Source organism: Medicago sativa, chromosome 5 (assembly GCF_051527215.1).
Source record: "Medicago sativa cultivar Bolivia chromosome 5, Bolivia_mono, whole genome shotgun sequence".
Classification (NCBI taxonomy): Eukaryota; Viridiplantae; Streptophyta; class Magnoliopsida; order Fabales; family Fabaceae; genus Medicago; species Medicago sativa.
This window is the reverse complement of record NC_140753.1, coordinates 24,370,928-24,442,159: the sequence shown is the minus strand read 5'-3', so window position 1 is coordinate 24,442,159 and position 71,232 is coordinate 24,370,928. Positions and strand designations below refer to the sequence as shown.

Genomic DNA, 71,232 nt, shown 5'->3' with positions numbered 1-71,232 from the left:
GGTTAATGCTATCTCTTAATTTTGTCACATAAGGATGTTAATTAAGAATCTTATTTTCTAACAAATAAAAATTTGGTGATATAGTTTTATACTACCTCCGTTCCGGTATAATTGACCTACTTTGGTTTTTCACACAGATTAAGAAAAGTGTACACCCTCCGGTCACAAATATAAGCAAAAATTTACTTTTTAGATTCATTCAATAAATGATGTATGTGGTCTATTTAATAGTCCACATGCATCATTTATTGAATGAACCTAAAAAAAGAATTTTTGCTTATATTTGTGACCGGAGGGTGTATAAATAAAGGGGAAAGTGGAATATATTGTATTGGGAATGATAAAAGTAGTATTATTTAGTGTTATATTGTATTGGGAATGATGAAAGTTGTATTGAAAATTGAAATGAGTCAGTTATTTTGGGACACTTTTTTTTAGAAAATGGGTCAGTTATTCCGGGACGGAGGGAGTATGAAATAAAATAATTAACATGTAGGCCATTAAGGGAACCTTATGTAATTAATATGGGAAATGTTAACCATTGTCCTGAGGGCACTGATTAAGAAGTCTAAAAATGAAAGTTTTAATTTACTTTTATGTAGGTGGAAAGTTTTAACCATTGCCCTTGATACCACTGAGGACATTGGTTAGCAAGACCCATTAAATATTCATCGTTCTAATAATCGTCCATTTCCTTTTTTTTTTTTTTTTAAAGGTCCCTTTCCTCTTGTTTAATTCTTTTTTTGTCTATAAAGATGGTGATAAATGATTATGATTAGCACAAGAGAGCCAGAAACAACCAAAAATTCTTACGGCCATGATGACTGGTTCTGGTTCTCCTTGTGGAGCCTGCAAATTCTTGAGGAGGAAATGTGTTAAAGGTTGTGTTTTTGCACCTTACTTTTGCCATGAACAAAGTGCTACCCATTTTGCAGCTATTCATAAGGTCTTTGGTGCAAGTAATGTTTCAAAGCTCCTCGCACACCTCCCTGTGACTGATCGTTGTGAAGCTGCAGTCACAATCTCTTATGAAGCTCAAGCTAGACTTCAAGATCCAATTTATGGTTCTGTTGCCCATATTTTTTCCCTCCAACAACAGGTTTGTTCATCTGTCGTGATCTTAAACTGAAAACCCTAGATGGTATACGCTTACATTTTTTTTCTTCATAATTGCAAAGAAGAATTTAAATTAATTAATTAATTAATTAACAAGAGTATCAAGGGTACTCCAGTTTATATAAGGGTACTCCAGTTTATATATAAAAAAGAGTCTACAACGACCAAAAAATCAATAGTAAGACCTAATAAACACGGTGTCGATCTGTAAGACTTGGCACATATTTGGACTGTATAAATATATTTGACAAAAGCACGATGGCATCAAGGTTTTGTTTAAGATTCAAAGTGTAGCTTTTGCCAAACTCGCGCAGTAAATACAATTGGTGTATTATTGATGCACTGGTTTGAGTTTGTAATAAAATTTTGGCTATTAAAGAAAAAAATACATAAGCACTGTGTTGATCTATGCAGTGGTCAATTTACTAATAAATGCATTTTCTTCTTCCTGATCTTTGTAGGTGGTCAATTTGCAAGCACAGCTAGCTTTTCTGAGAGAACAAGCAGCTCAAAGGTGTCTCAATAATGCCCCAAATTCTGAAAACCCTAATGAGAAGAATTTTGAAAAACCTACTAATATTCTCCCTCAAGATCTTCAAAGTTGGTTCCAGATGGAAAATTCCAGCATGTGTTCTCAATTTCTTCCCGATTTCTCTTCTTCCACTAATCTCTCATCAACAACACAATATTACAATGGGACTACAAACACTCTCATGGATCTAAACCCTATTGGAAACTATGAAAATTCAGGAACCCTATTGGAAGAAAGCATCTCATCATTTTCTACTTTTGATGAGCGACGTAATAATTCAATGTCCTATGACAACATGCAAAGACAGTGGACCTATCAGTAAGTGGCTAATTTGGTTAACTTACAGTTGAGTAAGCTTTATGAAAGATCAAATCAGTCTATGTGAAAGAATTGGTGAAGAAGACTGTATCAATTTTTATCTGTTGCTATATATCTCTCTCTGTTAGTATAATTTATAAATAAGCTTAGAAAGCATAGATGTGTTCGTACATATAATTGGAATGAAAATCTACCCAATTAGCTAGTGTTTGTTTAATCTGATTCTATTGTAATATATATTGGCATTTATTAGAATAATAAAGTGTAACTCTTGGAGATATAACAATGGTTTTGTATGAGAAATTTTGGGGTTTGTTTATAGACCTAGAAAATATCCTAAATTTTGACCTAATAGATCCACACCTGGATATATGTCCTTTTTTCTGACATTTGCTTTGCTTTCTCAAATTAAATAGGTTAATTTGCTGTGACAAATATTGGGAGATGGTAATCCCAAAGTAGGTGATATATTAATTTCAGAAACCCATATGGACTAAAGGTGCCTGGATATGGTGGCAAAAGAACACATGTTGCTTAGGTATTCATAACTATTGTAACTATAAAATATATTTCAATGGATTCTCTAAGTGTGATTTTCATGTGAAAGAGTGATGTGTGAGTTCTTAGTAACATTCAAATTCGTCATATCCATGGTTTCAAATTACAGTTTGCATCTGTAATTGTGGTCACGATATTGTTGTTGTGCTAGACTCCACAACGACATTGCACCGCAATAGCAGTGTGATCTTCAATCAAGTGTATGGTTGCATCGGAACTGCATCACACAGGTGGAGTATTGAAAGACTAGTAGATATTAAAAAATATTAAAAAATAATACTAGAAACTATCAATAACTAAAAAATAATACTAGAAACTATCAACCAACTAAAAAATATTAAAAAAACTAGTAGATATGCAAAAGTATTGAAAGATGTGACAGCAAAGGTGGTGTGTGTCAGTAATAATACTAGAAATAATACAGGAAAAAAGCACTTGCTACTCTGCTAGACTTTTTTTTGAATGGGCTACTCTGCTAGACTACTGCTCCTATCTGATATATCAATTCAAAACACTCTGGATCGGTCCGATATGGGTTCCTAAGAGCATCCACAATGGAGACACCCATTTTTGGGTATTTAAATGGGTTCCACACGTACACATCACTCTTTTATTATTTTTTAATAGTAGTACCTAATAAGCACTCAATCCCTCCAACCCAGATCTCACACAAAGTTCTTAAATGGGACCCACTAATCAACTATCAATAACTTTATATCACTACATTTCAATTTTTTAATATTAAAAGCGTGCGGGTCCCGTTTAAAGTTGGGGGTCTTAAATAAGACCCCGGGTCTTAAGAGACCCCCAAAAAAAAATTCCCCAATGGGGGTACCTATTAGGTACGGTGTCTTAATTGGTAAAGACACCACCATTGGGGATGGTCTAAGGTTTAATTTTAGAGAAATGATATTTTGAAAACCACTTTTTGACAATTTTTGGACAACTTTCTCTCTCATACTCACATGATGTTGTTATCCTCTCTCTTCCTTTTTCTCTCTCCATTGTTTTTGACCAATAAGAAGTGAGAAAAACAAAGTTGTCACCAAAGTTGTCATCAAATGGATGTCAAAATATCATTACTGCGGGTCATTCGAAACGGCGGTTTGGACGGTTTACGGAAATCTTGTCCAGCAGCCCTAACGAAAGGATCCATTTGCAAATATGTGCTTTTGTTTTAAGGGTGGTTTTTAAGGGGTTTTTGTTCGAGCCGATGTTTTTGCGGCAACCGATTTCCCCTTGTATTTTTTTTTTCCCACCCGAGCTTGTTAGTGCATCTCGCACGGGCTTGTTGGTTAATAATATTTTGCCATTGAAAAAAAAAAATTCATACACTCATCCAAGAATTTATTTTATCTTTATCTCTCTCTTTCCATTACACCACTAACATATCACATCTATCACTTAGGGTCTGTTTGGTAAGACTAGAAAAGGAGCTTATAGCTTATACAGTTCATAGTTTATAAACTCGTCTCACTAAAAAAGCTCTGTTTGGTAATGGTTTTTTACAACGAGCTTATAGCTTATTTCAGGAGCTTATAAGCTATTTTTGCTGAAGCTACTTCAAGTAGCGTTTGAGCTTATAACTTTTAGCTTATCATATTTTGTTCCATTTTTACCCTTATCATTTTAATTAAAACCCACATTTACCCTTTATATATTAAAACACTTATTATTATGTTTTCAATGCCTTGCCTCCATTTCTTTTGTTCCTACATTTTCCAGCCTATGTATATGACGTTTTACAAGTTTTGTTCCATATAGATAATGGTTTGTTTTAAAAAAAATTTGTTCGCGTAACAATTTTTATTTCAAAATAAAATCTTATACTTTATTTTTTTTAAAGTATAAAAACTGAAATGAAATAAGTTTAAAATGAATCTTCAACAAAAAAAATAATATTTTTTAAATAGAAAAAATTAATAATATATAAAATATATATTAAGAACATAATTTAATAATTTTAATAGAATTAAAAATGTCCGTTTATTTTTTTTCTGAAGGAAAAAAAAGTCCTTTTATGTCATTTTACATTTATCAGCTGGTTGAACCGCTAATTTTACCAAACACTTTAATTAGCTTATCAGCTATAAGCTATCAGTCATCAGCCATCAACTATAAGCTATCAGTCATCAGCCATCAGCTATAAGCTATCAGTCATCAGTCATCAGCTATAAGCTATCAGCTATCCGCTATTTTTACCAAACAGAGCCTTAGTTTTTTATAGGCAAATGTTAGAAATGTTACTGGTCATGCTAGTTTTTGGGATCAAACCATATTAATTAGTTGTCATGCTACTATTTTCTCTTTTATCATATCTATAAAAAAAATAATGTAAGCTTCAGTGTTTTAACAATACCTTCACCCTCCCTCAAAAAAAAAAAAAAAACAATACCTTCACCCTAGTAGAAGCTAGCTTGGTTAGTTATTGGATTAATGTACGGACATTGTCTGGTTAGTTTGGTGGTGGCGAATAAAGGAGTGTTGTTAGGAAAATTTGCCTCCTTCGTAAGTTACCGTGTTCTCTTGGCAAGGGGGGCTCGAATCGCTACGTATGTGTTTGGGGAAGAAAGATGTGGAGGATCATTTGTTCACATTGCCCGTATTGATCAAAATCTTTCAATGGCACAGAATAATCTCGGTGATACCTAAAGACTTATTTGTGTTATTAAAAGGAATTTGTTTTTTTGGAAGGAACAACCATATTTTTTCATCAAAGATACAGATAGTTTAAGAGTTGATGAATGCAATTAAAAAAAATTGAAAATATATTTTTAATCCTCTGAATAGACCAGTTTTTAAAAGTGGATGCAACTAAAAATTTAAAGTGACGTAAAATCGAATTTTTGTTGTGTTTATTTCCTTTGTTTTTGCTTGTTGGTCTCATTTCTTTCTTCTTCTTTATTATATTCAATTATAGTCTACTTCATGCGCAACTAGTTCTCAAGGTTTTTACTTTGTCACGTATTGTATTTTGCATGATATTATTATTGAAATGAAATAAGTTTACTTTACCTAAATGTAATTGTGGTAGACTGATGCTACCACAGTAACATATCATTATTAATAGAAAAATGCTAGAAATCGCGATAAGCATTTTCGTGAGTGCATCCCGAACTTGTTGGCATGTTAATAGCCATTGGATTTAATGCTAATTTGACTGTTTCATAAAAAAATGGGTTAAATATGTTATTAGTCCCTACATTTTACGTTACTTTGAATAATAGTCCATACATTTCAATAAATGTTTTTAAAATCCTTGCATTTTACTTCCGTTAATACAATTGGTCCTTGCCGTCAATTCTTACATAATAAGTAAACAGAATGCTGACATGGCATTATTTTTATTTTATTTTATTTTATTTTTTTGTCAAAATTAAAACCGGGTTTGGGCCAAATGACACTATTTGACCCAATTCACATGAATCTGACCCGTCTTCATCATTTTTCCACCATGTGCGGCAACTTTGAAGTTCCATTCCAAAATCCATAACCGTGTCATAGGCATTCATCATTCACCACCCCACTCTTTCCTCTTCCTGTGTACTACAATCGTCCCAGAATCATCATTATCCACTCTTTCAGAAATTAGGGATTTAAAATTCAAAACAACACAGATTTGAAGAACCCCAATTTTGGCCTCCAAACGGAGTACCGCCGTCACCGCTATCTAACGCCAAAGTACCACCGCTCTCAACTCGACGAACCGCTCTTCAGCTCTCTCTTGTAACCACCCTCATGGCGGTTGTCTGTCCCTTGGCCTGCGGATTTTCTGGTGGGCAGCAACATCTGTTTTGGAAATTTGTCGAGGCTGTTGTCGGTTTGTTTGTGGCTGCCAGCCCTGTGTTATTGCTGCCGTTTGCTTGCTGGACGGTTTCATTGTTTTTGTGGTGCGACTGCGGAATGAGAAAGATGAGGAACATAAAGATGATAAATTTTACAATTTTGATTGTGTTTTTTTTTTTTTTTTACAAAATGGACTCTGTCAGCATTCTGTTAATGAAATAGATGGCAGGGGCCAATTGTATTAACGGAAGTAAAATGTAGGGATTTTAAAAACATTTATTGAAATGTAGGGACTATTATTTAAAGTAGCGCAAAATGTAGGGACCAATAACATATTTAACCCTAAAAAATTGAAAATCAAAACCTGACCCCCCATATTTTGTGGCCAGCACATGCTTTTATTGGTTGGAATGGAAATCGTGAGTCTTTCGCTATAATATCCTTCGGTATATATAGCATTGCTCTTATTAATATACTAGGCACCACATAACTACTAATTAAAACAGGTGGCATTTAACATGGGAAAAGGTAAAACTTTCCCATCATGGGAAGAATTTAGGGTTAATTATGTTTCTAGTCCCTATAAAATAGCGACCTTATAAGTTTAGTCCTTACTTAATTTTAATAGCATTTTTAGTCCCTATAAAAAAAATTTACTTATAATCTTAGTCCCTGCTAAAACAAAGTTTGATTAATTATCCTTAAACTCTTAAATTTTTGAACGATTTTTTTGAGACAAGATTAGAACACTATGAAAGGTTCGTTTACTAAAATTTAGAATTTTCTGACATGAAATGAATTAAATATGAATTTTTTAAAACGACAAAAGTTAAAGATAAAAAGTAATAAAATCTGGATGTAGAAATCAAATTTTACGATAATTTTTTGCGGAGGAACTTTTAGTAATGTTCTAAACATGTCTGCAAAAAATTGTTCAAAAATTTAGGAGTTTAAGCATAAATTAAACAAATTTGAATTGAATAGGGACTAATACTCAGTGCAGAAAAACAAAATTAGGGGCTAAAAATGCTATTAAAATTAAGTAAGAACTAAACTTATAAGGTCGCTATTTTATAGGGACTAGAAACATAATTAACCCAAGAATTTATTTTAACATTAGATCAAAGAGGATCATAGATTTTATAATGGTTTGTCCATACTATATCATCCATCAACATTCTCTTTCCTCTATTCCCCACTCATGCACCCACGCACCACCATCACTATTCATCTTCAATCTTGGTCTTGGTTTTCAGTTTTAAGTCCAAAACACAAATTGCTTATCCAACCACTTAAACAACTTCATTTATTCTCTTCCCCTCATCCTTTTCCTTTCATTCGTCTAAAATTTCAGATTTAGAAAGAAAGAAAAAAAGAATTCAATAAAAAATTTGTATTAATCAAAACAATAGAATTCTGTTGAGCTGAAATGGGTCTTAATTTTTATATATGGATGGATTTCAAAAATGGAGTTCAACCTTCATTTATATCAATTTGTAATCATTGAATAAAAAAATTCAGTCTTGATTTTATGGGTTTTTTTTTAAAGGACATATGGGTTTTGAAAATGTTACCTATTGAATGTTTATGAACATTAAATTAATTTAAATGAAAATTAGAAAAAGGGGAAAACAAAATTGTTGTGAGGAAGATCAATTTTGTGATTCTGTGTTTATGAAAGTGAGAATAAAGGGAAACAAAATTAAATCTCCCACACTCATGTCGAAATGCTAGAAATGGTGAATCTAGTGATGTTCTTGTTTTGCAAAATGGTGATTCAAGCTATTGGAATGGGAATCATGGTGGTAACTAGGTAGATTTTGATTTTGAGAGGTTGCTGCTGGTGGTGGGGATGGGTGAAGAGAGGAAACGAAGGAGAGAGAAATTGGTGAAAGATAAGTGTTCAAAATGATATAGTGTTGAGAGAGAATGATAATATTGTGGTCTTCATTTAATCTAATGATCAAAAAATACTTTCTTATGTTGGGAAGTTTTATCCTTTCTCATATTAAATGTCACCGTTAAACACATGATGTAAATTTACAAGGTCTTCAATGTGTCCATCTAAAAACAGTCAAAAGATTGATTCTTATCATGTTTAGTATATTATATTCTAATAAAATTATTAAACATGACAGAACCAAGCTTCAACAATGTGTTCACAAGGACGGCATAATTTCATTAGAAAAGCTTACAGAATTAGACTTCACTTGATTGTAGTTCAAATACTTACGAAATTCCGCCTGTAATTTGCCAACAAACAACCCACAGGCACCACAACCCATAGTCCCGTAAATCTTGATATGGAAAAAGACATATAAAGAAATTAAATTGGGTTTTCAATTCCCAAACAGTCACACGTTGAGTTGTTCCCGTTCACAATGAAGTGAAAGAATTATCCAACAATAACAAACTTAAATTAAATACAGCGGCAGTAAATTGACATCAAAGCTATAGCTTAGCATATATTGTATCTGTTGTTTTTGGATTTCCAAATTCTTATCTACCGAAGTTGTTGTTAGGTTGAGTCAAGACCATGTCTCTCTCTTTAAGATGTTTCGTGGTACTGCCCAAAATTGTGCAAGACAGACTATCAACCACGCCGCCTCCAGGATAAAACAAGCCCAGTTACAACTGTGCGGTTAACTACTGCACCGTAGTTCGAGAACCACTCTTTAATACTGAAATCACTTTAATATGGTATTGTTATCACTCTATTATGGTACTGAGACCACTCAAATATGGTGTTACCACCATTCTAATTATTATCTTCGTCCAACTATGATACTATGATGACTCAAATATGGTTTTACACCATTCTAACGTCTAACTTCATCAAGAGTCGAAGAAGAATTTATTTTAAGATCATTCATAATTTTGAAGGGACATTATACCGAAAAAGGGACTATAATATTAAATTATTATTTATTCTGAAGGACATAAAAATATCGAAGGGACTATGAACTTAAAATCATTCTTAATTTCGAAGGGACATTAAACCAAAAAGGGACTATGGTCTTAAGAACACTCTTAATTCCGAAGGGACATAAAAAAGAGATGAAGAGAAAAAAGACTAGTCAGCACAAGTCAAGAAAGGGAGGAGAGGAAAGAGTTCCCGACAACTCAATGAAATTCTTTGATGTGTTTTTTGAACTAGATGAACTCTCCATATACTATTGATTATTATTATTATTATTATTATTATTATTATTATTATTATTATTATTATTATTATTATTATTATTTAAAAAAAAAGGTAAACAGTGTTTTTAGCCCCTGTAATATAGTGCACTTTTGGTTTTAGCCCCTGTAAACATTTTTTTTTAGATTCCCCCTTGTAAAATGAAGATTCTTCAGGTTTGGCCCCTGACCCCAATGAGTTAGCAGAATCTTTGACGTGGCAGTGACGTGACTTTTTCTTTTTCTTTTTCAATTTTTTTTGAATGCCACGTGTGTAAATGAATGTCCATGTGGCATTTGTGATTTTTTAATTAATTTTTTAAAAAAAATCTAGAAAACGAAAAAAAATACCAAAAAAATTGGGAAAATTAATAAAAATGAAAACAAAAATATGAAAATTTTAAAAAATAATAATTTTTTAAAAAAAAATTCGGGAAAAATTAATAAAAATCTGAATTTTTTTTAAAAATCTAGAAAAATTAATAAAAATTAAAAATGATTAAAAAAATAAAATAATCTAATAAAATAAAAATAATGAAAAAATTCTTTTAAAATTAATAAAAATGAAAAATGATGAAAAAAATAAAATAATCTAATAAAATGAAAAATAACGAAAAAATTCTGAAAAATTAATAAAAATTGAAAATAATGAAAAAATACCAAAAAAATTTATAAAAATGAAAACAAAAATCTGGAAAATTTTAAAAATAAAAAATAAAATTTGGAAAATTTAAAAAAATGAAAATATTCTGAAAAAAATTAATATATTTCGAAAAATTCAAATGAAATATGAAAACTTCAGGAGCTTAAAAAACATACCCCTAGATCATGAAGAATAGAATTAATATCCATTGTATCCTGTTATATTTTCCAATATCCATTTAAATTATATTTTTGAATAAAATAAAATTTTGAGAATTAATTTTCAAAATCAAAATAATTAGATAATATTATATTTTCAATTTTTTTATAATTTTAATTTAATTCAAATTTATTTTTATAATTTTTTCAGAAATTTAGATATATTAATTTTTTCAGAATTTTTTTCATTTTTATTAATTTTTCCAGAATTGTTTTCATTTTTCCAAATTTTTTTAATTTTTTTCATTATTTTCAATTTTTATTAATTTTTCCAGAATTTTTTTAAAAAAATTATTTTTTTTTTACAATTTTCCAGATTTTTGTTTTCATTTTTATTAATTTTTCAGACTTTTTTTCATTATTTTTCATTTTATTAGATTATTTTATTTTTTTAATCTTTTTTATTTTTATTAATTTTTCCAGATTTGTTAAATTTTTTGCAGATTTTTTTCATTTGTATTAATTTTCTAGAATTTTTAAATTTTTTCAGATTTTTTTTCATTTTTATTAATTTTTCCAGATTTTTTTTAAAAAATTATTATTTTTTTAAAATTTTCCAGATTTTTGTTTTCATTTTTGTTAATTTTTTTAAATTTTTTCGGTCCTTTTTTTATTTTTCCAGAAGTTTTTTTGTTTTTTAGATTTTAAAAAAAAATAATTAAAAATCACAAATGCCACGTGGACATTCATTTACACACGTGGCATTCAAAAAAATTGAAAAATAAAAAGAAAAAGCCACGTCACTGCCACGTCAAAGATTCTGCTGACTCATTGGGGTTAGGGGCCAAACCTGAAGAATCTTCATTTTACAAGGGTGGAATCTAAAAAAAAAAAAATTACAGGGGCTAAAACCAAAAGTGCACTATATTACAGGGGCTAAAAACACTGTTTACCCTAAAAAAAACTATTTCATCTGAATAATTCCCCAAAATTCTTCCTTGTTTTCGTCCCCTTTTCCGGCTTAATGTCAATCAATAATCCCAAAAATAATAGATGCCCATTTTTCCAATTTAATTCCCAAACCATTCAAAATAAAAGCTCACAAGCTTACCTTCACTGCACCAGCGGTTGTTTACGATGAATCATAAACATCAAAGGTGAATTTGGAATAGCCTAGCATAACATAACATATAAATCTGTCAGTTTTTTGTTCAAAATATCGCATAGTGATCATCTTTGATCAGAATGTAATTACCAGTGCAGTTTTGTATGGTGGTTGCAAGCCTCGGTTGTTGTTCTTTTGAATGTTGATTGGTTGCATTTAGTTAAAACAATGGCAAGATGTGAGACAAGATGCTCTAACATGTGTGCATCGTCTGGACTCTAGATGTTGTGACATTTTTCGTGTGTTTCTAGAAGCCTAGTTTGTTTCTAGAAGATTGTTTATTGTCGGTTTATGTATATTGTGCGCTTCAAGTTATTTCAAGAAAGATTTGTTTCAAATATATTTTATGGACAATTTATGTTTTTAACCCATTGAAGAAAAAGCCCATGCGAGAATTAATCGCTATATACAGAGTCTCAACCCTAATAACAAAACATCGAAATCAATATTGAAGATCAAAGTGTTAGGGTTCGAGTGTTTGAGTATGTGTTTTTATTGTATACCACTCTAGCGCCGCCATTGATTATCAAAAGGCTTAGAGTTGGTTTGTGTTAGTTGAGTTGTAATTCATCTCTTTTTGTAACTGTGATTGAGTCAATCACTATGGTGAGTGATTGAGAGAAAGTGAGAGGGGTTTCTCATATATAGGGGGAGTCCTAGATAGAAATACATGGGTAGTATTAGGTGAAGAGACATTGAACAAGGTTGATTCATATAAGTCTAGAAGTTGATACTATTGAGAGTGGATTTTCTTTCTTGGGTGAAAGCCCTTCGGAGTAGGTGACGTTGCACCGAAATGGGTTACCAATTCTTTGTGGTCTCCTTTATTGCTTTACGCTTATTTACTGTTATTTGTTATTTTATGATTAATACGTTATACATGTTGTCTCATACATTGTGTTTAACATCAGTCCTCCGCGAACGAGAATTTCAAAAAAAAAAAATTACAAATTGAATAATATACAATTTTTTTACGCTCTAGATTCATTAAATAAAAAATTTATAATTGAGACCGAGAGGAGTACAAACTAAGGCAACAAAATTACAAACAATTAAGAACCATGCTATTTCTCTAGATTACAATTTGGATTCACTTGAGTTGGAAAAATATAGACACCTACATAACACATGAACCTCAACTTTCTCAAAAAACATCAGTAGTGCTATTAGAGCTTAACTTTTGGAATGCTGCCAAGTACTTGAAGGGGAAATTTAATTTTCGTTTGGTTTAGCAGCAGGAAGGCAAAATCAAGGCGAAAACGCATGGTAAGTCGAAGCGCCAAATTGTAGCTTCAGTAATTCACGGCAAAAGTGCGTTTGGACCGCATTATTCTTGATATGATGCAGTTTCAACGCTAAACCAAGCACATAATTAAAATAAATCCCAAGAGCCAATCCACATTAAGACTTGAATCGAGATACTTCCGAGAATTCAAAGTCAAGCATATAATTTAAGAGTCTTACTAACGTGAACCACGTTCTCTGAGTAAAAAAGAGACTACAATAGTTAATTTTATTATATATTAGTTTATGTTTATTTTACATGCGTTTGCTTTTATACAATCTCACACATATACTCAAACATAAACCACAATCAAAATCATTCAGCAACAAAGACAAAAAATCTAACTGATTAACAAAAGATGCATACCACGCATGCATGGATAGAAGGTTCTCGAGGAATTTCAGTACACTAGTAGTAACAAAGACATAAACTTATTTTTGTCTCTTAATGTTGTACCATGTACATACATAGGACCTAACAAGGAAATGGAATATGAATTTGGATTTGAGTTTTGAATTTGTGTTGGGTTTGTGGCTAATATTGCTGTTGCTGGGACTCATTGGTTATACTCAATTTATGTTGGGTTTGAGGACTATGTATTGATTCATTGGTTATACCAAGTTTAGTGTCCTTATTGGCTTTTTAACTGAAAATCATCATAGGTTTCAAAATCAAATTAGCTTTTTCAGAAATTGATTCACCTTAAAACCAGCTTAATTGAAATTGTAAAAGCTAACAATCTCATTATTTTCTAGGGTTATTAAAAAGGATTTTAATCATAGAATGATAAGATGAATCTTAAAAGCTAATATTGAAGAAAACAATTTGAACTTCTGAGCATTCAAAGTTGCCATACAATCAAAGCGTGAATCGCGTTCTCATTAACCTTGTTAAAACAATGTTAATACTTCAAAAACAAAAACCACAATCAAAATCATTCAGCAATAACAAATAGTCCAATCCAATTGTTTAACAAAGCATGCCAATTAGGTTGCCTTCAACAAAAATCCTTTAAAACATCTGAGTTTCATCAAGGATCACAATGAATACATGACAAGAAATCCACATTATAATATAAAAGCCTTATTTTTCATCATCACCAAGACGACAACATTCAGAACCAAGGATCAGGATCTTAGTCCTCTTCAAAATCATAATCGTAGTAGTAGTAGTAGTCATAGTCATCAGGGTCATCAGGATTTGACAGTTGCAAATGATTGATCTGATGATCAGTGCACCTTTTCTCCAAACTTTCACTCAATTCAAGATAACGACAATGTCGAATGTCAAGAGATTTAAGAAAAGGGAATTTATCAAGAATGGCAAGCAGACCAACATTAGTGAGGTATCCATTGAGATCAAGATGGCATAGATTAGTCATCGTATCAGCAATAACTAAGGCCAAATCATCACAAGGCTTAAAGTCATACAGCATTCTACTAAATTTAAGCAATTTCAAAAGAGGGCAAGATCGGCCAAGGACTGCAATAGATACCTCGGTGAGCTTGGTTCGTGAAATGTCAAGCTTCTCTAACAGCAGGAGCTTCCTTACGGCTTCACTAAACCCTTCATCTGAAACTACATAGCAATCTACAAACCGCATGGAATGTAGGTGACTGCCACTGTAAAATTTGAATTAACAAACAATAAAAAATATGCCGGATAAAAACAACAAAATATTAAGGAACAAAAAATTTGGTATTATTAAGTACTTTCGGTCAACGAAAAAAAAAACGAGTACTTATTAGCTATGCATCTAAGAATATCATCATTGCCAAATCCCTCAATATCGATGTCTTCCAAACGATGGCAACTTCGTTCAATAGCATTGCAACAAATCTTCATCATATCCTCATCATCATAATCAATATAGGGTAAATCACAACCGCGCATGCGAATAGAGCGCCACATGAGAGGATCCTTGCAAAGGTTCCACCACAGAGGGCACACTCCGCATGCGCTTGTCAAAATTTCAAATGCACCAAGCCTCTGAAGGATATTTGCTGTCAAATCTCTAGGAAGATCAAGCCAATTTGGTATTGTTGAGCTCTCACTTTCAACTTCCATTGTTGAAATGCAAACAATGCTATTTGCAGTCATGCAAACCAAACATTTTATATGAGTAATTTTTATTTTTTTTTGGGCTACACGTTTGACAACCGTACAATAACATTGTTTAGAAGTAAATTAACTATTTGAAGTATCAACCCACTTAAGTTTACTAATATTTGTAATGATTAGTTGATACTATTTTTTGTTAGTAAAACAGACAATGAGAAAAATAAAAAACAAAAGAATGACATAAGAAGATATATAAAGGAGTAAATTCCAAAATTGAAGAAAAAACAACGAACGTTTGTCTACTCACAACCAAAAACAACCCAAGAATAACACTATTTGAAAATTGTTACATTCCATGGACTACCCTCAACCACCCCACAACTCCAATATACTGGTACTCTCCAAAGAAAATATAAAATTTACTTCTCTCAACACTCTATCACAAGAGTATAAGAGAAAAAAGAGTCAGATATATAAATAACTTCAATGGTAACGAAAAAATATAGATAACTTCAATTGTTTTGGTGTCTCATCATGTTCATAGCAGAATAACATTCAAAATTCAACAATCTCCTTAAAATTATATCCCTTACCGGCAAGGTTTGGTGTGAAGATAATATATAGTCACATTTTTTAAAAATAAAATACATAGCAATGTTGTGATTATATTTAAATCTTGATAGAGAAGCTGATTACTCTAGAATCACTTTGAAATTTGCTCTCAAATGTTGCTGACCTAACTTTGATACTATGAACTCACCGGAAAAAAAAAATGTTAACGGAGAAATAAACTACGTTAATGGAGAAAGGAGATATTTGTCTATTTTTTGTGTTAACTCTTTGATTCCTAGGAAAAGGAAGCCAACTTATTCGAAGTTCGGCCGAAAGACAAGTAAAATATCACAAACAATTGTTCCATTTGAAAATCAAAATCACGAGGTTCTCATGAATGATCAATACTTAGGTGGAACTCATTAAATGCTTGAGTCTATCACCTGGTTCACATGTTTGTCTATTTTTTGGGTTGAACCGAGTATCTCTCCGTGCTACTACGTATAGAGACTAATCTCTCGAGTTGAGTATGCGTTTGTGTTTAAAACAAACAGAGAATAATATAGTGAGGATACTCACATTGGCGGTGGACCGATAAAGGAGGTGCTTCGATCATTGGTGACGGTGCTTCGAGGATGTGTGGAAGCAACCTCGTTAAGGAGAAGGAGGTGTTGTACCTGCAGGTGCTCCGACGCCCAAGTTAGTGTACGAACAAGAGCAGTAGTGAAGCATATAGAGATACATACATTGTGATCTTGTCAAGAGCCCTTTATATAGGGTCGAGGAGAACGCTATATAGTAATTGTTGGAGAGCCGTTATGAATAATGTCCATAAATGTGGTAAATGAGTGTTGTTATGAGTCGTCTGGACATTATAAGGCTTCATTGAGACATAGATGATCCGTTGCGAGAACAAGATTCTACTCACTTGAACTTGTGTAGAAATAGGCCCTAATTTATAGCAGGCTAGACTTCTTGCTAGTCGAGAACAATTTGTCTATTTGATGTGAACTTAAAGAAAGGTACCCTATATTTTAAAATAACAAGGGTTTTAGTGTCATTTTAATTGACTTGATGAATGTAATTTCCTGTATTTTTAATGAAATAAACATAATTTAAATATATATTTTATATTTTAAAATTAGAAGGGTAGTCTATGCCATTTTAATACACTTTAGAAGAGGTGATTGTAATTTCCCCTGTTTAATTTAATTAATTTATTTTTTTGAATAACTAAGACAAATGATATTTGAACAACTATGTTTTGACAAATTTTGTGATATTGTTTTTCTCTTATACTCGCATTATGTTTTTACTTTCTCTTTCTCTCTATTGATTTGATTTTTGTGTCAATATCTTATTTTCTTTGTAACATAAATTGATGTTCAAATAACACAGCTCTAAATTTAATAAAAGTAGTTAAAAGATATTGTCTACATTTTTTAATATTATTTTTGAACTGCAATTTGTAAATATTTCAATTTAATTAATCAATAATGCTACGTCATTATTTTTTTCTTCTTCAATTTAACATAAAATTGAAAAAAAATATGAATGAGAGATTACAAAATGAGAAATAGGTAAAGGTAGAGTCGAAATTGTTAAAAGAGTAATGAGTGCAAAAATGGTGCAATTGATGAAGTTTGGAGTCTAAAAGTGTAATTAAAAATAATTAAAAAACCCTAATAATCAATCTGATCCATATCCGAAAAGATTAGGGTTTTTTGTTTGTTATATCCAAAACATTAACACTACCAAAAAAAAAATCTAAAACGTTAGGGTTAAATACTCAAACGTTAGCTTAACCTAACCTGCCTGCTAAACAAACACAAACAGATACAGGATGGCTTCCGGCTCCGGCTCCGGCAACGTCATTGATGAAAAGTTCGACCCGTTGATTCGGCAAGTGGCCATCAGAATCGCAAACAAGGTCTCTTACCTCCCCAAATTTGTGATATCTCGTCTCTCCGACGATGAGTTATACGATCTCCTCGGCAAAAATCTTTCTATGCTCCCCGATGGCGAGGCAGATCGCATCCTCGAAGCCGAGTTACAAACCATGTTCGCTCCTTTGGGAGCCCTTCTATCTTTCCTTTTCCCTCGCACAAATCGAATTACTCCCCCCAAACCCCCCGTACCCGAACCCCAAATACGAGAGCCCGTTGCTTTGAAGGATTTTATTATTATCAGTTTGTACTTTTACTCTTTTTTCTTCATCCCATTTTATTTATTTATTAATTTTATGCTATTGCTCATCACATCTCTTCTTATTTGTTTCTTTCTAATTGTTTTAGGTGTCCTTTACGTCGCTTCCCTTGGATCCATATATTATGGCTTCCGGGTATGTAATGTACATACATACATACATACATACATATATCTATTCAAATTCCACTCAACCCTAACAGTTTATTACCCTTCCTTGTTTTGTTTTGTTCCCAGTGGTTGTTCAAATTTTTAGATCCTGACCCTGTTTTTTATGTCTCCAAGAAGCCTTATGTCTCGGAGGTATATGTCTCATTCCTTGTTTTTGTTTTATTATATTAATTAAGTAAATGATCCCTATAAAACAACACAACATTCTGTTTCATTAATTAATTTACCCAATCCGTCTGATGTTAATTAATTATTTTTTTTTTGAAGGAGATGTTAATTAATTATTATTATTATTATTCAACAGGAGCATAAGAAACTCTTAAGGAAGCGCTTTTGTCCAACAACTTCAGAGCTGAAGGTGTGTTTGTGTGTGTGTGTGTATTGTTCTATCTGTATTTTAATCATCTAAACTCAATAATAACCTTTTGCTTTTTGTTTTCTCTACTGGATCTGCCAACTGCAGGAAGAAGACGAAGACGACGACGAAGAAGAAGAAGTAGAGCATCATCAGGAAGACATTCCAAGCACTTCTACTGGTATGTGCACATCCTGTTTCTAATTCTTGTTTTATAGAAATGAATGAATGGAAAATAAAATAAAATATAATTAATTAAAGGTTAAAAACTTGAAACTATTATTATTAGGAGGGATCATCATATTATATGTTGAGAGAAAATGGGAAACAACAAGACTAGTAGTTGACAGTGGAATTTGGTTCATTCCTTAGCTTATTATACTAGCTTTAACAAGTGTGTAAGATGATCCAACAACTATTACACTATGGTCAACTTATTTCTGAAAAGCAATATTTTTTTGGGAATCAACTCTCCTTTCAATACAAACGTAAGCATGGTGTGATCTTAAATCTGTTCAAGCTAACTGTTTTCTATCTTAACTAATTTTGTTTGTAACTTTTTGTTGATCATTGCTTTTTGAATTTAATATTTTATTTGAGAACTAATCACTTAGAAATCCATGCATTGCTTGTTGATTGATCATTGTTTTAGGTAATTAAATAAAATTACGATGACTGTTTAATAATATAAACCTGAGAGGGACCCTGACACATGGTTAACTTAAGGGTAGAGTCAATTGAAAAAGAAGCTGCGTATGTGATGTTCCTCATAAAGAACAACTTTGCTACACTTGCTCTATTTCTATATATTTGGTTGTTTATCGATAATGTTGTCTCCAATTACTTTGTAGTTGATGATCCCAGTCCATGTAAGTTATGCCTACAAGTTCTTATATCAATTTTACGATTTGACAAGTTGCGTATGTAATATTCCTCTTGCGATTTGACATACAATGTATGCGATTTTACGATTTCTTATATCGATTCTACAAAAGTAGTTGAGTAAAATCCTTCGATTTTGGTTTCGATTTTACGATCGTCGATTTTGGAAGCAAAATCCCAATTTTGACAACCTTGCCTACAAGTTTCCTCTTTAACAAACTCTTCCTTTAGCTTATTTACTTATATTTCATCTTCTTTCCCATTAGCTTTATAATTTACTTGAGGGCGGGTGAGATACATGATTTCCTCGGTCTTCACATTCCATTCCTTAAACATATATCATACATAAAGTGTACATTACAAAGGTTTCATTTGTGTTAACAACTAAATAACCAATCATTTGTTTAGTTATTTATCTCATAGTCAATCCTTTTGCCTTTTGTTTATTCTTTGTTGGGTGGTACCTAAAGCTAGTGCTGGATTGTGACACTTTTCTGAATTCAAATTTCAAGCTAGAATGACTCTTTCCCTTTTGAATTTCGCAAACCCCTTTTAAACCGAGAATTCATATTAGTTCTCACATTTATGTCAATCATGAATTTCTGGTACTAAATATTTTAATGAATGTTCGTCCTATTTTTTGGTTATGCTATTTGATCTTGCTCCTTATAATTGTGTTGAATTAGTACGGGAAGTGGTTCCTTACTACTACAAAAAATAATTTCACATTATTATTTCTATTTGGTGCATGAAGTGTATATTCAAGTACTAAATTATAGTTGTGTTTTCCTCTCATGATGCAGGCTAAAAGAAACATATTAGGTGAAGAGAAGTTTGCTGCGAAGTTGATAAAGGAAAGATTCATCAAGGTTGTCATCTCCATAACCGTTGAATGTAGTGGACTTTTATTTTAATTAACTACTAGGTTATTTTATAACTAATCAAGTGTGTGGTACTTGGCTTGAACCTTTTATAGTAAGGTACTACTAGTATTTTATTTAAGACTTAAATATGCACAAGGTACTAAAGCTTGAATGTTTTATTTTACTATTAGGCGATATTTTGATTAAGTTCTTGATATTTTGATTCTTTCAGCTAACCCTTGTAAGAGTTTCGGTTTCAATAATATTTGCCGTTTCAAAAAAAAATCATATTGGGAGGCGAAGAGAAAATATCATCATATGGAAAAATGCGAAACAACAAGACTAAGAAGAAAGAATATGGTTGACGCCTGTGAATATGGTTGACGGTGGAATTAAATGTAATTTTAAAATCGAATTTGTTTCATTCCTTAGCCTTATTATGTTTATATCTTAAGTAAGCATGTTGTGGTCTTGAATCAATTCAAGCAAACCATTCTCTATCTTAAGTAATTGATCATTGCCACAAGGTTTAAGGGTAGGATCTTTCTAATCATTTGGAAAAGTTATAACAATCTATCTATAACATTCATTATATATTTTTTTTGTGTTAACCATCTCGTTCCATAATCCGAAGTTCGGTCGGGAGGTAAGTGTAGCATGGCTAAAAATTGTTCCAAACCTAGGAATCGAATTGAAGTTGTCTTGAACAATCCATCCTTTAGTGGAACTCATTAACCACTTAAGCCCACTGAAGTGCTACTTAAGGAATAATCTTTGGCACACACTTGCTCTATTTCTGCTTGTAGTTGTTTATCTATAATGTTGTTGTGTCCAATAACTTCTCGGCCAATATATTTTATTTATGCTAAAAATGAAAATGACTTTTGTAGGTAATGATCCCGAGAGTTTGTCATGAATAGGGGGAGGCTTTATCCCGAGAGTTCCTCATTGTTGCTAATTTACTTATGGAAAATGTTAACTAGTGCCCCGGGGCACTGGTTAAGGAAACCAAATATAGTATAAATACCTTGGAACTTGTATGGTCAAAGTTTAAAAAATGTAAAAAATGATATTTTCAATGCAAATATTACCTTTATTGTTTCCTTAACTAGTGCCCCAGGGGCACTAGTTAACAAGACCCTTTACTTATATTTCATCTTCTTTCCTATTAGCTTTATAATTTCTACTATTGCCATTTACTTGATTTGTGAGATACGTAATTCCCTTCTGTCTTCACATTTTGTCCATGAAGCATTTATGTATATATTTCATATATCATGTATAAAGTCAAAAAATAGGAAATTACATTACAAAGGTTTCATTTACGTTGACAACTAAATAACCAATCTTTTTTTTTTAGTTATTTATATCATAGTTGATTTTCTTCTATGTGTATGGTTTGTAAAGTTTATCTCTTTTGCCTTTTGTTATTGTATGAAATTGTAATTATAATATGAGAAATACTGAAGTGCACGACATATTTGTCGTTATATTTGCATGAATAATTTGATAATCCATTTAATAGATCTCTCTTAATTATTATTTTTTTAAACAAAACGATCAAATTAACCAATGATTCATTTTTTCTTAAGAAAGTACAAATTAGGGCGTACTATATCTTGTGGCGGTGCATCTTCAAATCAAATGGCGTATTGTTAATTGTCGTGCGATTCGTGTGCAAAGGATGTCGTGCTATATAGCACCACTCTTATAATATTGAACTTAGTAGAAACCATTGCTTTGTATTGCTAATTCTTTGTAGGGTACCTGAAACTAGTGTGGGATTGTAACACTTTTCTGGTTTTCAAATTTCAAGCTAGAATGGTTCTCTTTCCTTTTTGAATTTTTTAATTCTCACTCACATAGTTGTCATTTATGAATTTATTTTTTTTGGATAAGACATTTATGAATTTTTGGTGCTGAATCATTTTATCTTTTAATCAATGTTTGTCCTAACTTTCTGCATGCTATTTTGATGTTGCTCCTTATAATTGTGTTAAATTAGTATGGAAAGTGGTTCGTTACTACAATTATAAATTTGCACCTTCGTTAGCTATTTCTACAGTTAAATAAGTGTTCTCCTCCAACGATACAGGAAAAGAGAAACAAGTTAGGTGAAGAGAAGTTTTATCTAAAGTTTATAAAGAAGAGATTCATCAAGGTTGTCATTTTTCATTGGATTTGAGTTGTATTTTACTATTGGGTTATTTTGTAACGAATACACTTTGTGGTACTTAGCATGAAAGTCTCTACAATTAGGTCTCACTTTGATTTTATTGCCCGTAAAATAAATTCTTTCAATTAACTCTTGCAATTTCAAAACACTTTTAACTTGTTTCAACGACTACTCAAATATTAATCACTCTTTTTTTCTATCAATTTTAATCATTTTTATGTGATTCCTTTCGTTGCTCTAAATGAAAAGATCTGCAATTTTCGAAGACCGTTATCTTCTTTTTCCGCCAAATCTAAACTGTCGTTCGCAAATGTCTAGGGTTTTGGGCCAGTTCTCTTGTTAGTTGTTTCTTGAATCTATTTCAATTACATATCTTCTTCTACAAGGAATTAATTTGCAAAAAATTATTCAAAATAAAGTTTAGGAGAGTGTGATTGAATACTACTCCAAATCAATCAATGTTACTTGAAGTTATATTAGTATTGGGTTGGATAACTCCAATATTGTATATACAAATGTGTTTGTTACAAGAGAGTTGCTTTTCTGACATAGAATACTTCCAATTGACACATAAAAATGATCATATTGCCCCTGACGGTAGTTAACTGCCGCAGGGAAACACGCCGACTGTTAACTGTCGCTGGTACCCAGCGGTTGTTAACTACCGCTCACACCTTAGGCATATCGCTATTTGGTCCAAGAAGTTTAAGCAACATTTGCAAAGCCCAAGTAAAGTTATCCTCCTTCTCCCTAGTCATAAATGCAAAACCAACTGAATATGTCAAATAGGTTGAGGTGACTCCAACTATTTCAAACAATGGCATCCTATACAAGTTGGTTTTGTACATGGGATTTTTTTTGGGTATGGTTTTGCTGAAAAAAGGTGATGAATGAATAGGTGAGGTAGGGGTTTCTGGTTTTGGGGGGAAAGACACAAGCGGTTGTTAACTACCGTCAGAGGCTTTATAGTCATTTCCATGTGTCAATTGGAAGTATTCCTTGTCAAAAAAGCAACTCTTGTTGCAAAAATAAGGATAGGAGAGGAGTGTCCAACCCAACTTAACTACAAGCTCATATGGAGAAGGCAACACAATGACAATATAATAGGCCTTATTTCAAACCAAAAAAACAAATACAGTTAAAACTCTATAAATTAATAATGTCAGGACCGGAGAAATTTATTAATTTAGAGAGTTATTAATTTATCGATAAATTAATAATTATTAATTTAAAGAGTTTTTAAGTAATTATACTGTACATACCAAACAAAAAGGCAAATTAGTCTATGCCTCTTAGAATTACATTGCAGCGAACCTTGGGACTCAACGTAAATTAGTAACTACGGTGTTCATATGCATTGGAAATCAATAATGACTTTTGAAGTACAGTAAATGTAAACAAAAGGAACAAATGTGTTCAATATATTCTTAATATATTTTTTCTCAGTTTCTATGAATTATTAATTTATGATTTTCTTGGGACCGAAAATTATAAAGGGATCTCCCGAAAAATTATTATCTTATTATTTTATCGAGTTTTTCAATTTTTTACATTGGCCCAAGTCGGGACCGGACAAATTTATTATTTTAGAGAGTTTATTAATTTACCGAGTATTAAATTAAAGAGTTTCTACTGTATTTACACATTTTATTAGGCAGGGATAAAACATAAACTGTTTAGTGTCAAACTTGTCATCGATGAAAGTTTCACGCTAAATAGTTGTGAGCCTCTTGTTTTTCACATGCAGCGTCGATTTTTTCTGACGCTCAAGTTTCTTGTAGTTATTGTATTGGTGGTAGTCTTCTCCAATATTGTATTTACAAATGTGTTTGTTATAGAAATAAGGATAGAAATTTCATATGGGTCTTGTTAACGAATGCCCCGGGACACTCTTTAAGCATACCAAAATAAGCAATTATTCTTTAAAAAAGTAGAATATTTTGATTTCCAATGCATTGATTACACACATTTTTATAAATACTTACTATTTATAGCCCTTAAAGAGTGCCCCGAGGGAACTCGTTAACATTTCCCATTTCATATTACCAACCCAAATACTCCATCTGTCCCTATATGTCAGTGTAATTAATATGTCTGTTTTGTGTGTTAATATTACCAAATTGTCTTTTGTTTGTATGTGTATTAAAATTGACTTTTCATATTTCAAGACAAATTAGTAGTATTAATTATGGGTATGTTTAGGAAAAAAAATAATAAATACACTAGTAATTTGAAAAGGGGTTTACAATTAGGGACAAAAATAAAGTCAAATGGATGCTTAGATATATGGACGGAGGGAGTAGAACAATCAAGCACCGAAAGATGGAAAATGGATTTCTTTGATATTGTATTGTTTTTTGGTGACACGAAGACTTGATATTGTATAGAAGAACATGAAAAAAGACAGTAATAAATAACAAAGAGTATAATAAAAATGAAACATGCATTTCTTTGATATTCTAAGACGACTTATAATTTGTGACAAATTTTTTTTTCAAAATGACTTATAATTTGATAAGGAACGAGCAGTTGTGTAATCGGAAAATTAGTGATATAAATTTTATTCTCACCTTTATAGAAACCATTTTTTCCACACTCTTTGAGACTTATGACACAGGAATGTCGTACGTAGTTATTTTATTCGTGAGAATAATTCATATTTAATTTTTTTTTTTCGTATAACAAACATTGGAATCTATACATAAGATTAGGCATGAAGATAGAGAAAACAAAAATAAATTTAACTTGTTTAAATTGGATTTTGATAAACAGAAATGGTAATTTAAAAAATATATTTAAAATGTAAAATCATGATCATAAATACATTAGTTTGGTTTAGGTCTTAGGTATCGGGTTTTAAACAATGTTTTACAAATTAAAGGAAACTGGTTGATTCAACCGAGTGAATCAAGAATTGGTTAGTTTATCGGTTGGTTTGATCCACATTGTATCATAATTTCATTGAACCAGTTTGAATTGAGATTTGAACTAGATTGAATCGTGGTTGAACCATTTTTTTTATTTTAGAAAAATCGTTATAGAACCTTGGTTGGCTAAACCGTTTTTTATTTTATTTTTTCATATTTTATTCATTTTTTACATATTTATTTGTCATGCGATTTGATTGTGGTGGACCCGATGAACCAATTGAACCATGTCTCATACATTTCACCGGTTCAATCTTATTAGATTTTTTTTACTTAATCCCTTGAAATATTCAATTACACCCAAAAAATTATAATAATACCGAAATAACCCTCAACTCATACAAAAACTCTTTTAACGTCATTTCTGAATGTTACAGTTACGTGGACCTATTCGCACGAGGTACACATTAACTAAATTCATGCAAGTATTAGTGAATTTAGTTAAATAGAAACTTCAATTAACATTCAGAGTTAAATATTTACGTAAACCTACTCGCGCGAGTACATGTGAACTCAAACATATTTTACTAAATTATCTTTTATCGTGTATTAGTGTAATCTTATTACCATAGCTGCATGATAAAATATAGTGACTTTTTTTGTAGGGAGTATAAAATAGTGACTTGATAGTGATAATATAATAGTATTAATTAGAGGATAAAATTAGAAAGAAAGAAAAACAAGTAATTAATATTTTCTTGATAAGCACAATGGTCATTCATTTTGGGACAATTTTTTTTTTTTCAAATGCGCCACTCATTGTAAATTGGAGGGAGTATATTCAAATTCATCACACTATAGATTCGGTTTTTTTTTTTTCCTTCTTCAAATTAATGGCATTGATTCGGGTCTTTTTAATACATGTAATAATAATGCTAACTAAGTGAATATGATTTACCACCTTAATTAAGCAAGTGGATCATGATGATATCCGTCTTAGCCAAAATTAGGCAACAACAGATATTTTAGATAAGAGTCTCCATCTGTATTCCATAATAATGAACCTTTGTCTATTTTGATAGCAACAAATATCATAAGGCCCAGATTATCATGACAAGATCAAAGAAAAGAAAACAGATTTTATACGTATCACAGTTTAGCCAAACACGATCGGCATTATTAATTTCAAATTGTGGTCCATTATGATTTAAATGATACTAGGACCAGCCAGCAAGTAGATACAATAATACTCAAGACTAGTAGAAAGTTTGTCTACTTTTTTCTTCTATTATATGCCTCAATTTGAGTTTCATGGACCCCAATTAAACCATGGTAGTTGCTCTTTAGACGTCTTAAAAATGCCAAACAGTAGTTAGTTTCCGTTTAAATTACTTATTAAATTGGTTAACGATTTAAAAATGCCGAACAACATTTAACTATCGTTCGATAGATGTGTATGAACGGTTGTTACCTGCCCAAAGAGTGTTCCTAATTAACATTTCTCATATATTATTATACAAGTATATAAGTGAAAGCTACAAATTTCACGCACATCAAAATAATGAACAAAAACGGTGTACCACGAGTATAATACACGTATCAGTATTGAGTATGTAACCGATATAAGTACTTTAGCGTGTTACAAGCATTGATACTTTAGAGCTGCTAACATATCACCGTTATCGATTCACGGAAGTCACACTTCATATGACATATGGTCTCAATAATATAAGTGGGGGGTCTTCGTCACCTTCTAAGTCAGTTTTGTAATTGTTAAGTCAAATCCGATCCAAATTCAAATGCAATTATCCTCACACGAATACTTGGTAGGTGTAGGGCTTTTGACATGAACATCTAACATTCATGATTTTGAATCAACTTAATTTTGTAAATCTGATTTGATAATTTTGACGACCATTTTACAATGGTTTGTAAGGAGATTTGAACATCATCTCTTAAAGTTTAAATGTTAAACTTCTAACTTTAGACAAACAAAAAACTTAAAAAAAAAAAAAAAAAAACCGACACAAACATGAATACCGAATACAACACTAACACTAACTCTTCATCATCAATAATAATATGAGAAAATGAATTTGTTAGTGTGTCACATTTTCGATAAATGTTGATGTTACTAAGCTTAAAACTAACATTTATTTATTCCTTAACTATTTATTGAATGTCTTGTTCAAGTGTGAAAATTTTTACAGGTTTAAATGCAATTGTCATCTCTAAAACCACATAAAATGAACCGTGTGTCTGTGAATACTCTCTGCAAAAAGATATAGAGCAGGTGACAGGTTTCAAAAGATGAAAAGAAGTAAAGAAGCAACAACCAAATATTCTGGTTCCATTTCCACATGACACAAGCAATGTTTTCAGCACAAGTTTAATAGTAGTAAGGACACATCCTCCATTTGAGACAACTAGACAATTACAACAGTACCAATGACCCCACAACACTTTCCTACACTCTTCCTTATAGAGGAAACACATTAAATTAAACGTGTCCAATTCACATCCCCATTCCTTTCTTATTCTCTCTAGCAGGCAAGATCTTGCAACCCTATATTCCATCTGTTTCACGTCATTTCCCAAACCCAATTGCTTCATTATTTGATTCTCTTCTCTTTTTTTTTTTTCTTTCCAAACTATACATCCACAAAATATTACTCCATCCGTCCCGCAATAAATGACTCGTTTGAAGATGTGCAATTTTGACCTAACTTATTTTGACCGTATTTATCTACTAATATACAAAGATAAATAATATCTTATAAAATGTCGTTAGATTCGACTCGATAAGTATTTTCAAAATATCAAATTTTCATAATTTTTTCTAATATATTATTCGATATATTTAAGCTCAAAGTTATGCATTTGCATGCGTAATAAGGTCAACTGTGTCAAGTATTATGGGACGGAGGGAGTAGAGACTAATCTCTCCAAATATGAATATTCATTTTAATGATTACCATTTTTTAAAATATGTTTTTTATACATACACCAATCATAAATGAAACACGACCATATATTTAAAAGATTGGCACCTCCCAATATTTGAATTCTTTGCACTTGGACGATCCCGCATTCACACAAGATTGTATGGTCTAAAAAAATATAGATTTTAATGTTGCAATTCAAATTATCAAACTTAAATTGGAGCAGTTCAATCAAGATCGAACGGCAACCAAGACAACTATCAATGTCTTGGTTGAATGAATGTGCAAAATCTCTAACGGAAAGGGAGTCATATTCCTCTCGATAGATGTTATATTTTTTTACATTATAGGTGTTCTTTTGTTTTTTTTTTTTTTTTTTTTTGAGGAAAGGTGTTCTTTTATATACACCAATTAGAGAACAAATTGTTTACCATATACTTAAAATACCGGATTATCTACAAAGTGTGTCACACAAGGTTGGTCTTACCTACCTTCACCCATCTCCCCATCATACAAAAGGGCATAATCTTTATAGGCATAATCTTCTTTATATTTCATCTTCATTAAAGAAAAAGGAACATAAGAAAAGTAAAAATATACTTTAAAACTTTAACCCACTTTCATAATTTTTTGGGTCCAATTTCTACTACTTTTTTTACTAAACCCACTTTCATACTAAGAAACAAAATAAATCAACCCATAGATAAGATCATTAAGAACAGGGCAATGCAACAAAAACCGTTCCAAACAACGGGTATGTAATTGCATTTTAAACATCAAAAGAGGTAAACAAGTAAATGTTTGGAAGAAGAAAAAAAAGGTAATTAAAGATGTTCTAGATGACAATCGAAAGAGTCATTCGGTGCCGGTCATTTTAAGCCGTCTGATTGGAGAATCAAGAATGTCGGGTGAAGACAACGGTGATGATGAAGGTGACGGTGATGATGATGGTGATGAAAGTGTTGATGATGAAATGGACGGTGGTGATGATGACAGGTCAGATGCTTCTTCTAGCTTCCTTTTGTTGTTGATCCCTATCCCTACACCATCACCATCGTTATCGTTACCAACACCGTTGGTAGCGATAACTTCACTGTCTTGGCTTCCCGCTCTAACCTCCCTGGTTGTCATGTAACCCTTCAAACGTTTCACGTCAGATAATTTCACTGGCTTCACTATAAAATCCTCTGCACCTTCCTCCAAGCATCTACATTTTTTCAATATTTACAAATCACTCCTTTTTTCTACATCATAATTTCATGTTGTAATTGTAACTTTTCATGTTGTAATTGTAACTTATAACCACTAACAACAATTTTAACATAAGTTCATATACTTTGTATTAAATTGGTAAAAATATCTACTTTGTATTAAAAAATGCAGTAGTGTTATGTATGTAACAAATTAACAATAACAATTGTAAAAAAAAGTAATTAAAACAAATAATTATGATAATGATAACAATAACTTTTATTTGTCAAAAAATTATAGCAATGACAATGATGATAATTCTTTGTACCAAAAAAGAAAAAATACCTGTCAATGCGTGGCAAGATGTTTTCAGAAGACATGATCACTACTGGAATTGCTCTAAAAGTGGATGATTCCTGCTTCAAATTGAAACTTGGAATCAAATCAAATTTCACTAACATTATAATCAATCAATAAAGTGTAAAAATGAAGGGATTGTTTGTGATAATGAATTTAAACCTTGATTTTCTTAAGCAACTCATAACCAGTCATTCCTGGCATGCAATAATCTGTAATTACTAGATCCACCTTCAAACCAGGCTAAGGAAACAAAATAAAAATCAGAATATTAATAACTATCATTAAATGAAAAAAAATAAAAAATACCGCTAAAATAAAAAATTTAAATTGGTACATACAACAAAAGCATCAGATTCAGAAGTCTCTTTCTCATCAACCAACCCCAGAAATTGTAGTGCTCTTATTCCACTATCCACTGCAGTAACTAAAAATAAATAAAAAAAAATTATCAATACAATAAATAAATGAATAGAACTAAAATAAAATTTATTTTTTCTCATTGAAAAAAACCTTTAAAAATGAGAAAAAGAAAATCCATTTTCTTCTTTTTGTTTTGTTTATACAAAAATCACAAACTAACCTTTACAAGATGAAATTTTGAGCAACCTTTCAATAACTTTACGATCAACAAGACTATCATCAACAGCCAACACATGAACCTCTTGGGAAACAACACTGTTTGTCTCCATCACTCTCTTTGAAGAAAAAAGAGGGAAAAAAAAACAAAGAGAAAGAGAAAGGGGATTCTTTAACGTAGGTGTCCCAACCTTAAATATTAGTGTGACAATGTGACATGTAATCTTGTAGTATCTGTCACCGCTTTTCTCTCTCTCTCTCTCTTTAAAGTCTCATTTTTATATTTTTAGCATAAAATGATTAAAAAGATAAAATCAAATCTTTCTCTCTCTAAGAAATCTGAAAATCATTTTTCTTTTTTAATTTATACTTGGAAGATGCCAAAAGTTGTAGCTCAATAGATGAAAGGAAGATGCCAAAAGTTGTAGCTCAATAGATGCAAATTTCTAAACTGTTAGGCTTAGACATTGTAACCGGGGTTTAAACCTCTACATGATTATTTGTGTAAATTTTCAACGATTATTGTTATTTTGTTTATCTACTAAAAAACTTCATTCATTATACATATGATCAAAAAAAACTTAGATACATCGAATTTCTCATGCATCTGATCTGTATTATAATCATGAGACTTAATATATTTTGACGAAATGATATTTGTTCAACTATTTTGTAACAAATTTCTTTAAAATACTCTTTTGTGACAAATTATTAACATGAAACAAATTATTTACACTTAAGATCTAATTATATTTAGACAAAATGATATCTATACAACTATTTTATACGATTTGAAACAACTTTCTTCAACATACTCTCATCGTGTTTTTATAGTTTGAAAATTGCTGTTGACACATTGCATAAGGCTGGGACACACATGTAAAATACGTTTTTGTCCCCTCGGCAGTTAACTGCCGAGGAATTAAAAATCCGGCTGCAGTTAACTACCGAGGAAAACCTCGGTAGTTAACTGCCGAGGAAAACATAACTTTATTTTCTTCAATACTTCTTCTTCTAAAAGTGCTGCATATGCAGCAATTTGGGTACTTCTTCTCACAATATTCATTATTCCGTTGCAGAGCATACACATCCACCATCAAATACTCAATTACATCAATATTTATGTTTGCATTCAAAATCCCCTATTCTCGATTCATCCTTTATGAGATGCTTTTCATTTTATTTTTCTCCATATTTCTTTCTAAATTCATATCAAGAACTTCCCTCTCACACCCAATTTCTTCAATCTATGTTAATCTTCGTTTCTCTAATTAATCTTCATCCATTTTTATCTCAACAATCTCACTGTTGTTTTTCTATGTGAAAAGGCACAGAGGTAGAATTAGAAAGAGAAGAATGAAGAACTACAAATGAGAGATAGAACTAAAGAGTGAGGAACAGTACTGTATAATGCAAAGAACCTTTAAACCACTAGATCTAGAAAAGCAAAATAAATAAATGATGGAACTCCAAATAAATAAATGAACGTTATTGTATATGCAGCACTTTTAGAAGAAGAAGTATTGAAGAAAATGAAGTTATGTTTTCCTCGACAGTTAACTACCGAAGTTTTCCTCGGTAGTTAACTGCAGCCGGATTTTTAATTCCTCGACAGTTAACTGCCGAGGGGACAAAAACGTATTTTACATGTATGTCCCAGCCTTCTCAAATGTGTGAACAACAATTTTCTTATAGTTTTTCAATTGTTTTGATTTTTATATCGATGTCTACATTTTTTTTATAGTATATATTTAGTTGTGTTGTAAAAAAAAATTCAAATAATATTCTTTTCTAAGGGAAAAAATGTTGATGATGTTGGAAGAGTGGAAATGGAGATGAGATTCTGAAATCCACTTTGGGATGTGATCACAAAGACTTTTCTTTTCTGATCCCTACGCTACATTTCAAAGAAAGTATTTAATGGAATTAACACCTACCAGGATTTTTCGTGATATTTTGGTCAATCTATTTTTGGGAATTTGTGTGAATAATATTATGTGGCAGAGTGATTGGTGGAGAATTAAGGCAGGTTGACCGGGGTCAATATCGTGAACCAAACCGCGCCGTCAATTATATGAACCGGATCATAAACCCGTGGCATAAAGTAGAATCACTTTTGATTCAGATTGATGGAATTAATTTTAAAAATATTTTGAAAATCAGTCTCACCACGATTCTAATCTTGTTTATCTCAATGTTGTTAAAATAGGTCTTAAAAATCGTAGTTTGACTTAACAAAACCTCATAAAATTGGTTTGTGAGGTGAAAATTGTCTCCAATTATATAAGGTGAGGATTGCCCTCACCTTACAATAATTTGAGAGGTTGACCTAATATTGCATATCCGATGTGAGACTCTTAATACACTCCCTCACGATTAGCATTATTGGACTTGGTTAGTGGACATAAATCGTGGGTGGCCCAAAAGTTGATAGCAGGTGGCACAATGGATCTTGAAGAGATTCTGATATCACATTATAATTGTAGAGGTTGACCTAACACAACCTCTACAAAACCAGCTTTGTAAGGTGAGGATTGCCCTCACTTATAATCACGTTGTAAGACCATCTTCTATCTGATGCGGGACTCTTAACAATAGAATTAAATAGGTGGTTTTTTTTAATCCTATGAATCATAGAGAAAGATACTCCAGTAATAGTCTAGAGTTCGGTGTCCACGTGAGCTTAACGCAGTTTGATAGGGACAATGCATAATAAATGCAAGATCCGAGGTTCGAACCTCAGCCACCACCAAAATAATGTATAGAGTTCGGTCGAGAGTAATTAGTTGGTTGATTTTTTTTTTTAGGGATTCATAGGTTAAACTTAAAATTGTATAATCACCTATTTGGTTCATCCTAGATTAATTCACTTAATACTTTATTTGTCTCAAATTATAAGTCATTCGAATAAAATATGTTTATCTCAAATTATATTTCATTTTACAATATGAATAAATCATTAATGATTATTTTTCTATTATGTCATTTACTGTTTATTACTTTATTATAAGTCATTCGAATAAAATATGTTTATCTCAAATTATATTTCATTTTCCAATATGAATAAATCATTAATGATTATTTTTCTATTATGTCATATATTGTTTATTACTTTATTTTTTCAATTTATGATTTTTATACCATTAATGAATGATATTTTGTAAAATAACACATAATCATTCATCAATTACATTTAGAATGACAAATAATTTGAGAGAGAATTTGAGAGACAGGGAGTAATAGTAATAAGTAAAAAAATCAGTTAAAAGAGTTGATGTATCTAACCTAAAATTTGAACCAGATGACAAACTTTTTTATAAGATCAAAATCGTTTAAACCAGCGTTAGTTTAATATTCTTATTTTTTGCTCTTTTTAATATAACCCTTTTGCTTAAGCCCAAAAAAACTACTCCCTCCGTTTTTAATTATAAGCAAAATTGACATTTTAAGTTTATTCAATTAATGATGTATATGATCTATAATATGAATTACATATATCATTAATTAAATGAACCTAAAAAGTCAAGTTTACTTATAATTAAAAACAGATGGAGTATTTAATACTACCATTAGTTGGTTGAATTTATTATTATGAGATAGTTTTGAATATGTTGGATTAATTGAACTATGAACCAAAAGACTCACTATTTTAAGAGTAATGATATTTTGACATCCATTTGATGACAACTTTGTTGACAATCTTGTTTTTCTCACTTCTTATTGGTCAAAAACAATGGAGAGAGAAAAAGGAAGAGAGAGGATAACAACATCATGTGAGTATGAGAGAGAAAGTTGTCCAAAAGTTGTCAAAAAGTGGTTGTCAAAATATCATTTCTCCTATTTTAATTTTCACTGTAGAACATTAGTCTTACATCTCTTTATTTTTACACCTCTTTATTTATACGGTCTAGATATAATTTGTCATTTTTTAATGTTTTTTAGTTGACGACATGCATGCCAGTTGAAGAGAAAATGTTATGCATGTAAGTGTCTTGCTGTTTAAATATCATGTCACATATTTTTATATATTTTATATGTAAGTAGGAGGATTTTGCTTTTTACGGTATCGTTTTTTTCTATTCATTATTTGGTAACTCATGAAAAGTGAGAGAACTTTAGCTTACTATAAGCTGACTGTTGTGATTTTGTGTATCATATTTATCTTTTTTTAGTTTTGTTGTTGTTGAGTTTATAATGAGATTATGAGATTACCATGGGAGCAAAGATATATCTATCTATACTAATTTTGCTTCGACGTTGATATCATAAACGTGGTACCTCGTGTGTATTTTATCTTTCTCATTAACCTCTTTAATTAGTTTTTATTTTTTTTGCTTATTTTGTTTTGTGGTAAAGGTTTCTATTTTCTAATATAAAAGATATTCTGATGAGTGAAATTCGATTAAAAAAGTAAGGTGTTGATAGTTTTATGATTTTAAGTGTGCTGTCAATGACATTACTTTTTTATTCCTAATTTTAAGTTTATGTTTATTCAGCTAATAATTTAAAGAGATTTCTTATATTTCTTATACGGAGAATAATCGATGGGATTTTGTCAAGACTCTTAGAAATGCGAGCTCAGAATTAAATTAAAAGATTGTCCGTGTCAATAATTCATTTTATATGTATATGTAGTAATAATTAATTAATGATAGATTTTTTTAAGACAATTAAAAATAGAGTTGGGTCTCTAATCTCCACTTACATGATAATTGGAAAGAGTAGAACTTGTACGGTCCAAGGACACGAAATGATTTTAATTTTGTTTCTTAAGCAACACGAAAATTATATTAAATAAAAGAAGAGATACAAAGATTTCAGAGGTTTTATACTTGACCCAGGTACAACCCAACCAGAAATAATTGTTATGAATCAGACTAAGTGTGGGTCGGCCCTAGTCTATCATAACAAAAATCCACTTATTACGAGCGCAATCCAGCGAACCCGCATACGAGCGCGAAACCATTTTAAAATATGAAGAATTAACATTTGTAAAGAACAATTAGGGTTTAAAAATGGTGAATGGATCGACAACAAATACGGTATCAAAATTCAAGTGTCAACAACTCCCTAAACAAAGCAGCAAGCAAAAAAGCTCTTTCGAACATTAACATTCTGAGAACAGTCATAAGGACTGACACAGATAACCAATACCTTACTAACCAGGCCCTTTCGGGTTAACATAACTAGACTCTTTCGGGTTTTTGCAATTGAACCACAACAAATATGCCACAAATTTTCAGCCACCCATTCTCTCATCAAGGACATAAGCACAAAAACACATACCAAACGGTCGTCGATGACCAAGAGCCGACAACACACAAACACCACCATCGATCCAACAAACACATACCACCAAACCGACGTCGATGACACAGCGACGCCGGCGCTGCCACCGATCTCAGAACCCTCAGTGACACCACCACCTATCGACCAACCCTTCGGCGCAAACTAGAACCAACACCAACTGGAACGCGTGCAAACTAATAACTAAAATTACATAACAAAGAATCCAATCCATTACAAAAATTGTTCGCCAAATCTAGAGATCCATACAGTGAATCTAATCTGAAGCGGGTTTAAAATATAAAACCACCTCAACCACCGTCGTAGGAGCATAAACAAAGAACTTATAACATGGAACTAAAGGTGATCGGAATGGGTGGTGCAGCCTTCAAACACAGCGAGCGTACCATTGGCTTCTGATTTTCATTTTCATTAAATAGAGAACAATATAAAAAGGGCTTTTATATGAGATAATAGTTTTTTTGTGAGATAATAATAATATTATATGCTTTCTGGTCTCACTGTTATAAAAAATATCTATTTTTCAAATTTATTGAATAATTGATGTTTTTGGACTTTATTACAAACCATCCATGTAGCAAAAAAAAAAAAAACCATCTACATTAATTATTCTCTTTCACGTCAGTGCCTCTTGTGTGAGTGGTAATAGTTGTGCAGATAAACTTTCTCATCAATGAATCTATAATACTTTTTTTTGAAGGAGCCTCTATAATACTGTTATTCTAAAAAATTACATATGAAACATAAAATTTGTTATAAATAAAATGTTGACATCACTACTACAAAATTGGGAAAATATAGCGCCTCATAAATAGCGCTTTTAACACTAAAGCGCTATAAATTAAAACACGGAGGTCTTAGCTAGCGCTTTTTTGAAAAAGCGCTATCTATCATTTTAAGTATATATAGCGCTTTGTATTGAAAGCGTTAGTATAGGCTAAATAAAAATAATAGTTATTTAAATAAAAAACATGATTAATCGTATATGGCACTTTTTATGAAAAGCGCTATATATAAATCAACCTTAAATAGCGCTTATAGGTTAAAAAAAGCGTTATTGTATGCTTGGGAAAGATAGCGCTTATAGGTTAAAAAAAGCGCCATTTTATTAACTGATTTAATGTACATTAACTAACAGGTCCCCTGTTCGATCCCCTGCATAGCATATTTCAAATATTTTTTGAATTTTTATGAAAAATGGATTGCAGTAACAAAGCACACCTTTTTTTTAAAAAAAAATTTGGTACAAACCTTTTTTAATTCTTTTATCATATATATAACAAACCTTTGTTATGTATATTATATATAACAAACTAAATCTAAACTTTTAAAAAAAAACAAATCTAAACTTTTTCCCAAAAAACAAATCCAAACTAAAAAAACAAATCAAATGTCCTGGTCCCACTAAATCCTACTTTTCCATAAATCCTACTTTGCACGTTGCGTTTTTTGTTTTTTTATTTATTATATTTGAAAAAAAAACGCTTTATACACTAACAACAAAGCGTAACTTCTTTTTGTTATATACTCAAAAGTAACAAAGAATCCCAATTTTAATGGAAATCCCTATTTTAATGCATCCTAAAGATAAAATAAAAACTATAACATAATTTTCATGAAGTTTGCGTTTTTTGATTTTTTATTTATATTTGAAAAAAAAATGCTTTTTTTTGTTACACAAAAAAAAACGCTTTATACACTAACAACAAAGCGTAACTTCTTTTTGTTATATACTCAAAAGTAACAAAGAATCCCAATTTTAATGGAAATCCCTATTTTAATGCATCCTAAAGATAAAATAAAAACTATAACATAATTTTCATTAAACGTATTTTTTAAAGCAATTAATAACATAACCCAAAACTACTTTACTCAAAACTTTCATTAGATCGTGTGCAGGAAATTCAGTCCAGAACCACCACCTCTATTGATTCATTCATCACCAACCACCTATATCTATCAATTCATTCATCACCATCACTCGCTTCCTTCGATCTATTCCAAAACCATAACCGTCTCTTTCGATTCATTCCAGAACAACCACCTCTATCTCACTCTTAATTGCGGTGCATCATATCGTCGCTGCCGTCGACCGGTTACAGCTTTTTCAATACTCAATTCTTCATCTCAGGTACCATCTTCATTCTTTCCTTACCTCAATTTAACTCAAATATTCTTTAATTTTTTCATATTTTCATCTGGATATTTTAGGTTTTCAAGGTTCAAACTAAATTTAAGACTTCACTGTTAGTGATTAGGATGAATTTGACAATCGAAAATTCAAAATTTTTGTTTGATGAATAATTACTGAAATTTGACAATTGTTTATTAAAGATTTTGGGTTTAATTAAACTCTACACAACTAGTAAGATGAATAATTTTTCTTTTGGTTCAAATTTTTTTTTTTTATATATATAAACAATAACACTTTTTGTGTGTGACTAGAATTATTGTCTAATAAACTAATTGAATGATGTGATAATATGATATACACTATGCATATGCCTTTTGTATAACCTACTAATCAATTCCATAATCATCCATCGTGACTTCTACATGGCATACCAAATAAACTAACTTATACAATTACTTATTATTTTATTTTTTGTAGTGTCCTTGCCAAGAAAATGGTATAGATTGCGGGTACTTTGTGATGAGGTTTATGAAAGATATTCTCATTTCAAAACTAAATGAGATTCCAAAGTTGGTATGTTTTTTTATATTAAAGTATAATATTTATGTATAATTAAGTTTATTAAGTAACATGGTTATTTTTAATGTTATAATATATACAGTACATTGATGGTTTCAAGTGTGTGACATACTCAAAAGATAAACTAATAGAAATCTAAGAAGAATGGTGTCGGTTCATGATCAGCCTAAAAGTTATATGATTTTTTTATAATAAGGTGAGTTTAATGTTTCTAAATATATTTGCTAGAAGTGGTACGTAGTTGTTTTAATTTATAATCTTGCTTTAATTTCTACTCATGATCAGTAGTACTTTGAATTTATCTCTAATATAATATAGCGTTATTGCTTAATGGCGTTTTCTGGTATATATTCAGGTGGAGGAGAGTGAACGAAATTTGGAAATGAATGATGATTTGCGTGCTTGTTTTGGATAAAAATGTTGAGAAGACCAAGAAGATAGATGAAGACTGCATGATACCATAGAAGATTTTGATCTTTATGTCAACTAATTAGTTGTAACTCTTAGAGATATCCATGTTACCATATTAGAGGCTATACATTTCTGACTTTTATGCTATATATACATACATTTTTTATGATATGGTTATGTTTTATTCGATAAATAATAGTCTCAATTATAATGTGCCTAAATTATATACATTTCCCTTTAAATTTCAGACTTTATATATATATATATATATATATATATATATATATATTACTTTAAATTATTAAAAAAAAACGCTATCTGGAAAGGAATTTTTTTTGACAAAAATAAAATAAAATAAATGCTTTTCCTAGCGCTTTTTTTCCTTTATAAAGCGTTATCTAAACCTATTGTTACATAGCGCTTTTAAAACAAAAACGCTGTTTTTAAACTTGTCTTAGATGACGTTTATTTTTGAAAGCGCTATCTAAGGATAACCTTTGCTAGCACTTTTTGACATAAAGCGCTATATAAACCCTGCTATAGCTAGCGCTTTATACAAAAAAAAAGCGCTATATTACCTTTACCAGCGCCATTTACAATAGCGCTTCAAAAGCGCTACCTAAAGCCAAAAAAAAGCGCTATATAAGCCCATTTTTGTAGTAGTGGCATAAACTATCTAGGTTGATTTTAATTATTTTTGTTATAAAAAGTATAAGTTTAAATGTATATGCTTTACCTTTCAAAAAAAAAGCCTATGTTTTAAAAAGATATAATTTTATTAAAATAAGGATATTAGTACAAAGAATATCAAAAATTGAAATTATATGCAATATTATTTATTTGACATAATAATATCCTAAATGTCTATTTCTGCATAAATTAAGGTAAATAAATTTTGACCAATATTATTGCTAATATATATGATTTGCATTTTGTGCATGTAAGTTTAGCTCAGTTCGTAAAGACAATGCATAATATACGTAAGGTTCGAGTTTAAACCCCGGCCACCACAAAAAAAATATATGATTGCATTTTTAGTTCAACAATTTTGAGTTGTTTCTTAATATTTAAAAAAAATATAAAACTATAATTTTTTTTCTCTTTATTTTTAGTGGCCGGGGTTTGAACCCCAGACCTTGCATATTGTATGCATTATCCCAACCAACTGAGCTAAGCTTACGAGGACATAATTTTTTTCTCTAACTGTACTCTCATATTACTTACAATATCGTTTTTTTCTCTTAAATAGTGTTAATTATTTACTTAACGAAATAATTTGCTTATTTATTTGCGTATAAATAGAAGATGACTTCGGTTGTAAGTCTAAAGAATTGAAAGAAATATTGCGAGCAAGGAAAATATATACGGTCCGTTTGGTGCACATGATAGGGAGACAGGATATGATAAAATTATCCTATCCTGTTTAAATCCATTGTTTGGTGCACCAATAAGATATGATAAATTAAACCTATTATTAATCCTATCCTATTCACCCTTTGTAATTTTAATCCTTAGTTTTTGCTGGGTTAGCAACCTGATAGCATATGCTAATCATCAGGCGCGTATTATTTTCTTTACCTCCTTCGACTCCCAATCCAGCCTCCTCATCTCTCGTCTAACCTTCTTCTTCCTTCGATTCCCAATTTTTTTTTTCAATCGCTCATCATCATGACTTTTTTTTATCAACAAATTCAATTTTTTTTCAATCGCTTATTCACTGTAGCTTCAATCGGTACAAATACTGTTTGTTCCTTTGCTTTTGTGCTTCTCTATTTTTGTTACTTTCCATGTATCCTAATCCATATTACGATTGAAAGGAAAAAAAAAATCACGTTAATTGAAATGCCCACAAGATTTGTTCTGTTCCTTTTAATTTAATTTTGGTAGTATTAATGTTAAATCAAGATTTTGTATCTTTATCATCAATAACAAGTGTACACCAAACATATGATATGATAAAATAATGCTATCATGTACCAAACACATGATATGATAAGTGTATATCCTGTCACTATCATATCATATCTTTATCCCACTTCTTATCATATCATGTCTCTATCATATCATGCGCACCAAACGGGCCCATTATGTTTTTATAAGTTTAAACAAAATTAATATAATGGTTTAAAATTTAACCGTAGAATATTTTGAAAATATACGAGAAACTTTTAGTAGGGGTAGGATAACTTTCGATTATTGTTTATTGATAACAAGTGTATCTTTTGTACTAGTATACTTGGGATGCTTTTATTTACACACACTCACTTTCTTTATCTGCTTCTAAAAAAGTAATTATTTTGTTTACAAAAATATAGGTAATTTGGTGAGAGGATATCAAATCCCACATGCAGTGCTTTCAACGTTCCAGCATAACGATAGACACTAGCATAATGCACTAGATCAATATTATCATTTTTTTTTTTTGAGCAAAGATCAATATTATCATCTCATATGGTTGACATGGCAAAAACATATAATTAGTGCAATCCTAACTAAGTTTTCTTTGCACCTTCCAAATCCTAGCTACTTGATTGACCTTTCTACGCAAGATTTATTCACATATACACACACAAGACATATTATGTACGCAATCAACTTGGCATTTATATTTAGGTCCACTAAGATATTGGTCAAATAGAATCTCAAATCTCACAAAAATGCATGGCCCCATCTTGTTGTGGACCTGTAAGGTCGAGTTCATATATGCTTTAATTTATCTTATGGAATTTAATTTTGTTAGAGAAGGTTGTTGGTGAATAATGTTGAGGCTGAGCTTAATTGGCTACTTGGTAACCCTAACATTAGGTTTTAATTTTTTTTATATGGAGTTACTTTAGTTTTTTTAAGGAAGAAAATAAAAATTAGCTTATATTTACATGTTATACTTTTTTAGAAATTATATATCAATCCATTGTGTGTGTGTGTGTGTGTTAATATATATATATATATATATATATATATATATATATATATATATATATATATATATATATATATATTTTAGGGAATCAATCCATTGTATATGGGATGTATACTATACCCGACCAAGTGAACAAACTATTTTGGATTAAATCGGATCATATAATTCAAGGTTTCAACATCAAATATTCTATAGAATCATGGACTCTTACTCTATATAATAACAATTAGCAAATACCTTTTGTAAAGGGCAAGGAGGGGAGAAAGAGGAATCCACCGAATAGTTGGTATTATAATTGATCACACAAGATTTGGCATCTTCTTTTTCAATATTGTGTGTGATTTTGGGATATCTTTATTTTATTTTGCTTGTACTATAGCATATCATAGGAACTTTGGATCTCACTTTACCAAACAGGTAATCAAAGCATTTTTTTTCTTCTTGGAACGTCAAGAAGAATAAGAAAACACAGAAAGAAATATCGTAGCACCCTTCATCTTTTCAAGTATTAAAGATTGTAGCATCCTTCATCTTTTCAAGGATATGCTATAATATTATAGGAATTCAAACAAAGAAAGAAAGATCGTAGCATCCTTCATCTTTTCAAATATTTTTTTTGGTTGGTAGCATATTGGCTATAATTCACCTTATTGTTTACTAGGATTCTATAAAAAAATAAATGGATCTCACCAAGTGATTGACCTCGAGTAGTGGTGAATGAGCTAATAAATCGTTCAGAAAAAACCGAATTCAATAGCATGGTGAAACAATTTTTGTCAAACTTTACTTACTTTTTATCAATCGAATTTTAAATTACTAGGGTATCTTTCCCCTGAGAACCAAATTGTTGATAAAAAATAAAATAAATGGACCTCCAACATTACCACCATTCATATTGGTACGGTTAATGTAACCAAAAAAATATTGGTACGGTACGGTTAAGGTATTTGTTTAATAAAATGATTTGATTTTTTTCCAACAAAAAAAATGATTTGATTTTTTTTGTTACATATATAAAATGATTGAGAAATACTCGTTGATTACGAAATGAACTTCCAGGAAGTCCGTGGCATATTACGGTGTCGGTTTATGGAAATTAAATTTCTTAAAAAATATTTAAGCAGGTATAATTAAGTGTAACACTATCTTCTAACTAAGTGATAATGGAGCCAAAAACTATAAACCACTTATTATCATCTTGTACGAAGAGCAAAGTTGTGTGGCGTTCAATTAATTAATTGAAAGCTTTAAGGATGACAAAATCTGACATAAAGGACGCGTAATGTTAAGCCATTGTTAAATTTTCATATACAGATAGATGTGTTAGCAAACACCAAAGTAATTATTGATCTCAATCAAGTTTGGACTAACATTGTTATGCCCTAGGTTGGTTTTCGTTGTGCCAAATAGAGTTCACTATGTTGATCAATGCAACTATGATAACTAACTTGCACTGAGCACCCCAACCTCTATCACGAATTCCCCAAATGTTTGTAAGAGTGATAGGTATGTTGAGAATACTACTAAACCAACTCAAGATATGAGATGCACATTCAAAGATTAGGTGTGTTGAAGTTTCACAATGCCTTTGAGCAGAAGTCAAAATTAAATGGAAATATAACACCCTCTCTCCACGAGCTTCTCATTAGTTTGGAATGCTTGAAAATGATTCCATATTGATTACCTTGGCATTCAAGTCACATGCAATGGTGTCTTGCCAATTAAAAAAAAAGATGGACTTATTGTTTGATCCTTTCTAGGGAAATGAACTTTTTATTCATAATGATTACAAATATATTAAATACACTTAGCACATTGAAGTTTAAGCATGTGTTTTGGTCTAGCGGCTACCTGGACGCTCCCGCAAGTTTAGTGAAAAGCTTGAATGTCCAGCTTCAGCAAATCGCAGTGAAATAGACACTGAGACACGGGAATTTTGGTTTCAACGTGAAACCAAACATGCTATAAGAAGTCACTGCAACGTTGATAAATAATGATTCATTTTGTCTAAGGGACCTAGGTTTGATCCCTTGGATAACTCTAAACACGTCTGAGTCTAAGGGACCTAGGTTTGATCCCTTGGATAACTCTAAACACGTCTAAGTTATATTTTAATCAAGTTGCGTCTATGTTTTTGGAAAACAAAAATAACAACTTTTTACGAAAATTTGGAAACTGAAGTATCAAACTCATAATCAAAAGGTGGTATCTAACATATCACACATACATTGGATTAATTTCAATACGTTTATAAATTTAATTTCGATTAAAAGGGTCGATAACAAAATACCCAAAAATTAAAATTTTCAAAAAAAACTTAGAAATGAGATTTAGCAAAGCTAAATTGACTATGAGTTAAAATGATCAATATATAAATAAATTTAAATAAAATGAATTGAATTCTCTTAAGAATCATGATTGAATTTAAGACAATGTAACCGATTTGTGGGATGAACATTATCTCATTTACAAACAAGATACTGTAAACTGTTAGAAACCAATTCTAGATGGAGAACTTAAAATCTAAAGTTCAAATTAGAGTTAATTATTAAGGTAAAAATAACTCAAAATCCGCAAACAAAATTATAAATTATAGTCAATGATCTTTTGCTTAATCAAAAGTCATAAAAATGCATCAGTTTAAAATCTCATCACCCATCATTCTTCAATTTCATGATTTTTTGTTCAATTATTAAGATTAAAGTAAAGAATGGAGTGCGCGGCGAAAGGAAGCGGAACACGGTGCAGCGCCGCCGCAACGACACTCTGTGCACGATGCGAAGCCGTTGCTTATTGCTCTCTCTCTCATCGAGTTTGTTTCAATTTCTCATCACTCATAAATCTTCAATTTCATGCTTTTTTTTTCTGTTGCTATTGCGTAAATTAATTTCAACTAGTTTCCATTAACACAGCTTCTTCTTCTTCTTCTTTTGTTCGTTAGATTGCACATTGGAATCATCACAAACACGAGTGTGATAGATTACAGCAACAAATGGAGAGTGTTGAAGAGCTCAATGATTTTCCTTTCACTTTCTCTCGTGAAGCCACATTTCAGGTTTCTTCTTAGTTAATTCTCCAATTCAAAATAATTAACAACGTTCATTTTGGCCAAATAGAGTTAAACTGCTAGCTCGTAAATATAGTATAAGCGATAAGCCAATTGTATATGCTATAAGTTGTTTTCAGAAGCTAGCTTAAATTCTGTTTGGTAAAAAATTGCAGATAGCTGATAATCTAGCTTATAGTGGATAAGTTATTTGATTGAGTTTGTTGTGTTTGGTAAAATTAGTTGTTTTAGTAGCTTATAAATATGAAATGACATAAAAAATTATATTTGATTAATATTTTATTTTTTCAATTATGATTGCCGGGGTAAAATTGAGATGAAGTGTGATAAGCTTTAAGCTATAAGTCACTTGAATTAGCTTTTTAAAAAACACTATTAGCTCATCAAAATAAGCTATAATAATTTCATGAGAAAAAAAACAGTTTTAGTCATATGGGCTTATAAGCTATAAGCTCCAATACGTGTCTTACCAAACAGAGCCTTAGAGAGCTTGCGAGAATAAGTTGAAAACAACTTATAATCATGCCATAACTTGTTTTCATATGTTCTCCCAAGCAGTCTCATAAGTGCTTATTTCAATAGATAAGCCCAATTAAGTCAATTCAAATAGGCTGAATGGCTGAAGTTGAGTTGTTTAGCAACCGTCGCTCTTTCTTGCTTTTAGTATTTTCTCACTAGGTTTTAGCATTTTTTTAGATGCTAGTTAGGTGTTAGTTCAACGGTTAATCTTGTCAAACACTGCAAATTCAATCTGCTAACTTGTCCTCTATTAGCTGGTTTACTCATTATCAACTCTTAGTTAGTTTATCCATTCACCCTCCATTTTTCGTTTTTGTTTAATTTAATTGATGCAACGATGCATACGTTATTTTAACAGATTTGTGCAAAGCAAGAAACTAGATGTTCATTTTTTAGCAAGAGAAGTCTTCATCAAGTGGGAATATGGATGCATGAATGCCACTGTGGATCATCATCTGCTTCATTTGATCATAAAAGGTTTTCTCTTCCCTTCATATTCTGAAACTTGAATTTCATCTAATTTCAGTTTTTGAGTGAAGAGTTCGTGTTGAAGAATAATTCAGTAATTAAGCCATAATTAACACAAACCCAATATTTGCTATACAGTTAATAGTTACAACGTCAGTCTGACTATCATTTTAGAACAAACTTCATGTTTAGAATTTTACTTTTGCAGGTTAAACAATTGCTGGGACCTTCCAAGTGTTTTGTGTCCATGTCGTGGTAATTTTATCCTTCAAGCTTCTTCTTGTTCAACTTCTGATTCCTCTTTTTGTTATCAAATCAGAGTAAAACTGAACATATTATTAATTTTCAGGTCCTGACTCTCTGGTATCAAAACAGTTGTCTAGTTGGAGAGACTACTATAACTGGAGGGGCATCCCACTAGACTCACCTGTTGCTTTGCTTCTTCAGTGGGTATGATTGTGTAATTTTTTTTGTTGCAGCCACATTTATGTCCTCCAATGTTGTCAACTAGCCGATATAGCAATGTAGCATAGCGGATTTTGGTGAATCCACTATGAAAGCGACGACGCTGTCGGCTATTTCACATAGCAGATTTTTGCCCGCAACACTATCTGCTAAGCTGTTAATTCACAAAGCGGACTTGTGGTGTTCTGCTAATTTCTGCAATCTGCTATTGATAAAATTGTTGCGATCACCGTTTGCTTATATTTAATTGTGGTGATGTGTAGTTAGCTTGTTTAGTTTGTATATGCGGCTAGGTTATAAGAAAGGGATGGGGGCCTTGAGTTTACCTTCTTCACACTTCACCAAAATAAGAAGTCTACCACCTTGTGAATTATAAGTTTCCATTAACTAGTACTACTATCTTTGGAAAGATTTTGCTGCTAAATTTTCTGCCTTGATTGTATTAGGTTATTTAGAATGCATGTCTTTTTAGAATTATATATTTGTCTTTATTTCAGCCACTTACAATATATCATGCTGCTCAACTTGTTGGAATTACAACCTTGAATCTTGAAGTCAGTGATAAGTTGTACATACATTACCTTGGTAAATGACCAACTTCAAATTCTCCATAATCATTTTAATTTGTAATGTGAAATTTCTTTTCTTTGATTCCTCTTAAATTATGTTTAGGAACGGGGTCTGAACTCTGAAGTGATTTACTAGTAATTAAAATATTTTAGTCATCTTCTATCTATTGTTACCTCTGAAGCATGGGTACTCCAAACATGGAGAAGTACCGGTACCGGGTACGCGTATGGTACTGGTAACTTAGTACCGAACCGTACCTATTTTTACTTAGTTATTTCGTCGTATTTGGTGCAGCAAAAACGTAAGGGCATCGAAAAAATAACCAAAATTATCTTGCTTTTGATGAAAATAGTAGAGGGGATGCACAAAAAAATAAAACTCTAAAGCAACATGATGATAGAAGTGTAGTTATTCACTTCAAAAATCTTTTTTTGATGTTTTATACCAACGTACCCGTACCTTCATTATTTAAAATTTGCCATATTACGCACCGGTACCCGTACCCGTACCTATGCATCATAGATCGTTACCTATGAAGCACACACACCTTTGGGATTGGGCGTCTCTGTGTCCGACATGCATCGATGCCCGACACACTATGGTGTTTGACATCCGTACGACACTTGCTCGACAACTCAGACAAGTGTTCCAAAAAAAAATATTTCTTTGCTTTAGCACATGTTAACACTTCTTAGAGACATCTACAAACGTTAAGAATGTGTTGAAGCAATGATGATCAATTAGGGGGGGTTCAAAACATTAAATTTTATTACACAATTTCTAGCTTTTTGGTGGTAGATGTTTCTAGCTTTTTGGTGGTAGATGGATGAGTGAAGGTGGAAGACTATATTGAAGCACATTAGGTTTTGATTCTCAATTTAGATATTTTATGAATAATCCTCATATTTAATTTAATTATAATAAATAAATATGTATCGGTGTTGGTGTCCTATACTTTTGAGATTAGAAGTGACTTGTCTGTGTTGTGTTTGTTGTCTGTGTCATAGTCCATGCTTCATACTATACTGTAAAATCTGTCAAACTATCCCAGGTGTCAAGCTATTGCAATACCTTTTATTGCCCAATGACACTTCTGCAGTTTTTTTGGGCAAAAATAAGCACTTATACTAACTGTGCCACCAATGGTATTTTTGTGATTTTTTGTGATTTTCTTCCCTAAAACATGGTTTGCACTTTTCATGTACTTTTGATCGGGGTAGTGTTTTAGTTTTACACACTAAATTATGAACATTATAGAGTTTTTTTTTTTTTTTATTTAGATGAGTTTTCAAAGAAGCTTATAAAACATATTACCATGCGAGTTTCTTATTCAATTGCAATCTTTAAGAAGCAAACAGTAGTAGTTGTTTTACTTTAAGAAAATTGATCTAATTAGATTGATCTAATTAGACGCTTTGCACTCTTATTGGTCTAATTTAGACGCTTTGCACTCTTATTGGTCTAATAAAAGGAGAAAATAGAGGTTTGGTCTAGTTTTGCTCGGTAATAAAAGTCCTACTTTCGCTTGGCCTACTTCATCCTTACAAAACCGACTTGTACGGTGAGGAGTGCCTCCTCTTTATAAACTCTTCTCAAGAATCCTATCTATCCGATGTGGGGCTAAACCCCACCGAGTGTTGGCCGCTAACACACCTCCTCACGCTTCAGCCTGGCCCAATGGGCCTGAAGCATAGACGATGCAGGAAGCCCAACGATAGACCCGATAGGCTCTGACTCAAGTATCCTATCTATCTGATGTGGGACTAAATAAATCCCACCGAGTGTTGGGCGCTAACAGTTTTATGCAAAGTTAGAACTTTCTTATTTTTTTATGCCATGTGGTATGTAGGACGTAGTTATAAGTATAACACATAGTTTATTGATGTGCTGTGTCAAAAATCCTTATAGGATCTATTATGGATTTTTGACCAAAACTGTAATAGTGGAATTAAATGATTTATCATCAATCAACCAACGTGAAAATCCTGGCTTTGATAGTTCTCTCTCTCCATCTCCCTCCCTCCCTCCCCATTAAAAATGAAATAAAGTTTTTTCTGTTGCCTATGCATAGTTAAAGGTTTGGATTTGAAATTCCTAAAGCTACTCTAGATTAGTTACGAAGCTCTTTTCTTCTGCCATCTAGACTGTTATTTTTTTAAAAGGTCATCTTTAACTGTACATTTAATGTATCAAAAGTAACACATCTACTTTATAAATTGCTTTGTTTACGAAGGTTTGTGTGTGTGTGTGTGTGTGTGTTTGTTTGTTAGGTTTGTGTGTGTGTGTGTGTGTTTGTTAATAATAAATAATTTTTTATGCTTTCACTGCACATGACTTTGGCTTATTGAAATTCTACATGAAAGGACCTGAGAAGGAGCTGCTACAACTTGCTGTGTTTGGAGAATTACTTGCCCTCTTCCCTGGTGTACATATTCATATAGATCTTGTTGGACCTGCAATTCCTTCTCAAAGGTCACATGCATTGCTCATTAGTAATTATTCTGTCATCTGTTGCTGGTCACTACTTGGTCTAATTATATATCTGTCTTTCCTCCCAGTAAACAGGGATGGTGAAAAGATTGGCATTTCTAAGTATCCTTGTTGCAGTGAAGCCAACTGTGTGTGCAAACTAGCGACTGAAAAAGTCAGTATAACCTCTGCATTGACATTGCAGCTTTGGCGAGGATTTTATCATGACAGATACAAAGATATTGTTAAGGTATTGCTACTTCTGAAAAGAACCGATGTGCAAATTTTATTATTACTTGTTCTTAGCATGTTACTGTCATTCAAGCTAATCTTGCTTGTTTTGATTTTAAGTGTCTGATTCTCTGAAATCAATAATTAATCTTATCTAATGTTTCACTTTCAGGATTCCTTTCCTCACCTAATTATTGCTCCAAATGGCGGCATTGCTGCCTATTCCAGTTGGTTACCAAGTATTGTATGTGTCCCATCTTTTGCTTATCCTCTGTTTTGGAGTTAGTTTTAGTTTTTTGCTGCCTCCAGTTCAAAAACTATGCGGCACGCTTACACAATTTCCTTATGTTTCCTTTGTTTGCATGATCAAATTTTCAGGAGTTAATTGAAAAGATTGATGCCCCTGCTGTTTTTACTGATTATTGTGAAGAAGCTTGTCATCTTGCAGCAAGTTGCATAAAGACTGTAACTGGACGCCCTCTTAGATTACCTGTAAGCTTCTAATTCGATCTATGCTATCTGGTAATGAGAAAGGTAATTCTTTTGATGATTTACTATGAATTTTGATGATCCTTTGTACCCACTCCTATGTAGGTTCAATTAAATCCTTTCAGGCAGCCTATTGCCGTGGAAGACAGCGTGTTGTTGCTTCCATGCTACTCCAATTGCTTTCTTTTTGGTATATAATTGCCAATAGGATTTCACTTCATAAGATAGCTCGTATATGATTCTTACGGTTGGCTCTTTTTGAAAGCGTCGTGTTAGAAATGAAGCAAACAATTGCTTCAATCAAAATCGAAAATAGGGAAGATAATTGCAAGCTATGTTTTACTTAATCAAAAGAAGTAGAAAACTTTTTCCCCCTAATATCGGGTCAAGTTGGATAACAACTGAGGGTGGAAAACAAAGATTTAATGTTGGACTTCTATAATGCCTTTATTCCGTAAGTTACTATTATCAATATGAGCTTGTCTCTATTGGGTTTTCAGGGAAAATAATTGTATTATTTTTCTTTCGACATACACACGTCTTTTTTTGATGATTGTATAAAATCTCTAAATAAGAATCTCTTTTGATATTTTATATCCTTTTCTTGGTTTCAAGATATTCCTCGAGTCTTTTTTATTTTGGAAAATGCTAACAAGTGCCCTAAGGGCATTGTTTAAGCATCTAAAAGTAACAACTTTTGCATTGGAAATTGTACGGTTATAACTTTAACATGTGTTTGACTTGTATTTTCAAGACATAATTTCTTTTTGTGGGTTCCTTAAACATTGCCCTTAGGGCAGTTGTTAGCAAGACCCTTTTATTTTTCATGAGCGAAGTAATGAAGATGATGTCATCAATTGTTTCCTATCTATGCATCTCATATTTAATATATTTGTAAAAAATCGAAATTCTAAAATTTTATTGGCAGTGTGTTGGTTTTTGTATTCACGATAATTGAAGATTGATTTCTTGCGTGTATTGTTGAATAATAAATTCAGAATAATTGTTCCTTCTTAAATGTAAGGAGGACAAATTATTTTTGATAAAGTTAAATTCTTTCTTGAACCATAAGTTGCTTCTTTGTTGGTTGAGGAATCCTAGAACCATTATATTATCATTCCATTCCAATTTAGTCTTCTTCCATTCATTGTTTAGGGTTCTTGAACTGCATTACTTTGCTCTTGGGAAAGCTTATTAGCATCTCTTATTCATTCAAAAGCTTAAAGAGAAAGTTTTTGTTGCTGGAAAGTAATGTGCAAGGGTGTGTAAAGATGCATGATATTGTGCGAAAGGTTGTTATATCATTATTATTTAAGAATGAAGAAGATAAATTTATGGTGCAATACAACTTTAAGAGTTTAAAGAAGAGAAATTGAATGACATCAAAGCAATATCACTTATCTTGGATGATACAAACAAGTTAGAAAGTGGCTTAGAGTGTCCGACACTTAAACTTTTACAAGTAAGGTCAAAAAGCAAGGAACCAATCTCTTGTCCCGAACTTTTCTTCCAAGGAACGTGTGCACTTAAAGTTTTATCTATGCAAAATTCGTGCATTCCTAAGCTCCCGTCTCTATCCCAAGCCTCATTCAACCTCCACACATTGAAAGTAGAACATTGTGATGTTGGAGATATATCTATAAATGGTAAGAAACTTGTACTCCTAGAAGTCCTAAGTTTGGCACATTCCAATATTAAAAACTCCCGATTGAAATAGGAGATCTGGGCAGTCTAAGATTAAATGTTTCTCTCAGAGCTCTTTCCCTTCCTATGTTGAACCTTGTACACACCAGATCTTAGGAATTCATATGTGGAGTTGTGGACAATACCAAATTTGACATGGATGAAGATGTGAATGAGGTGATACTACAACACAATAAATGCTTTGAGCGTTGATTTGAGGTATGAATTATTATTTGGTGCTAGCCCTCCAGTTCTCGGGGGAAGGAGACCTGGTAATCTGAGAGTTATGAATTATTATTACTGTCTTCACCTCTTTCTCCTCTCTGCATGTGTTGCCTAGCTATGTCTCCTTACTTATGTTACAAGAATTGTATATTTTAGTAAAAGATGTCACCTTTTGAAATAACTAGTTCAATTCATATACTTGAATTTAAAGGTGAATATTTTTTGTAGCAATTTTAGGTGCTATAGCGTGATGTGGGTTTGAAAGGAAAGATGTCATTCAAGAAGAGAGCACGGTAAGGTACATTACATATGCCATTGATTAGTTTTATTTTGTGATAAATTTGATGCTTTTGTGCCACCAAACAAGCCCAGGTTAAACCTTTTGAATTCTTCCAAAAAAATGTATTAAGGGATTTGAAAATTGCCTTCTTCGATTTTGAAAGGTTTTAGTCTTAAGAATTCTTACATCCTGAGGGTGCCATGATTTTAAATTTGTGTTGCCTAGTATTTTCATAGTCAGACATAACTCCACTAAACTTTCGTTCTACCTAGAATCATTTTGTACCATTTGTAGTGCTTCTTTCTGAATCCATGTGTATAATCTTAAAAAATAAGTGAGATCTAAAACAAGTTTTGATATACGTGGCCTTTTTTGTCAGAATACGAGGCCTTTTCGCTTATAAAATTTAATGAAAAATAATATTTTTGCTTGTAGGCCTAAAACGAGGGCTTTAGTGGTCTTACCCTTTGGGCCGACCAGTTTTGGTGACCTTCAATCCCTGGACATAATTTAGAACTTGATGTTTGTATCACATAATGATTGATATATTAAACTTGATAACTTCTTGTATTAAATATATTTTTCAAAAAGTTTGTGCAGTACTACTAGTACTAAGTACTAACTTCAGTGGAAACTTTGTTGCTATGTCATTAAATATGCAGTCCTTAAAGAGTTTCACTTACTAATGGTTCTTTTTTTTGACCGAACTTACTAATGGTTCTTAAAGAGTGCCTTGTTGCAAGGAAGCCAAGTGTGTGCAAACTAGAGACTGAAAATGTCCGTCTAACCTATGCATCGACATTGCAGCTTTGGCGAGGATTCTATCATGATAGATACACAGATATTGTAAAGGTATCCCATTGCCACTTCTAAAAGGAACCAACATGAAAATAGTTAATATTTCTTGTTCTTAGTATGTTGCTGTCATTTAACTTAATCTTGCTTGTTTTGATTTTGACCGTCTGATTCTATGAAATCAATAATTTATCTTACTTAATGTTCTACCTATAGGGTTCCTTTCCTCACCTAGTGATTGCTCCAAATGCTGGGATTGCTGCCTATTCCAGTTGGTTACCAGTATTGTACGTCTCCCATCTTTTCTTTATCCTCTAGTTATGAGTTAGTTTTAGTTTTTTGCTGCCTTCAGTACGAAAACTATGCGGCACGCTTACACAATTTCCTTATGTTTCCTTTGTTCGCATGATCAAATTTTCAGGAGTTAATTGAAAAGATTCATGCCCCTGCTGTTTTTACTGATCATTGTGAAGAAGCTTGTCATCTTGCAGCAAGTTGTATAAAGACTGTAACTGGACGCCCTCTTAGATTACCTGTAAGCTTCTAATTCGATCTATGGTATCCTGTATTGAGAATTCTTTGGATCATTTAGCAAGCATTTTGATGATCCTTTGTATTTCTATGTAGGTTCAATTAAATCCTTTCCTGCAGCCTATTGCTGTGGAAGACAGTGTCTTGTTGCTTCCCGCTTACACAATTACATTCTATTTCCTTTTTGTCATAAAGCCCATTAACCCAACTTCTGGAAAAAGTTAGGGTTAGTGGTGGTTTTACTTTAAGTAAGGATCTAACAATAAATGAGGTTGAAAGATTAAATGTTATAAAACTTGTTTTTATTTTTCTTTCTAAATTTGCTTTATGCATTGTCCTAGTTTTGCTTTATATGTTGTTGTTATTGATGTTGTAGACACTGTTAATGCAATAATGAATTAGGAAACTGATCAAGTTAACTTGAATTATAATGTTGGGGTGAGACATCAAGTAGTAAATACATTTTAATCTTATCGTATAATGTTGGATTTTGAAATCTATTGCTAATTTTTGTTTTATTTTGAAGACATTGTTATGTCGTGTTTTTGGTTATTTTGTCTTTCTAGGGTTCGAGATAGAAATGTGGATAAGAATTAAATTGAGATAGAAATGAAAGCAGATTATTTGGATGGTGTTGTGAACAATCACAATTTCATATACGACTTTGGACCCAGCCACATGTGAGATACAAATTCACAAGTAAATAGCACAATAAAAGTTGGATTTTTGTTCAACTTTGTTGAACACTTTATCGAGGATTTTACGGTGGAAGACTTTATCAATTAAGTTGTTAGAGACGCGATTTTGAAAAAAAAATTATGTCGCATTTGTAAGGTTAAATGTTTTAAAACTTGTTTTTTTTTCTTTCTAAATTTGCTTTAGAGTTAGTCCTAATTTTGCTTTACATGTTGTTGTTATTGTAGTAGACATCGTTAAAGCATTGATGAATCAGGAAACCGATCAAGTGGGCTTGAACTATAATGTTAAGGGGAGACATTAAGTGGTAAATATATTTTTAACTTTATTGTATAATGTTGGGGTTTGAAGTATAATGTTGATTTTTGATTTATTTTAAAGACATTGTTATGTTGTGTGTTTTGGTTATTTCGTTTTTATAAGGTTCATGATAGAAATGTGGATGAAAATGAAATTGAGTTAGAAATGAGAGCAAATTATTTGGATGGTGTTGTGAATGAATTTGTATGTTTGTTGCTTAGTTTTGTGATTTTTTTTACCTTCTATTGCATATCGGGGTGAGCAAATTTAAACGACAATTATGATTACGCATAAAAACAAATCTTAAAGAAAAACAAATTTTATAACACTTTACTTTGTAAATATGACACAATTTAGTTTTTCAGAATCTTATCTATACTTTTTCCTCAACCTCTTGAAACTTTATGTGTGTTGCTATATACTTTTTTGAACAATCTATATACTTTTATACAAACAATCTATAATCTTTCTATAAAAATAATGTCACAAAAAATCGAGTTTATTTTCCTCTAAATTTTGAAAAAAAAACACTCTAAATCCGAGTTAAAATGGTTATATATGTATCTTTATATTTGTCCATATATATATATTAATTAAATGACGATTATATAATAATAATTCATAAAAAAAACAAAGAAAACCTATGCATAATTATACCATCGCCACTGAATATTCGTCTTATTGCTGAAGCTTTGAATGGTATGGTATGGAAATTGTACATCGTACAAAAATTATGATTTTTGTTTATGTACTGTTAGTTTATTCGTTTTTTTCCTATGCAAATAAAACAGTTTAACGTCAAGGGGTTGGTTGTAGGGCTTCCAAGCCCCGGTAGATATCCCATCAACGAACAATCCATGAAAATTGTAGGTCTCATGGCTAAGCTTCATGGAACCGGAGTACTTGACGACGAACTCATGCTAACATTTCAAGATGAATCATACATCACCGTTGAAGCTAAGAGGCTGATTCAAGAATGTTGTAAAGTCAATCTCAATTATATGGCCTGGCCACATCGACTCGATAAGGACATGGTAGCCTCAGGCGTGATTTTGCATGTTAGTTAGTTTTTTAAAGCGTATACAGTAACAACAAACAAAAGAAAAAACTCAACTAGTGGCACGGAAAAATGATAATTTTAATATTTATATTAATTAAATGACGATTATATAATAATAATTCATTAAAAAAACAAAGAAAAATTACAAAAGAGCTATGAAGCATGGACACTCCTCGGATTAGGCGTGTCCCGGTGTCGGACACGTGTCGTGTCCAACACGACACCGACACTTGTAATTACATTGAATTTTGTGATTTTTTTCAAATTATTAGCTGTGTCAGTGTCCGTGTCCGTGTACGTATCCGTGCTTCATAGCAAAAGAGTCTTATAATTAGGGACGAGACGAAGGTAGTACATTAAAAAACCTATGCATAATTATACCATCGCCACTGAATATTCACCATGTATCCTAGATTTGTAGGATTAACAACAATGGTGTAATTGGGTCCTTATGAAATTCAGTAACTAAAGAACAAATTATAATGAACATTTTGAAACAAATTACAATTTTAAAGAAACATAAGTGCAGGTGTTTATAATGAACATTTTGAAAAATCCATACATGACAAAGATTCATTCAAGTATTCTCCCATATGCATATTCTATGAAATGTAAGCTGATTGTTCAAGTGAGTAAGCTGATTGTCAGGACATGTCAAATTCCTGAATATGAGTTTTCTTTGTCTAGCTAAGTCAGTAAGCTAGTGATCCATAACTATTTTAGATTGTTACCTTTTGCAAAAAAATAAATAGTCGATGTGTCTAAATTTTTATGGCTGGATCTTCATTATTCTAAACAACAACAACAAAATGGAACAACCAACTTCGTTGAACTGATACATCAGAAAGCAAAGATCTTTATAGCTTTCTTCAATAATAACGGGTGGATGTCATTCAACATGATTCTCTACATAGAAACCACTTTATGGAATAGGAACTGTTGTAGTGTTTTTTTAATGGCGGTTAGATACCGTGTCAAAGAAAATTGTACTTCATCATCTTGATTTTGTTAGTTGTGTTGTCTTCAACAACATTAGAAAGTTTAGACTTCAATTCCTGACAAAAAAATTAAAAGCAACCACGTATTAATTATAGAGAACAACCTTTGATAGTTTCAAAAATGAAGGCATTAAAATAAAAATGTCAACATATATACGTGCACTATAACAACATCAGTAGAAGGTTCAATATAAGATCATGAATCACGGTTGCTTCAAACCTATGGACAACATAAGAGTTGGTTCAAAAATTTAACTCATAAGATGGAACAACTTGGCAGTTTGCACTAACATTGTTTTTAACTTCAACCAAAAAAACAAAGATCTAATACACCCAAATTCAAAACGTAGCATGATCAGTTTGAAGTTTCAACAAATATAGGCATATAGCTCTTCGTAGTCTTAGTTACTCAATACCATATATCGTGACAAAACTAAAAAAATCATCTTCCATTAAAAATCTTAAGAGTTTCAACTATTTAAGTGGGTCATCGTTACATATTAATCATGCTAGAATACTAATAAATAACTACTTTTAAACTTAAATTTAAATTTTAAATTGTATATAAAATGATTTGTTTCCTAAAAGAAGAAAAGACCATACGTGGATATCACTTGAGGAAAATCATATTGTGTGTATTATCCACATACATGATATAAAAATGTTCAAAGAAGAATCAAAATAAAATTAATTTGCGTAGAAGTTATTAAACACAGATCCATTACCGAGAAAATAAAGATCATTGACAAAGACTAATAAAACCTGCAATAATACATTTGTCTATCCGATCACAAATAAAAGAAAAACTTTAGGAACTCACCATGATGAAACCTCATGAGTCCACCCCATTCTCCCCAACACCCAAGACAAGTTAAAAATTATAGTATTCATCTATCAAGATCTTCCATATTGAAACGTATGAATCCTAAAAGGAAAAAAAAACAAATTACAAACAAAGAAGAAACCATAAGTAAATGAGAAGAACAAATTCATAAAAAAAAAAAAAAAAAGACGAAAAAAGAAGAACATAATGAAGGTGGGATATATGGTGTGAAACAAAAAAAAAAAGATATATATCCTTGCACCACAAGAAATATTAAGATTATCCTAAAGAGAGATTCAAAATGAGTAATTGCATACACCCCTTTGGAGTAGGGGTGGCAAAACGGGCTCGGTCCGTCGGGCCAGCCTGTTTAAGCTGCCATTTTAGGCGGGCTGGGGTGAGATTTTGAGCCCATCTCTCTAGTTGGCCCGCCCCTATTAAGCCCGCTGAAAAAGCGGGTCATAGCGGGGTGGGGCGGGCTGGCCCGCGGGCTTATTAAACTTTCTTTTTTTACTATTAATGACCAAATTTTTAATTTACACACCCCATAAACAACTGGGCCAATTGATACCAGCCAACCTCAAATTGTCCCATTCTCTCCGATAGTGATAAGTGATAACTGATTCACCACTTGTCCACTACCTCTAGAAAAAAACTGATTCACCATTGCATTATATTGAGACTTATTTCATGTTGTTGGATTTATTCTGTATGTTTTATGTTGGATGTATGGTGGATTTATTTTGAGATTTGTTTAATATTAGAGTCCTTATATTGAATTTATTGTCTTTATAATAGCAACGTATTTGTTAATAACAATCGACAAAAAAATATTTAAAAAATAAGACGGGCCAGCCCGCCAACCCGCTAGTCCGCCTTTAGGTGGGGCGGGGTATGAGTTTGAGCCCACCCCCTCAAATTGGCCCGCCCCGCCCCACCCCGTTTTTGGCGGGCTAATAGCGGGCTGGGCCTAAATGGGGCGGGTTGGCCCGTATTGCCATCCCTACTTTGGAGACATGTGAAAAGTTGAACAAAGATAAATATGATGAGCTGTAGATGAAACATTGTACAACCAAATCATTGGCTCTAAGATACATGTGTAACACATGGCTAGATATCTGACAAAATGCTGGTTTGGTAAGTAGGTCCATGGAGCAACATAAAACATGTCACCTAAGAGTTTCTAAGATAATATTAAGGTACATCAAAGGCACACTAATAAGAAAGCAATTGCATATGGCTAGTCTGACTCAGACTAGGGAGGTGATCAAGATGATAAGAAGAACACTTCAAGATATTTATTCATCACTGGAGCAACTCCAATCTCCTGGAATTCAAAGAAGTAGGGAATAGTTAGAAGTTTCTTTAGATTTGAATTTTTTTAACTAGTTTGTTAGTAATTGTGATTAAGCGCGCGCGTGTGTATATAATTCTTTACTTTCATAAACAATTCTTTACTTTCATACCATACTCTCTCTGATTCATAACTGAAGTGTGAATGAATCTTGACTAAACTCTCTCTCTCTCTCTCTCTCTCTCTCTCTCTCTCTCTCTCACAATTGTTATCATCCAATTTCCTCATTCTTTGCCTCATTTCTCTTCACAATAACGTCTGTAGCGATTATGCCCCAAAAGATCACTCATCTTCTAAAAAGCATAGCAAGACCACAAAGTTGACTGGTTAAGTTTGATTGATCTGGTTTAAATGTCTTCGATGTAATTCTTCATGACAATTTATTTACTTGTTACAAAACGCAACTAATAGAATATGATACTAACACAAAATACTATGAAATGACTCTAAAAAGACACTAAAATACTATCATGACATGTATTTATTCATCAGTTTCTATGGTAATGTTGAACCCTCTTGTATCATCCACGCTGAGATTCTTGCCCTTTACGTACCGTGGTATAGATTTGTGTTAGTCGACTGGTATTCGACGGGTTATTTGTTATTTGGATTCCCTGCATGTGATTCAGTTGACTCTGAATCCCCTTAACATGTTTCATGGATTTGATAACTTGATTAGCTTGATTAAGAAGCTCTTAATTCAAGATTGAATCGTTGATTTATGTCATACCCTTCGAGAAGGCAACTTTGCTGCTGATTGTTTGGATAAGTTGGGTGCTACAAGTTTCGAGAGATTAATAAATTTAGATACAGTCCCCTCTAATTTATCTTCCATGTTGCTTGCCGCTGCGCTAGGCGTCTCTTATGTCAGACATTAGCCCATTTTTTCGTTGTATTTTCCATCTGTAACAAAATAAATATCCTTCCAAAAAACTCATATTGGAACGGCTGGTGTACTGGTGTCATTGCAGCTTTTATTTTTATAAATATTGTTTTATACTTACAACCAATTGTTTGATGGTTAAAACTGTTTGTCCTTTAAATTCAAGTGGACAATTTTGATCTTCTAATCCAATTAACACTTGTCTTGGCATTTGGATGAAAATCGGACAAATCATATTCTAATTTTTTTTCTAAAATCTAGCTAGCTCAATGATTTTTCTCCATATGGTTTGAAAACAACTACCGGTACAAAATTTCACACCAACCTTAATTAACGAGCATGACAAAAAGCAATTTGTTTCATTAAATTAATGCATTTGTAAAGTAATTTCACACCAACCTTAAATTAAAATTATAATCCATAGAAGTTGACCAAAAAGTTAACACAAAAAAAATGAAGAATGTGAATAGTACAAAATATACAGTAGCCGTATAGTATACGTATCATATACTTTCCCTATTCCGTATAAATACTATCTAAGTATCTATCAACAACAAATCAAATAAAAACAAGAGAAAACTCTCATCTACAAACTCAAAAAACCAAATCCAAGAAACAACAAAGACAAAAACAACGACACCCCATGTCTTCCACCAAAACTAGATTCTCTATCCCTCGAAGTAGCAGTAGTTGTCCCTGTAAAATTAGGGTTAGACCCATAAAGCATTTGAATCCCTTCAATATCATCACTCTCAAGCTCAACTTTCTTCGTTCTTGAACTTATCGTAGGGTACATAATAGCCTCTTCAATGGAAGAATGCCCTAACCCTAATAAATGACCTATTTCATGAACCACAACAGATTCTAAATCAACAGCGTTAGATAAAGATGATTCCGTTACATCTCCGCTAACTACCCAATCTTCTGCTTTATCTAAATGTAATCTTCCGTCAGTTGGTGAAAAAGCGTGTGCTAATGTTCCAAGGACTCCGTCAAATGCTTCTCCGTCACCATGGTCCCCACTATAAAACCCTATTTTAATATCTGATGAACTATATGACGTTGCTTCTGTGAATGTTATTGTTGTTACTTTTGACCATTGATTAAAAGCGTTTGCGAAAACTTGTTTCGTGGCGTCGTCGAGGTTTTCGCTAGGATCGAAAGCGTAGGTTAGGGTTTGTGTTCCCTCCGGCCAGCGTGGCTGGCCGGGGAAGAATGAATAGTGTGCAACAGTGTGGAAGTTTGTGGAGCTAGAGTTGAATTTTCCAGAGTTCATGGAGGTTGTACCGTTGATGATATCAGCTACACCACAACGTGGCTTGACGATGTAATTCATCGTTGCATCGTCGAGTTCACCGGTGATGTTGAGGTTGAAATTCTTTTGGTAGGTTCGGACGGCGGATTCTAAGGCCTCGTCGAAGTCATCGGTGAAATTTGAAGGTGGCGCGTTGGGGATATAGCCGAAGTGGTTGAAGTAGTTTTTGAGTTTTGACAAACCGTCATAAGTTTTGCCGCGGCTGCAGCCGGTGAAGTTTTTGTACCCATCCCACGCGCCTGGTGGTGCGTTGGTAGAATTCCATGGTGGCATTGAAGATGGATCAGGGAAGAAACGAGCTGAAACTGAAGTTAATGTGATGCTAATTAGTGTTATGGAGAATATGTGATAACAATAACGTTGGATTTGAGTAATCATGTTTTGATAGAGAAATTTCAATGGAATAAGTTTTAGAAATTAAGTGTGATGGTGGCGTTTGAGAAGATATATAATACGATAGGTGTGTTATAAATAACGGTATATATGAGGTCCAGGATAAATATTTGCATCTAGAAGTATATTATATTATATGATATGAAATTGTGAACAACTTTGAAGTCTTCGTCAAACTATGTTATTTGATAGTGATGGGTTGAAAAGTTCTGTGTCGTTTGAATGATTCATGTGAGGAAATGTAAGAAACCTGGAAGAAGGGCCACCATTGGAAATTTCGATATTTGTTTGTTGAGGACAGCACTTGCGTGACATAATGTTACCGTGACATTAAATCTGGGTCACACAACACACATTGTCATTTGCATCTGGGCCACACAACACATCCATGAGTACATTTGTGTAGCCCAGATTTAATGTCACGGTGACATTATATCACCCAAGTATTTTCCGGTGAGCTATATAATAAAATTAATATATAGTTCAATGTATAGACTAATTTAAATACCGTGTCTATATTGAACAAAGAAAAATAGTTAACTAGGAGGGTGTTGTTTGACTTTGATACTCGAAATACCTTTTTTTGTCAAGGAAAAATACCTTGTGTTTTATATGCTTAAAAATGTTTATTTTTCTTTTGACTAAATTTGTGTTATATGCTTTGATCCAAATGTTATGGTTATGGAGCTTTTCGTTTTCCTTCAAAAAAAAATGGAGCTTTTTGTTTATTCTCCAACCACTATTGGAATAATTTGATAATATAAAATTGTAAATAATAGTTAGATTAAAATGATGTAAATTGAAGGAGGGGAGTAGGAGAATATTTAGATTACGTCATGTCACACGATCATCTGTAGTTGTTTTTCGTATTTCAACCTACTTTATCTTTAGCCTTTGAAATGTATTTTTGTAGTTGTTATGAAATAATGGAAAAACGTAAGTGCAAAAATTTTCAACCTATTAGAAGTTTAGAACTGCACGAGGAATATTTCGACAAAGAAGTCTCGGGTGGTCACAGCCATTTGAACACATTATTTAGGCATGCACACATTTTTTTTAAACAATATAGAAAGAAAAGAAGAGTTAAATAATATATATTTCTGTGTATCCGAATGATTATGACCAGCCAAATATTTTTGTATCTAAATATTTAACAATATAAACATCTTATAATTTAACAATTATAATCAAATACATAGACATCATCATTTCATCTTAGCAATATATCATCATATAGCAGTCACATTCATCGTCACCTATCATCATAAAATATCATCATACTCAAACATCTTTTAAATCAACATCAGACATCATATACAACTTGATATTTGACTCGACAATGCGACTCAACTTGACAATGCAACTCTTAACAACTTAACAGCTTAAACCATCGTGAAACTTCTTGATGGCTTTAGAGGGTTCTTTTCCTTTTAGGTATTATTGAACTCATGGCTTTAGAGGGTCCGTTTCCTTTTAGGTATTATTGCAAGAATTCTGCTCTTTACCCAAACAGTTTTGCTCATTTCCAAAGTAAAAGTCCAAAATGCCCCTACGTAACTTAAGTTGCGCTAGTGTATTATGAGCAATAAAACAGAAATACACTAGCGCATGTTAAGTTGCGCTAGTGTATTCTAAGCTCAAGTTAAGTTGCACTAGTGTATTCTGAGCTCAAGTTAAGTTGCGCTATTCTGAACAGAACTACACTAGCACATGTTAAGTTGTGCTAGTGTATTCTGAGCTTATGTTAAGTTGCGTTAGTGTGTCACCACAACTTAACATAAGCTCAGAATACACTAGCGCAACTTAAGTTGCGTAGGGGCATTTTGGACTTTTACTTTGGGAATGAGCAGAACCGTTTGGGTAAAGAGCAGAATTCTTATTGCAAAGTTGATCTAGAGGAACGGTAGAGTCTAGAAGAAACCATAACTCTAAATTGTGGTCATATAGACTAAAACAAGTCTGGATTGGGTGGTCTTAACTGATCTCATGATAAAAAGTTTCCGGTTTCTTTTGAGTGAAGAGACAATTGGTCGTCGAGATTGTAAATATGATGAAATAGTTACAAATTGAAAATTGAAAATTCATCCCAAAAATTGTACTAATATGTTTGTCTAGGAAATAGATCCTCTCAATTGAAAAAAAATAATATTGAGATCTTGTTTTCTCAATTAACTTTTGAAATTAGAAACTATAATGTGACACATTGAATGAACTCATGACACTCTACATAGATCCCACATCAAAGTTATATCATCGGAAACTTATGTGACACGTTAAGTTCATGCATTTTATGTCAACTATAAGATGCACACCTCATAATCTAAACTCGGTAAATAAGTTTTACCTCATTAATTTCATGTAATTTTGAGTTCATGCATTTTATGTCAATTATAAGGCACACACCTCATAATCCAATCGTTAAATAAGTTTTACCACGTTAATTTCATATGTAATTCAGTCCCTTGTGATGCATCATTGATGTGGATCAAATGTGAAATATTTTTTTTTTGAGCAAATTTTGATCAAATGTGAAATATTTAATATGCATCATAGTCTCTAGCAACATAAATTAAAAGAGACACCATTTTGATTGTGTTACAGTTTCAGGGATATATTTCCAATTCGTAAAATTCAGATATTTTGTTGATCGATAGATTCTATATCACAATTTTGATCACTGGTTGTCTATTCAAGCTGAATTTTTGTTTGCAAGATCGTTAGTATTCGGGTTATTCAAAAATATCATATATAGTTTAATATTATGTGGACTAATTTAGAGGGTGTTGTTTGACTTTGATATATTTTTTTTTTTTACGTTTGATACTTCAAATCCCTTGTGTTGTATGTTCTCATTCCAATTTGTGGAATGGAATATTAGCTTATAGTTTATTCTCCAACCACTATTTGAATGTACTACATAATAATTAGATTACGATGAATGTAAATTGAAAGTTGAGAGGAGAGTAGGAGAATATTTAGATGTATATGCGTCATGTCATACGATTATCTATAGTTGTTTTTCGTGTTTTTCAACTACTTTATCTTAGCCTTGAAATGTATTTTTGTAATTGTTTATGAAATAATTGAAAAACGTAAGAATTAGAAGTTTAGATATGCACGTGGTATATTTGGACAAAAGAAGTTTGGGGTGATCACAATCATTTGAACGCGTTATTTTGACACAAACAAATACTTGAAAAAAGTTAGAAAGAAAAATAATAGCTAAATACTAATATATAATTTAAAAATAATTAAATAATATGTATTTATGTGTTTAAATAATTGTGATCATTTAAATATTTTTCTATTTGTTCTCTAAAAAAAAAATATTATTCTATTTGCACACCTGGCTTTAGAGGGTTGGTTTCCTTTTAGGTATTGTTGCAATTTTGATCTAGAGGAATGATAGAGTCTAGAAGAAACCAAAACTCTAAAAAAGTCTTAGAAGAAAGTGAATGCTCGAGAAGGCTTATTTTTTAAAATATTTTGTGTCAATTTTTATGTATCATCAATAAATCAATCATGAATATTGGTTGTGAGAGTTGTATGTGTTTGGGTTGTTCGTGACTGATCAAATAAGAGATTTCGCTTTTCACGAAGTCAGTTCTAATGGATGTAAAAAAAAAAAAATTCTTCATATTTTAATGTTTTTTTTTTTATACTTTTTTGTTTTGAAATATAATGTTTGAATGTTTGTTATGTATAGAGATCGAATTGCTGTTTTTGTGCAAAAACGTTGATTTAGAAGTTCAAGGAGTAACCTTAAGATTATTATTTTTGTGTTTTTTGTTTTGAAATATAATGTTTCAATGTTTTTTTTATGTATGGAGACCAAATTGGTGTTTCTGTACAAAGAACATTGATCTTAAATGTTCAACGAGCAGTTCTAAGAGGGAATTGTATACACATGCTATAGTTCTAATGCACTAAATGCAACCTTCCAGTCGACTACACAAGCCAGCATAAATAGTTTATAAAACTTGCTCTAACTCTAAAAACTAAAATAAAACACAAAATGACAAATTAAGATAATTTAAGGAGAAGCAGGGTCTAATTAAAGGTAATAACTAATAACTTTGTAGGTTATCAATCACACAATAATTATATTTAGTTTTTCTGCAGGTCTTCATATACAAGATAGTGAAATATAAATATTTTTCTCATTGAAATTGTAAATTTACTATAATCTAAGGGCAAGTCACTAGAAAAAATTTCAGTTATGCATATACACCCTCCGGTCACTAATATAAGCAAAAATTCACTTTTTAGATACATTCAATTAATGATGTATGTGATATATAATAAAGACTACATACATCATTAATTAAATGTATCTAAAAAGTGGATTTTTGCTTATATTAGTGACCGGAGGGTTTACATGTTACTACACTACTTCAAAAATAAATTCAATGTAATCAGCTAAACTATGAAAAAGATAAGATAACAAGTATACACTCATCATTAATGAGTTCCTTGACAGAGAAGCATAGTACATTTACAAAGAAGTTATGTCACTGGTCATTACTAGGGGAGGCATTTTTTTCTTTATGGATATTGGGGTACGAGAAAAAATAGTGTTATGGAAGAAATTGTCTACATGAATTCGACCTCAATGATCCTTAACGTGGTTTCAAACAGTATTGCATCATTAATTTTTTCAAGTGGTCAAACAACACACTCTTTGCCACTAAAGATAGCAAGAACTTCAACATGAAATATCAAACAAAATATATTTAAATGCATGTCTTTTGATACACACAAAGTTGATAATTTGGGATGAGACACCAATGATGAATAAGTTATTTTTTTAGGCTTTAGACCACATGTTGCAAAATATTACATGTCATAGGCAAGGGTAATAATTTCAAACTTTTTGGAGGAAAGGTTGTTGGGTTGGATGTGATTTTAGGAAGATTCTTCGTATAATAAGGAAGGCTTTGAAGAAAAATATTGTCGGGTTTTCAGGAAATGTCTATGGGTACCAGCATTTAAGACTAACATGAAGTTAGGAGCTTCAAATCACAATGCAAACCAGGAATGTTTTATACAATATGCAGTTTGGATTCTTAAAATGGGATATAGTGATCTCAATACCGATGAAAATTGTTCGTACGATTTTGATATTCATGAAGATCTACTTATTCAACAACTGAAAGATCTTTTAAAAATTTTGGTTGAGTTTTCTTATATAAAACATGAACTTTCCACGATACTTTCATGAGAGTGGTATTCTTGCACCCAGGGGCGGAGCTAGCTGGTCTTGAGGGTGTGCACCTGCACACCCTGGATTTCTAAATTTTACACCAATTATACTACTGTTATGGCTATTTGCACACCCTGGTATTTTTGCTTTGCACCTCACCAAAAACTAGGCTAGACTTGTGCGCATATGCTCTGATATTGATTGGCATACTAGTGTGACTTTTAAATTGTTGTTAGTTATTTTACTATTTGGATGATTTTTATTCACTTAAAAGCCAAAAACACATAAAGATGGGGCTGCTACTACAATTAATCATCCATTACACTAGTCAAACACATTTGTCACGACTTCACAAATAAATTATATAATATATATTATTAAAAAAAAATCTTTTTATTCTTTTTTTAGAGGAATCTTTTTACTCTATTCTCTAGTTCTACTTTTATTCTTTTTCTTATGATATGATTGATTGCATATAATGTAAATGATATTACTTTTGTAAAAAAAAAAAATGATATTACTCTTTTGAATTTTTAGTGATAAATACTTCAATTTTCAATTTTTTATTGGATAAAAGTAGCACAATTTATGTAAATTTAGTAGTTTCAATTATAAATTAATAAGAAAAAGAGTTTAATTTCTATACACTAACTCTAACATTATTTTACACATTACATTAAATGGATATAACTTGCTAATTTACACCTCGGTGTTTTTAGGTGGGTGTAAATTAACAAGTTAAAAAATTTGCACCCCCTGGTCCAGGGTCCTGGATACGCCACTGCTTGCACCTACTCTCGAGTTCTTGAAAACGTAAATAACTGTGTGATTTCTTTAATTACGGTAGATGAAAAGGAATATTATATTATAGTTCTGATTCTGTTTGTCAATTAGATAAGAGCCATGATATAGTCATGTAGGTGGTATCAAATGTCAAGAAATTTCAAATCATAATACAAGGTTAAAAGTTGAAGTGTCCGTTTTAAAAAAGTAAAATCTTATATTTTTAAGATAAAAATCAAGTTTTATTTTGTTTTTTATTTTGTTTATTATAGTGACTCGGCGCATCTTCTCACCACAAAAAACAAAATTGTTTGATTCACTAAAGAATAAGTAATGAACATAATATCACTTGACAAATCTTTAATACTTAACAACTTTTTTGCCATGTGCGAATCTTTAATACTTAACAACTTTTTTGCCATGTGAGATGTTTGTACCTTTGAAAGAGAGAGAGAGAGAGACACAGAGAGAATATTAGACGGCATATACTTGAGACAAAAAATTGTCTCATGTTTAGTGAGGGACACAAATTTCAACTTGTGTCCATTCTCTTGTCCTCTATTTTTGGTTGTCTTATTCAATTCCTTATTTATCTGTGAATCAAACCACCCTACATCAATACATGAATTTTCACTTGTCTTGGGTGACACCAAAGTTTATAGATACTCTACATAAGCCAAACAAAATTTTCGAGCTGATACCTTCTCCATTAAATTGATGCTTCCATGTGAAGAACATAGAGACATAATAAAGTTATAATATGACTTGCCTCAATAACAGATGAAACATCTCCCAACTCCAGCTTAAAACTAAGAGTTCAAGCTTGTTTATATGATTTCCACCGACATATTTCTAGACAAATTGCAATAATAGAACTTAATAGGGTACATTGCAGAACATAGGTAACTATCCTGCTGCAATTAACTATTGAAATTTATAACATCACACCAAACCCACCAATATAAATTTTTATATACAACTTTCCATGTCCACTTATAAAGGAAAAGGTGGAGAAAATACGTGTTACAGTTTATAGACAATTCCACAGTAGCAAACTCTAGAGTCTAGATGACTTGGTTACAAATTAATAGGCAAATCAATAAACACATAAATAAGAGTGCTAGCAACACATTTTCTGGAGAATGGATTTCCTTTCATAAGATTTTCACTACATCTCTCTTCAGTTTTAATCCCCACCATTTAACCCCCCCTCATCCCCATTTTTGTATTTTAAAGTTTCTCTACCTGGAAATGTGATATGAGAAGAATCCACTCCCCATTCTCTAACACTCTCTTTCCGATACTCTCTTCATTATCAGTTGAAATTCAAGTGAGTCTAACCACCTTAAAACATATGTGGATTCTAGTACGAATTTCAACCAACAATAGAGGGAATGTCGCAAGGAGAGTGTCTGAAAGAAAATATGTTGCAAACACTTCTCATATATAGGAATAATTTTGAAACGATCAACCTAACATTGTGAAGGCCTATCGTAAGTTGGAGGAAGGGAAGGACAGTGCTCATTCATATTGGCATAAGGAACCAAAGTGTTATAGCCCGGGAATTCCATCCTATATTCACCAAGAATCTGGCAGAATGGAAGCTTGTCATTCTCATTGTTGCACCATCTTGGTAGACGTGTTTGATTATCTTCAAAAATCCTAAGCATGTATGCATCACGAATCTGCAATACAAAAACATAGTGACATAAGAAAAAGCAATTATAACACAAAGCAGAGATTCATGCCATCGCCAAGGCAACAGGACTTACCGTGAATTCAGTTACTTGAATGGAGCTAGAAATGGGACCGAAAATTCCAGCCTCTTTATACATTGAAAGAATAAATGCCACACATGTTGTTGACTTTCCGTCACTGTAGACCCAATCATCTTGTTCTGGAATGGCAAGTAATTCATCAAAAGCTATCCCACGCTTCTCAGTCTCAAGCAGAATGTCGTGCAAGTCTAAATCCTGAAAGCACAAACATACGAGATCCCACTAATTGTAAAACAATCATCGACACATGAACATAATTTAATGCCACTTAAGTTTCTGTAATCGTAATGAAAATTGAAGACATATTCAATACAACTTGTGAGGATGAACTATTTAAAAAATAGATGATCAGTTAGAACAACACAGAAACATTAAACAAATTTATAGATGGCTAAAGTTTTTGGTCCTTTATCTTTTACTAAATGTTCATTTTTCTAGTTCTTTATCTTTTAACAGATTAATTTTAATCCTTTATACTTTTGTTTGAAGGAATCCTTTATGCTTAGTACATTACATATTAGTCCTTTTGGCCATCGCCATCAAAATAGTAATGAAAGAACCAAAAATCAAGGCATGAAGACTTGAGAGACCAATTTTTCATGCAATGTAAAAAGAAAATCCTGAAATAAAACAATAAGCCATGTAGATATGTCCTCTCAATTTATTTGTAATTTATCTTGGCCTCAATGATGCAAAGTATAAAATAGCACCAGAAACACATTGAGATTATAGGTATAACCTAAATTCCATACTAAATGTAACTAATGTCACTTGTTTTGCCAGAGGATTGTTCCACATGAAAGTAAAAAAAAAGGACAATATGCATATGTAATTGTGTATATATAGTAAAGCAATATCAATATATACCTCAGTCCCTAACCGCTTATTCAACGCTTCATTCCACATGTTTGCAGCATAAGCTGGCTGCATCCTTGTCCACATAGACATGACAGAAATTACCTGCACATAACACGTACATCACTTGTAAAAAAACATATAAATCAAGAACAGACTTACATTGCTCCCAAAGAACTAGAACCTACAAGGCTACAACATTGGTAAGAAAAAAAATATATTAGTATTGTATTTGAGAACCACAGGAAATGAAGAATAGAGATTAGTTTCTCTTTCTTCGAGCACTAATAAGTTCAGCATTGCAGAAATACAGGGATGAACATATAATCCTTCCCTCTTTTAAAAGAAAATCATAAGAATAATTTACTTCCTGAATGCACTATTTACTAATGGTATGTTTGGGAGAGGGATGTTGGAGGGGAGGGGAGGGGAGGGGCTTATTTTTCTTTTTTAAATTAAGAAAGCTACAGAATGATTCTAAAAAAGAATGAGGTGTGAATAGTTATGTGATCATATATCATGGTATTCTTTCATTAATTTTAACATCTCAAAAATATATTAAAACATAGACTAAGCCCTCCAAAACCATCCAAAATCCCCCTCCCAAATAGACTAAACTATTTCTTCCCAAGACTCTAAACCAGTCATGATTCAAATTGTTTCTAACAAATAGCAATCAGTTGGCACTCGATTCCTTAATAAAGTAATACAGCGGCCTTCAGCTAAATATATATTCTACACAAAAATGCCGGTTCAATATTTATATTACTCTCTTTTTTTGGTGAATGCATTACTTAAGTTACTCTTACACAAACAATGGAATAAACTAATACCAAGTGAGCATCAAGAGGTGGAGGATAGTTGTCAGCTACTGTGTCAATCCAACTGAAAATCATATTGTGATAACCATATGGCTTGCCAGACATGCTCCGCGCATACTCCCATGCTGCAGTGGAGTTGAATTTTGCACGCAACTCTGGATGTAGAGGAAGCAATGCTATCTGTGGGTTGGAACCATCTTTAAGAGCAGCTTCCCACCATTCATGCCATGGAATTACCACAATTATTTCTTCACCCTGCACAATGACAGACGATCGATAACATAATCCTGTATAGACTAATGATATTCTGAGACGGTGTTACTATGAACATTTTGAGAAAATCAAATTGGATAGGAAACTTATAGTGTATGCTGTTTTGTAAAAGAGACCATAAAATTCCACATTTTTACCTTTTCATTCTCATGCCCAGATTCACCTACCCACAAATTTCCCATTTCATCCTTCAAGCAGACTGCTGTATGACCAGCAAATGCACCAGTTACCCACTTTTCAAGTGTCTCAAAACCTCCCCATCTACCGCGGATTTTCGACACAGCCAAAAAATCACCAGAATGAACATCTGCAGGATCAATAGTTGCACGCCAAGGCTGAATGCGCTTCTCAAATGTTGCTCCCATGTGTTTCTTTAGGAACTCTAAATTGGAACTCTGACCCCATGCAGTGTTCGAGAATAGAGGCAACACGTCGACTAGAGAAAGCAGTGTACCCAGCATTCCTGCTGGCATGAGAAACACAGAAACCCCATGCTGCTTTACCTGTACAATACAGTGAGAAGTCTATAATTAGAATCCACCAACAAAAAGTTTCAGACAAAATAGAAAATGACACAAGAAAATTACATATTCCAGCTCTGCAGGCTCTTCC

General features: G+C 32.0%; 8 protein-coding genes and 2 long non-coding RNA genes across 11 annotated transcripts in view; 5 read left to right on the top strand and 5 right to left on the bottom strand.

The window, feature by feature from the left end:
- Positions 1-792: 792 nt before the first annotated feature.
- LOC146921230 (LOB domain-containing protein 29-like) lies at positions 793-2,235 on the top strand. Its single transcript, XM_085710762.1, has 2 exons — positions 793-1,099; positions 1,578-2,235. Exons 1-2 carry the CDS (start codon positions 818-820, stop codon positions 1,968-1,970), a joined length of 675 nt encoding a protein of 224 aa, XP_085566888.1. The 5' UTR covers positions 793-817; the 3' UTR covers positions 1,971-2,235.
- An 11,641-nt stretch (positions 2,236-13,876) lies between these two features.
- Positions 13,877-14,808, bottom strand: LOC146921229 (putative F-box/LRR-repeat protein 9). The gene is made up of 2 exons (XM_085711269.1): positions 14,483-14,808; positions 13,877-14,363 (listed from the first exon to the last, which is right to left on the bottom strand). The coding sequence occupies exons 1-2, from the start codon at positions 14,806-14,808 to the stop codon at positions 13,877-13,879; spliced, it is 813 nt and encodes a 270-aa protein (XP_085567395.1).
- A 2,366-nt stretch (positions 14,809-17,174) lies between these two features.
- Positions 17,175-19,986, top strand: LOC146921228 (uncharacterized). Its single transcript, XM_085714646.1, has 6 exons — positions 17,175-17,543; positions 17,649-17,695; positions 17,797-17,862; positions 18,035-18,088; positions 18,194-18,266; positions 19,771-19,986. The coding sequence occupies exons 1-6, from the start codon at positions 17,198-17,200 to the stop codon at positions 19,773-19,775; spliced, it is 591 nt and encodes a 196-aa protein (XP_085570772.1). The 5' UTR covers positions 17,175-17,197; the 3' UTR covers positions 19,776-19,986.
- An 8,556-nt stretch (positions 19,987-28,542) lies between these two features.
- LOC146921227 (two-component response regulator ARR17-like) lies at positions 28,543-30,131 on the bottom strand. The gene is made up of 5 exons (XM_085714645.1): positions 29,947-30,131; positions 29,705-29,790; positions 29,526-29,606; positions 29,352-29,422; positions 28,543-29,022 (listed from the first exon to the last, which is right to left on the bottom strand). Exons 1-5 carry the CDS (start codon positions 30,053-30,055, stop codon positions 28,671-28,673), a joined length of 699 nt encoding a protein of 232 aa, XP_085570771.1. The 5' UTR covers positions 30,056-30,131; the 3' UTR covers positions 28,543-28,670.
- Positions 30,132-36,969: 6,838 nt separating this feature from the next.
- LOC146921226 (uncharacterized) lies at positions 36,970-38,542 on the top strand. Its single transcript, XR_015010765.1, has 4 exons — positions 36,970-37,380; positions 37,861-37,956; positions 38,045-38,158; positions 38,318-38,542. It is a non-coding gene; the product is annotated as an uncharacterized LOC146921226 (long non-coding RNA).
- A 5,165-nt stretch (positions 38,543-43,707) lies between these two features.
- Positions 43,708-50,165, top strand: LOC146921225 (uncharacterized). 2 transcript variants are annotated; one of them, XM_085714644.1, is made up of 12 exons: positions 43,708-43,846; positions 43,991-44,105; positions 44,235-44,348; positions 45,238-45,356; positions 45,556-45,602; positions 45,697-45,797; positions 46,310-46,397; positions 48,746-48,854; positions 48,948-49,101; positions 49,255-49,326; positions 49,461-49,574; positions 49,677-50,165. In XM_085714644.1, exons 2-12 carry the CDS (start codon positions 44,004-44,006, stop codon positions 49,767-49,769), a joined length of 1,113 nt encoding a protein of 370 aa, XP_085570770.1. In that variant the 5' UTR covers positions 43,708-43,846; positions 43,991-44,003; the 3' UTR covers positions 49,770-50,165. The 2 variants fall into 2 exon arrangements, with proteins under 2 accessions (XP_085570770.1, XP_085570769.1); XM_085714643.1 differs by lacking the exon at positions 43,708-43,846 and having other exon boundaries at positions 43,896-44,105.
- A 2,308-nt stretch (positions 50,166-52,473) lies between these two features.
- Positions 52,474-54,125, top strand: LOC146921224 (uncharacterized). Its single transcript, XM_085711268.1, has 5 exons — positions 52,474-52,510; positions 52,771-52,841; positions 52,976-53,089; positions 53,182-53,333; positions 54,009-54,125. Exons 1-4 carry the CDS (start codon positions 52,474-52,476, stop codon positions 53,308-53,310), a joined length of 351 nt encoding a protein of 116 aa, XP_085567394.1. The 3' UTR covers positions 53,311-53,333; positions 54,009-54,125.
- Positions 54,126-55,901: 1,776 nt separating this feature from the next.
- Positions 55,902-57,136, bottom strand: LOC146921223 (uncharacterized). Its single transcript, XR_015010764.1, has 2 exons — positions 56,960-57,136; positions 55,902-56,196 (listed from the first exon to the last, which is right to left on the bottom strand). It is a non-coding gene; the product is annotated as an uncharacterized LOC146921223 (long non-coding RNA).
- Positions 57,137-59,599: 2,463 nt separating this feature from the next.
- On the bottom strand, positions 59,600-61,006 carry LOC146921222 (metalloendoproteinase 2-MMP-like). The gene has a single exon (XM_085714648.1). It carries the CDS (start codon positions 60,890-60,892, stop codon positions 59,786-59,788), a length of 1,107 nt encoding a protein of 368 aa, XP_085570774.1. The 5' UTR covers positions 60,893-61,006; the 3' UTR covers positions 59,600-59,785.
- Positions 61,007-67,835: 6,829 nt separating this feature from the next.
- The window catches only part of LOC146921221 (zinc finger MYND domain protein), a 4,880-nt gene continuing 1,483 nt past the window's right edge, over positions 67,836-71,232 (bottom strand). Inside the window, exons 2-7 of the mRNA XM_085714647.1 lie at positions 71,208-71,232; positions 70,758-71,123; positions 70,360-70,602; positions 69,539-69,631; positions 68,666-68,866; positions 67,836-68,578 (exon numbers count right to left, since the gene is read on the bottom strand). The exon at positions 71,208-71,232 is cut by the window's right edge and continues 116 nt beyond it. Of these exons, the coding sequence (XP_085570773.1) occupies positions 68,366-68,578; positions 68,666-68,866; positions 69,539-69,631; positions 70,360-70,602; positions 70,758-71,123; positions 71,208-71,232 (1,141 nt within the window). The 3' untranslated portion in view covers positions 67,836-68,365. The remainder of the gene's footprint in view (positions 68,579-68,665; positions 68,867-69,538; positions 69,632-70,359; positions 70,603-70,757; positions 71,124-71,207) is intronic.

Bases quoted from the DNA above. Each gene is read 5' to 3' on its own strand.
- LOC146921224 (XM_085711268.1), top strand. From the start codon at position 52,474: ATGGTTCTTAAAGAGTGCCTTGTTGCAAGGAAGCCAA. The intron at 52,842-52,975 runs GTACGTCTCCCA...TCAAATTTTCAG, and splicing joins TCCAGTTGGTTACCAGTATT to GAGTTAATTGAAAAGATTCA. The intron at 53,090-53,181 runs GTAAGCTTCTAA...ATTTCTATGTAG, and splicing joins GACGCCCTCTTAGATTACCT to GTTCAATTAAATCCTTTCCT.
- LOC146921227 (XM_085714645.1), bottom strand. From the start codon at position 30,055: ATGGAGACAAACAGTGTTGTTTCCCAAGAGGTTCATGTGTTGGCTGTT. The intron at 29,423-29,525 runs GTTTAAATTCAT...AATTTGAAGCAG, and splicing joins AGTTGCTTAAGAAAATCAAG to GAATCATCCACTTTTAGAGC. The intron at 29,023-29,351 runs GTATTTTTTCTT...GAAAAAATGTAG, and splicing joins ATCTTGCCACGCATTGACAG to ATGCTTGGAGGAAGGTGCAG.
- LOC146921229 (XM_085711269.1), bottom strand. From the start codon at position 14,808: ATGGAAGTTGAAAGTGAGAGCTCAACAATACCAAATTGGCTTGATCTT. The intron at 14,364-14,482 runs GTACTCGTTTTT...CAAATTTTACAG, and splicing joins CTTAGATGCATAGCTAATAA to TGGCAGTCACCTACATTCCA.
- LOC146921225 (XM_085714644.1), top strand. From the start codon at position 44,004: ATGGAGTGCGCGGCGAAAGGAAGCGGAACACGGTGCAGCGCCGCCGCA. The intron at 45,798-46,309 runs GTATGATTGTGT...TCTTTATTTCAG, and splicing joins TTGCTTTGCTTCTTCAGTGG to CCACTTACAATATATCATGC. The intron at 48,855-48,947 runs GTCACATGCATT...CCCAGTAAACAG, and splicing joins CCTGCAATTCCTTCTCAAAG to GGATGGTGAAAAGATTGGCA.
- LOC146921222 (XM_085714648.1), bottom strand. From the start codon at position 60,892: ATGATTACTCAAATCCAACGTTATTGTTATCACATATTCTCCATAACA.
- LOC146921230 (XM_085710762.1), top strand. From the start codon at position 818: ATGATGACTGGTTCTGGTTCTCCTTGTGGAGCCTGCAAATTCTTGAGG. The intron at 1,100-1,577 runs GTTTGTTCATCT...TGATCTTTGTAG, and splicing joins TTTTTTCCCTCCAACAACAG to GTGGTCAATTTGCAAGCACA.
- LOC146921228 (XM_085714646.1), top strand. From the start codon at position 17,198: ATGGCTTCCGGCTCCGGCTCCGGCAACGTCATTGATGAAAAGTTCGAC. The intron at 17,544-17,648 runs GTTTGTACTTTT...TAATTGTTTTAG, and splicing joins GAAGGATTTTATTATTATCA to GTGTCCTTTACGTCGCTTCC. The intron at 17,696-17,796 runs GTATGTAATGTA...TTTTGTTCCCAG, and splicing joins CCATATATTATGGCTTCCGG to TGGTTGTTCAAATTTTTAGA.